The sequence below is a fragment of the Pinus tabuliformis genome, chromosome J, assembly GCF_031772625.1.
Source record: "Pinus tabuliformis cultivar Carrire ecotype Pingquan chromosome J, CPIR1, whole genome shotgun sequence".
Lineage (NCBI taxonomy): Eukaryota > Viridiplantae > Streptophyta > Pinopsida > Pinales > Pinaceae > Pinus > Pinus tabuliformis.
This window is the reverse complement of record NC_142295.1, coordinates 626,681,465-626,753,553: the sequence shown is the minus strand read 5'-3', so window position 1 is coordinate 626,753,553 and position 72,089 is coordinate 626,681,465. Positions and strand designations below refer to the sequence as shown.

At 40.9% G+C, this 72,089-nt stretch overlaps 1 protein-coding gene across 1 annotated transcript; it reads left to right on the top strand.

Moving 5' to 3' along the window:
- Positions 1-22,355: 22,355 nt before the first annotated feature.
- On the top strand, positions 22,356-38,775 carry LOC149228505 (uncharacterized). The gene is made up of 5 exons (XM_089380794.1): positions 22,356-22,368; positions 22,962-23,171; positions 23,265-24,064; positions 24,169-24,464; positions 38,640-38,775. Exons 1-5 carry the CDS (start codon positions 22,356-22,358, stop codon positions 38,773-38,775), a joined length of 1,455 nt encoding a protein of 484 aa, XP_089236920.1.
- The last annotated feature ends 33,314 nt before the right edge of the window (positions 38,776-72,089 follow it).

Below are 72,089 nucleotides of genomic sequence, written 5' to 3'. Positions count from 1 at the left end.
CAGAAATATGCATGAAGGATTTCTAACAATTAGACTTGGAAACTCCAACATGGTATCAGATACAAGTTGCAGATCACAGGAGAACTGAGGGCATCAGCTGAGCAGAGCAGCCGCAGCAGAAACAACTGTCCCAAGTGACAGAAGTTGTTCCTAGCGGAAAAGCAACAAGGAAGGGGTGACGCAGTACCTCCGTCATCAAGTTTGAGACGGGAGAAGGATCAGCGCAGTGGCAAAAATGAGCAAACCTGACCTACGCAATGCCCGGTCATCTTTCTCAGTGAGGAAGGATTGACACCCGTGGCCAGGAGGTGAGGATTTTGCTGGTGTCGGGATTGCGCAGAGACTAAAGGCTCTAACCTTAAGTTTGCTGGGGCATAGGAGGCTGTGGGTAAGTTGTGGAGTGAAGCTAGTGGGGTACTGTGGTCAGAACAGTACCTAACAAGGCAAGACTAAGGAGGAGGGAGTTGCTGCCGAGGATTTCTAGCCAAGAATTCTGGATCAATGATGCAGCTGCATTAACGATCAGAGTGGGGGCATCTCAACATTGGCAGAGGGGTTTCCAGGAGGGAAATCGAGGCTCGGAGGGAGTCACACTGAGAACTTCCAGGAGAGAAGTAGAGAGACTTGGAAGAGTCGGAAGAGGAGCAGCGAAATGGCAGTGAACGGGGTAAGAGATCAGGACAGACTGGATGGAGCCTCAAACTTCATAGTTTGGAAGGCCAGGATCTTGTCCGTTCTAGACAGGAATCGTCTCAAGCACTTCGCCTTGAACACGATAGCAGTCCCAGTTGACCCGGATGAGAATGAAAAGTACTAGGAGGCAATGGCAAGGGCCAAGAGCATCATCCTTGACGGGGTCAAGGACCATGTAGTACCACATATTGCCGAAAAGGACATGGCAAATGCGATGTGGGAGGCCCTGATGAAATTGTATCAGCATACTTCCGTGCAGAGGAAGATGCTACTGGAAAATCAGCTACGGTCATATCAGATGCAGAAGGGAGAACAGATAGATACCTTCCTCGGTTGATTGAAGGAGATCCGGGATCAACTGACTTCCATAGGGGCCACGCTGAATGAGGAGATGATGGTGAGGACCGCATTGAACGCAGTCTCAGAGGATTGGGAGGTATTTTCCAAAGCATACTGGGCAGGTCGACCCTTCCAGATTGGGAGGAACTGTGGGCGGCTCTTCGTCAAAAAGAGATCAGAAGGCTAAGCAAGGCAGGAAGCAGCGAAAAGGGGGTCAGAATCAAGAAGGAGGAAGAGGAGGATGCTACCCTAGCATCTGAGGGAAAGCAAGAGAAACAGAAGAAGGACCTTTCCAAGGTCAAATGCTTCAACAGTGGGGAACTGGGTCATTATGCGAACCAGTGTCTGAGGAAGAAGACGAAGGGAGAGGCGTCTGACTCCAAGGCAATGCCAACGAAGGCGGAAAAGGAGGTAGAGGAGGATGACGATTGTGCCATGAGTGTTCATGTACATCTAGAGGAGGTGGGGAGACATCGAGCTGTAGTCAGGAGGACTACAAGCGATGAGGGGCAGGATCCTTGAGGTACCCAACCTCTTGGATTATACCTTGCTACGGGAGCCCCAAAGAGAGAGTAGGAGGACTAGCGGATGTCAGTAGAAACGGATGCGAATGAAGCGTCAGAGAGTGCTACAGTGCAGGAGTCCTCGGGCAGCGCGAGGCTAGCAGGCTGCAGCAGTGCGAGAGGCACGAAGTGTGTTGCAACAGTGCAGGATGGCAAATAGAAGTTTGCAGCTATGCGAGATGCAAGGAGTTGTTGCAGCAACGTAGAGGTCAGTAGAGGGAGCACTTAATAGTGGCAGAGAGAGCTTCAGCATCGGGAGTGTTTCTAGCATGACAGGGATGTCAGTAGTTCGGTGGATCAGTTACTTCTCAGTAGCTGAGTTGCAGTGCTGTAGTAGAAGCAGTAGCACGATGCAGCATGATGAGAGGGGGTTGCAGTGCAGATGCAGTGTGGGGAGAAAGGACCAGCAGCAGCACGGATGCAGAGGGAGTTGTCGTATGGATGCAGCGGTGGTAGTGGCAGGGCCATGGGCACCAATACAAGATGCAGCAGTGCAAAGGATGTTGGGTGGGGAGGCTTAGCATCAGCACAGGTATTGGTGTCGTATAATCAGAATGATGTTCAGTGTGGAGTATTACTAGAGCACAATCCTCACTAAGAGGGAGTGTTGATTTGGGGTAGCATCAGATGTGCTTTAGCCATGAAAATTGGTGGAGAGGCTAAAGCACATGAGATCTCAAAGACCCAGAAATGGTTTGGGCAGATTCTAACCAGTTTGGGAGATATTAAAATAATTAATATTTTTAATGGAGTTCCTAAGTCTAAGCTTAGGAAAAATACATATTAATGGGTATTAATATAAAATTGGGTTAGAAGGTTCCAAAAGTCATGGATTAAGCCAAATCTAATCTTAGTTGTTGATTAGAGATGTAATCTCGGTCGTTGAAGGACCAACAGGAAAAGTATAAGAGGAGGCTTGAGGGTTAGTTGGAAGACACACTGAGTTGATCAAGAATTCGATTTTTTGGGGCAGGGCTTGCTAAGGAAATCGAATGAGTGATCAGAGTTGCAGCTGAGGGGCAGTGAATGCAGTAGCAGAGAGGCAGAGATAGTACCGGGAGCATCAGCGCAGAAGCCGGGAGAGGGTTGACGCAGAGCCAGCCAGAGGCCAACAGAAGCCAGGAGAGGCCACGCAGAGGCAGCCAGGAGCTGCGCAGAGCCTGAGGAGGGCCAACGTGGGAGACGTAGAGCCCAGAGAGGCTGATGTTGGGCCAGAGAGGCTGACGCTGGGCCAAAGAGGTTAACGCAGACCCTAGAGGTTGAAGCTGGGAGATTTCGTGGCGCTGATTGGCGCTAATATTTGTCTCCGAATGAGAGGTACTACTGCCGAGGGCATTCTCTATTGGGTGAGCCACTTCTGGCACCCAGATTGTATTCTAAAACCGCTTAATAATAAAACCCTCAGATAGTTGCACCGGTTTTCCCGCATTGGGTTTTTCCGGGGATATTAGTCCAAAAATAACAGTGTCACTTGTGTGCTTGTTTTTCCTTCAGTTGATGATCTGTATGTGTTGAGACTGTACTTGTATTTATTTTCAGTATTTACATGGTAAATAACTTGTTAATTAACAAAACAAGTAGGAAGAAATAAATCAGAAAATACATGAAGGATTTCTAACAGTTAGACTTAGAAATTCCAACAGCCAACACATAGACTGATATTTGTTTTACAGTGAACCAGTTGATCCAGTTCATGATGGATCCTACCAAAGTTTAATGGGTTGTTGCAAAGCATGTTTTGAGATATCTCAAAGGCACAGGAGATTATGGATTATGGTACAATGGTACAAAGAGGTTGACGGAGTGAGGCTTGAGGGCTTCACAAATGTAGATTGAGCAAGGAGCTCCACGGATCATAAAGAGTATTTTAGGTTGTGTCTTCGGCATTAGGTCAACAATAGTACCCTGGTTCAGCAAAACGTTGTGGGACTTTTCAAGCAAAGGATGGAGCCCACAATGATACACTGTGACAACCAGAGTTGCATTAAGCTCTTTGAGAATCCAGTGTTTCATGATTTCTCCAAGCATATCGAGATCAGCTATCATCATCTCAAGATTTGTGTGCAGAAAGGGGTAGTGAAACTATAATACATTCCAACAAATGAGAAAACAGCGGATATCTTGACCAAGGCATTGGAAAGAGGTAGTTTTGTCAATTGCAAAGATAAGCTGGGAGTTGTACAAAATCCCTTCCTTGCTAAGAAGGAGTGTTGAAAATCTAGTGAGTGAAGGTGTGCCTTAGCCAGTGAAGACCATGGATTTGTTTTCTTGTTGAGAAATTGTAGTTGCAATCAATATTTTCATTGTCAAAATCAAAGGAGAAATGTTTTGTTTTCTAGTTGTCCAATTCGGCCTCAACTGGTCAAGTCGGCCCCACCACTTGAAGGGGTTTGACCCCAAGGTCAAAACCCACCTCTTGACACTCATATATACTGACATTCATTAGACTTCATTTGGCATCATCAATTCGACCTATTCAAAGGAGTTTTGTTCACACGTGCGATGGAGGAAGAAGACAAAGTTTTCCAATGAAGTTTGACCTCTCTTACCTTTGCTTTAACCAATGTTGACTTGGATCTTCTTGTTGTTGTTTGACCGAATTTTTTACTGGAATTGGAGGCCAAATATTCTTTGAATCTTTGACTATTTATTGGCTGATATTTTGATCCTATCTCTGGGCATTGACTAAGGGTTGACCGCAGGTTTGACTAAGGGAAAACAGACCGAATTTTGGCCCTTTGACCGAGCTACTGCAGGCCAAAATTCGGCTCCTTGACCAGACATTGACTTGTAAGTAGATTGTTGATTTTTCTCTCCTTTGACACTATTTGAATTGGTATTTAATGTGGTCAATGGTTAACCTTTGACTGGATATTCTAATGTACAATTTGATGAATTGAACTCTCTCTCATATGGAAAGATCACTGGGTTTTCCACTTTGTGGGGTTTTGTTCCAAGGAATTTTGGTGCCTTTTGTTTCATTGTTTTTACTGTGATCTCTATTGCTCCGCTGAAGTTAATGGTTGAAATTTTCAAGTGTAATTATTTAATGATTGCAAATGCTCTAAAAAAGTCAAAATTATATCATTGGAAGTAGTTACCAGTTTGAAAATTGTTCTAGTGTTGTCTACAACTAGAAAATCAACATTTCTCTAGCATGAGTGCGAGCTCATGAGATAGACTTCAGTTATGATGAATTTATTTCCAGTTTATTGCAATTGTCATCAAGATTGCATGCGTAGTGCTAGAGCTTTAGTTACGTGGAGTCTTCTTCATCTTGACTATAGAACGAGGTGGCAATTACAAGTTCAGTTAGAACGAGTTAGTCTTCAGTGTTGATTGGAGAAAGAACAAGTTAAGACTCCAAGTGTTGATTGGAGAAAGAAGCAGCTAAACTCTCAGTTAACTTGCAATCATAACTCGAGCTTCTGAATTGAGTTAGGCCTACTTGCATGATCGAATTGGGTCTATAAAGAGGAGGACGAAGGAACAAGATCATCATGCTCTTGTGAGATCATTCTTTGTGTGTGAGGTACATTTTCTTGAGGAGCAAGTGCACACAAATTTAGGAGCCACAAGAGTGCTAAGAAATAGGAGGTTTTTGCGCTAAGAAATAGGAGCAGATTTGCACTAGGAAATATGAGCTCCTTGTGCACTACGAAATAGGGTCTCCAGTGCGCAAGGATATAGGGGCAAGGATCAGGGGATTCGCTAGGCAAGTTAAGGCTAGTTCAGCAGGAGAACAATTGTGTTCTCAAAGACAAATTGCTTTGTAATAGATCCAATTGCTTAAGAACTATCAATAAGATACCACAACAACAAAAAAGCAAGTTTTCCCTTTTCAATTTCCTGAGTAAACAAGTGTGTCAATTTGTGTGAATGTGTTTTTATCTCTCGATTATTTTCCACTACTTATAAATTGTTAAGAAACTATGTATCTTAGTGAAACTAAATTTGGTCTTAGTTTCCAGTAATTCATCTAAGTAGTTGCATAGTTTTAAGGAATTTAACATCCTATGGGTTAACTATTATGTTTTCACAATGGCTATAAGGTCAGCTTGTGACCTTACCTAGTATTTTCCCATTATTTTATTAGTTGAGGGGCTAATATGTTAAAATTAGACATCATTGGACACATATATACTAGAGAGACCTCATTTGATCTCTCTTAGCATCAATTTTGTGAATTCGTACCTCTTTAGAGAACTTGCACTTGCTTCTCATGGGTGAATTGGAGATCACAGGATGCACTTTGATGTATGGAAGTTGATATTGACATTCTTTAGAGCTATTTGTTGGTCTAATGGAAGGATATATTGCATGTTATCTTGTAAGTGGAATCTATTGTTGAATATTTTTCTTGAATGTCTAATGCATGGAACTATTGATTCTAGGTTAAATTGTTGTGCCCTAATTTGTTGAAGGTCAATTTATTGAAGAATATCTAGATGAATGTTGTATGCATTACTCATTGTAACATGTAATGAATGTTCCTAGTGGAGTACTTCTTGTTATTCTCCATCAAAATCCATTATTCCATTAAGTGTGTAATTATTAAAAATTTGATAGCTAGGGCATCAAATTTCGACCTCCTTAGAGGGAATTAGGCTTATCTTAAGCATCCTTTACTCCATATGCCCATAGGACAAGGCACTAGTCCTATCACTTCGTGATCATCTTGAAACTTCCTCCATAAATTTCTCTCCTTAAATTCAGTACTTTTTAAGGCTAGGAAGGAGAATCTAGGGCTTAGCATGAAATTCTAGGGAGGAGGGTTTTTGGTGGTTTGAGAGCCTAAACATCAAGAGGTAGGTCTTGGCTACATGACCTATCATTTTGGTGGGCATCCACTCAAATTTCATCCATAAAATCTCTTGCCCTAAGTGTTGCCCTAAGAGGGGAACCCTAAGGCCCAGTTTCTTCTCCCTCAACATGAGGACTTTATTAAAGGTTTCATGATCCTTGTAATTGTTGGAATCCATTGCAAGAAACCTTTTCTCTTTGGTCTTGACCTTTGGAATGCTTATTATCGTCAATTACATCACACCCTAGGTCTTGCACCTCCATTTTCTAGGTCTTTTCATTGAGAGTGAATTGATTCTTTAAGGAAGCCTTTGAAATTATATTGTGTCTCTCTCTTGAATGAGCCCTAGTGAGATCATCTTATACCTTATCCACAACCTATCTATCGTAGATTTGATCTCTTCCTCTCTTATCAAGATTCCTCCCATTGATGAAAATCCTTAAAGAGTAGGGGGTTTTGGTTTAGATGACATTGGGCCTCTACCCCATTGTTAGCACTTTGTCTAGCTTTCATCTTGTAGGGTTTCCCTCTCCAAAGCCTACTAGATATTGTAGCAACATTTTTGGCGTTGTTGCCGAGGACACAACGCATGTGTTTTGTCCCCATATGACAATATAGATCCTTATTTGTCGACTCCATTGGAAGAACAAAGCCCTAGTTCTTTATTAAGCTTCAACGTCAATGCTTGTAGGGTGAACTAAGCATCCTTCAAGGCATTTTAAGTTTACCCTAGCGACTCCATATCTAAATATTATACAAAATTTGCATGGCAAGAAATGGCTCATTGCAAGGGCCTATTCTATATGTTTCATAATGATGATCCTCAACCAAATAATCACGCTGTCATTAGTGGCCAAGAAGAGGTTGATGCCCCTCTTAATGAATCCCTTGGGAGCCATGAAATTGAGGAGCCTCCCCAATGCCCTAAAAGGGGGTTGTGGTTCTTCCCAAGATATCATGATCGTAGCACACCTTGTTCTTTCGTCGATAATCGGGATGATGTGATTGTGGATATGTATGAGCTATCTATCTCTTCATGTCCTATGAAGGATATGCCCGAGCTTGTTCTTCATCGAAAATTTATGATGTTGGTTGTTGAATTCTCCATTCTTTCGTTGCAAGAAAGGTGGTGCAAGTTGGATTCCTCTTTTCCCTCCTCGTCCATGAACCTTGATACATGGTCCTCATATGCTCCTACCTCCCACCCTTTCCATTCGTCAAAGTAAATCTTGCAATAGAAAATGTGATATTTGGGTGCCTTGCCTCAAGATGGTTCATAAGGGTAAGCATCTTTATATTTGATCTAATGATATATTGGTTACATTGGCTATATGACTATACTTGGCTCATGCATTAAATGCTCACATTGCATGGTAGTGTAGGTGCATTACATATCTCTTTTACATGGCTAACATCATCATATTATGTTCTCATGCTAGGTTAGACTGCATATAGATTAGATTACACTTAGAATAGATTTACTTTTTTGTATGGATTATTAGTTTTATGGAAAACATGGGTGATTAAAGTACGCCCAGTGCACATGCTCCCAACTAGTTATATTGTGATGTGCAGGATACAGGTCTGTGGTCACAAGAGACTGTTGGAGTTCTCATGAACTCCCCGTTTGAGTACATGGATCATGCACTCTATGGTGAGCTCATGTCCTAGTTCGAGCCAAAAGTGGGTGACCCCATAGGAGAATTTTTCTCCTAGTCCTCTCATCCAACCAGTAGCCAACAGCCCCTTGTTGAAGGAAATGTAACTAGGTTCAGTCTTCATAAATGTACTTTTGATATTTGTACTTATTCAAGAAAAGAATACTATCTTTATAATATATGTCAATGAGTTTCTTGCTCATTGAAATAGGTCTAGCACATGTTAAGTGTTATAGGTGAGTCAAGGAGTCAAAAGAAAATGTTGAAGACCTTAAGGGCATGTTACACCATGTATATTATTGTATTAGAGTCAAAAGGAATACCTCCAAGCAAATTCAAAGTCTCCTCCTTGAAATGACATCCTTCAAGCAGCAAAAATGATGAAGAAATAGACAAGTCGACCTCAAGTCGGCCTAAAGGAGGGACAATCCTCTATATATAGAGGTTGTCCACTCCTCCAAAGAAAACGCACTCACCTCTAAAATCAGCGAACAAGAGAAGTCGAGAAAAGAGTGAAAGAAGCCGAGCACAAGGAGCCTCTAGTGCAGCGAAGAAGGAGAAGACAAGACCGAAGTTTTAGGGGTTGTTCTAAGGGTCAAACACAATCACACGTGCGATAAAAAGAGGCCTCTCTGCGGTTATATCAGCAGTAGCATATCAATCCCATCTCTCTCATTGTTTGGGCTAGTGACTTAGGCCTATAAGGCCTCCCACTAGAGCAAAGAAGAGGCTCTCCCAAGCGAAGATAGAAGAAGCCAAATATTCAAGGAAACCATCCACACGTGCAAGAAACTAGGGCTGTTGTATTGTCACAGCAAGCCCACAACTACACATCAAGAAGAAACCCAGTTGGTCAAGAAAAGGGAAGGTATCTCCATAGCTGAAGGATCTCACTAAGTATAAAAGACAAGTATCTCTTCTAGAGCTTACATAAACAAGGTCTATCTCCAATCGAAGAAGGAAGAAGGAGGATGAAGTGTCAGGGAACGAAGTGCCGGAAGGAGGATGAAGTGTCAGGGAACGAAGTGTTGGAAGGAGGAGGACGAAGTGCTGGAAAACAAAGTGCAGGAAGGAGGAAGGATTTGACTTGTGCTTGCAAAATATTCTTGTCAAGGGTCTAGGGTTTGGCATCGATCAATAAGAAGCTTCAATACGAGAAACTTACTAAAGGGTTTTCCTCTCAAGAGAAGAGATGTTTTGGCCCTGGCAGAGAGGCAACATCTTGTGTTCGTGTTCTTACGGTTTTGGTAGCAGTTTGATGAAGTACACACACATGCATTAATAAGAAGAAGAAGATTAAGCTAACAAGAAAAATAAAAAGACTTCACAAATTGGTATCTAGTCAAGAAAAATCACACTACACCTAATTGCCCTAGGGCCTAGATTCTTCAACATGGTATCAGAGCTAAGGTGACACATCAAGGAAAGAGCATCTCAAGAACACTCATAAGGTGACTCATCAAGGAAGGACATCTACAAAGTTGAAGCATCAAGCCAAGAAGTCTCAATCACTTCAAGGACAAGAAGGTCTACCATCTATCATTCATCAAGGAAGACTACAAAGCAAGAAGAAGAGCCTTACATAAAGGCAACTACAAAGAAGAACAGATCAAAGAGGGACCTACATCATCTACAAGTCATCAAGCAAATCTCATCATCAAGCAAGTCTACTTGGAGAAGGAAACTTGAAGATCATCAAGATCCTAGGAAGGCAAGCCATCAAGTCTTCAAGGACAAAGCAAATCCACTACATTGAAAAATCTATCAAGTAAGTATATGTCCCCTTCTGAATATACATCAATGTCTTTTTGCAAGGAAAGCAACAAATTGGTAGGTACCAATAACTTTCTTGCATGGAAGAAGAGGATTGATTTACTTCTCAAGGAGAATGAACTCCTAGAACACATCAAAGGGAATGTTACTATTCCTGCTAAGGAACAAACTCAAGCCTTAGCCAAGTATAATAAGGATGAGACAAGAGCTCAAAGGATTCTAATAGAATCTATCAAGGACTCTCTCATTCCTTATGTCTCCAAATTTGAAACATCAAAAGAAATCTATGATAAACTAGTAGAGCTATTCTCATTAACCACAGATGGAGAAGGGATATCCCTAAGAAATGAATTGTACAAGAGGAAGATATCAAAGGAAGGAATAGCTCCCTACTTCATGAAGATCTCTGAGACGAGGGATCAACTTCAAGAGCTAGGGGAAGTCATGTCCGACAAAGAAATGATAATTGTAATACTCAATGCTCTACCTAAGGAATGGGGCAACTTCACATCAAACATATATGCCAAGAAGGAAGCTACCACACTAAGTGAAATGTGGTGTCTATGAAAGACAAAGGAAACCAGACTCAAAGCCAAGGAAGATGTGGGATCAAAGGAGCAAGCATTTGCTACCATGGACAAGGGAAAGGGAAAATTTGGCAAATTTGGTCCACGGAGAACAAACAACAAAGATATGTCCAAAATCCAATGTTATGGATGTCAAGAATATGGACACTACAAGAGGAATTGTCCTAAACTAAAGAAGGACAACAACAACAAAAGAAAAAGGGAAGAAGCTCACATGACTCAACAAGTGAAAGAAGAAGAAAAGAAGCAAAAGAAGGAAGATCCTCCGGATCTCTACTATGACTAAGTCAAACTCTTTACTTAAAGTCTTCTTTCAAAGTTTTGAGTAGGATAGGAGCATGTAGGAATAGAATAAAATTGCATAGCTAGAAACATCTTCTAGAATCTAGCAGCATGAAGTACATAGAGTTCTAGATACTCATGTAGAAAGAGCATTTATAAATGAGAACAAAATGCATGGCTAGAAATATCTTCTAGAATATAGGAGCATGGTAGATATAGCTCAAGATATTCATGTAGAAGGAGCACACCTAGAATAGGACCTCATCCACAATGGAAAAAAATTGATCATGAATAAGAATCTTAGAAGACCTCCATCATCAAAAGGAAAGAAATATTTGCAAGGTAAGGGTCTTCAAGATCCTATGATGGAATCTTCAAAAGAAAATTCGTAAATAAGAAGCAGATGTTTCATTGGGAGTCCCATTCATGGGATTCAAGAAAAGGATGATATGCAGCCAAGCTAAGATGAAACAAGAAGGGCCACACCAAGGACAACCAAATGAAGCTAAGATGATCAAAGGAGAAACAAGATGAGGTATGTATACATCGAAGTGTAGCCATGTTATCATATGTACATTATTGAGTCATGGGAATAGTTCTGTAACATGATCAAGTAGGAAAGAATCTCTTTCACCAATAACATGCTTGAAGGCATGTACTACAATGCAATGAAGGTCAACGAAAGAAAATACCCACATTAGGAGTATAAGATTGCTGACTAGGAAGCAAGAAAGAATGTTGACTAGTCCTAGAAACTAGCAATGAAGAAGTGCTCCCTCAAGAAGTAGAAGGTAGTTGACCAATCTATCCAAGAAGAAGCAAATGAAGAAAGAGATCAAGCATGTGAAGAACACCATGATCACCAAGAATCACTATCTAACAAGATACTTTGAAGATATCTTCCGAAAGAAGGAAGGACATCTCTGACAAAAGAAGGAAAGACCCTTGACACCTATGAAGGCCTTGCAGATACAGAAGGTGCAGATAACTGATTCTACTCTACAAAGATGTCATGATGAAGAAAGTCATCCAACAAAACTTAATGTTGAAGCAATAACAGGATGAAGTCATGAAGGGCTACTTGACCGAAGCATGGGAACAAGCAAGTTCAATGAAGCATCCATGAGAAGAGTATTCTGAAGCATGGACAAGATGACAAAGGAGTAGCCAGATGACAAGAGATCCTGATATATGACAAGAAGACCACTTTCCACAAAGGAAGCAATGACATGACAAACCAGGAAGGAAAGTGATCAATGGATGGTGCCCTACCAAAAGGAAGTTCGAACCAAGACTTCATGACATCGAAGGAAAGAAGAAGATCAAGCAGTTGAAGGACCCACAAAGAAGAAGTTGTTGATGAATGGACAAGTCCCTAGCTAAGAGGGAGTTATAACAAGTTCCCAATTACAAAGGAACTTGGACAAGTACCTTGTCAGAGGATACTTGGGCATGTCTTCCTCAATTGAGAGGAAGTGATAGACACAACATTCTTGTCTTCACTTGGGAAGAAAGAATGGGAGGATTGGGTAATCATCTGGCATCCGACAGTCCTTGAAGATGTGTAGGGCATCCAGGACAAAAGTAGGCAAGAGGACTGATATTCTTTGACGATTGGGAACCCAAGACAAGAATAGTCCTAGAAGGTCATACTCAGTGAACACTCGGGTGGGTATGTACTTTGAGAGACAATGATGAAGGTGTCTATAAATCATTGGTCTCGCCAGCATTGCAGCTCATGATCTCCTGGAGAGATGGAGTTGTTAGTCAAGGCCTTGCACTATGACAATGTTGATTGATATGATGCTATAACAGATGGATTGCAAATCCGGTTTCTCTTATGTGAATTCTTCAAGATTGAAACATAGCCAAACACCTTGTAATGTTGTATGAATACCTCCCTCGTTAATAGGGAGTGTTGAAGGAAATGTAACTAGGTTCAGTCTTCATAAATGTACTTTTGATATTTGTACTTATTCAAGAAAAGAAATAGTATTTTTATAGTATATGTCAATGAGTTTCTTGCTCATTGAAATAGGTCTAGCACATGTTAAATGCTATAGGTGAGTCAAGGAATCAAAAGAAAATGTTGAAGACCTTAAGGGCATGTTACACCATGTATATAATTGTATTAGAGTCAAAAGGAATACCTCCAAGCAAAGTCAAAGTCTCCTCCTTGAAACGACATCCTTCAAGCAGCAAAAATGATGAAGAAATAGACAAGTCGACCTACTGTCCTCAAGTCAGCTTAAAGGAGGGACAGTCCTCTATATATAGAGGTTGTCCACTCCTCCAAAGAAAACACACTCACCTTTGAAATCAGCGAGCAAGAGAAGTCGAGAAAAGAGTGAAAGAAGCTGAGCACAAGAAGCCTCTAGTGCAGCGAAGAAGGAGAAGACAAGACTAAAGTTTTTGGGGTTGTTCTAAGGGTCAAACACAGTCACACGTGCAAGAAAAAGAGGCCTCTCTGCGGTTATATCAGCAACAGTATATCAGTCTCATATCTCTCATTGTTTGGGCTAGTAACTTAGGCTTGTAAGGCCTCCCACTAGAGAGAAGAGGCTCTCCCAAGCGAAGATAGAAGAAGCCAAATATTCAAGGAAACCATCCACACATGCGAGAAACTAGAGTGGTTGTACTGTCACAGCAAGCCCACAACTACACATTAAGAAGAAACTCGGCTAGTCAAGAAAAGGGAAGGTGTCTCCATAGGTGAAGGATCTCACTAAGTATAAAAGACAAGTATCTCTTCTAGAGCTTACATAAACAAGGTCTATCTCTAGTCAAAGAAGGAAGAAGGAGGACGAAGTGCCAGGAAACGAAGTGCTAGAAGAAGGAGGACGAAGTGCCGGAAAACAAAGTGTAGGAAGGAGGAAGGATTTGACTTGTGCTTGGAGGATATTCTTGTCAAGGGTCTAGGGTTTGGCATCAATCAATAAGAAGCTTCAATAAGAGAAACTTACTAAAGGGTTTTCCTCTCAAGAGAAGAGAGGTTTTGGCCCTGGCAGAGAGCCAACATCTTGTGTTCTTGTTCTTATGGATTTGGTAGTAGTTTGATGAAGTACACACACATGCATTAATAAAAAGAAGAAGATTAAGCTAACAAGAAAAATAAAAAGACTTCACAAATTGTTATCTAGTCGAGAAGAATCACACTACACCTAATTGCCCTAGATTCTTCAACACCCCTGACAACCACCGAGTAGACGATGTGATGTGCCATTCTTATCTCTTCCACCTACATTGGTTATATGTTTCATCTCCCATTTGTCAAAAGCACATGTTGGAATGTGGGCAAAAAAGCACTTTATTCATTATGCAATCGAGTGTTTATGCTTGTTTTTCATTTCGGCATTTTGCTTGTTTTTCATTTCGGCATTTTGCTTGTTTTGACTATGGTTTTGTTCCTTCACCCTAAATGGGGATTAATCTTCAATCCTAGTCCAGTGGGACCTCCCCTAATGGCCCATGGCTTTAGGAAGGGCACTACTTGGGAAACCCTAATTGAGATAGTGTGGTCTTGTTTTCCCCATTCCATACTTATCACTTCCCTACCCTAATTGAGATAGTGTGGTCTTGTTTTCCCCATTCCATACTTATCACTTCCCTTCATACATTACGAGCCCTATACCCACTTAAACATGGGTCCACTACGATTTAGCACACCCCTCCCCCCTTTTCCCTAAATCTAGGTCAGGCCTGGAAATTTTGCCCCAAGAGGTTAACGCAGCTAAAAGAAAAGGAAAGTGCATATCATGGCCATAAGCAAGAAACAAAAGAAAGAAAATTATAGACTGCAAAAGATGATCGAGACATTAACATTAGCACGTGGACAAAAGCCAAGCATGAGCTCTGCCCTATATCATTATGGCCATCACCCGGTTCTTGGAGCCAATGTTGCCCTACCACATCATGGAAAGGAACCCTTGCATGTCCCAACTATTGAAATATGTAACTAGGTTCGGTATTCATAAATGTATTTGAGATGTACTTATCAAAAGATTGAAAAAAATATTTTTATTATTATTATTATGACTTATTAAAGCATGGGTTTCATGCTTGGGTCATCATGTTTTAGGTCAAAGTCCTCATTGAGCACTTCTAGGATTTATTCTAAGTCATTAGACTCATTGTACATTAAAAGAGACCCTCCTTGGGCTTTCGAATCATGTAAAAAGAATTATTTTTGAGTAAAAAATGAATTTAGTCTCCTCCACACCAAGTCGGCCTCAAGACAAGTAATTCGACCTCCCTAGAAGGCTATAAATACAAGGCAGTTTAGATTCATTTAGAGTATCTCATTCTCACATAGTTCAATTTTTGAAGCTGGAAGCTGGAAAAGTGCGAAGTTGAGAAAGGGTTAGAAGAAGGGTTGGAAAGGAGTGTGAGTTTCTAGAGAAGGATAGAAGACCTCAAGACCGAAACTTTGGGACAACTCTCACTCAATTCTGAGGTGTATCAAGGGAGATTGAAGTTCTCCAAGTCTGGTCAAAGTTACTGCTGGGTCGAAGATGTTGTTGATGCTGGTAGGTCGAAGTTGTTGTTGATGTTGGTAGGTCAAAGTTGTTTGTGAAGGGTTGTCATCTGCAAGAAGAATTGAGGGTTGACTTGGTGTGGAGGGAGTCTTTGTCTAGGTCTAAAGTCTTGGATTATCTCAAGAAACTATTAAAGGAAGAATTGTTGACTGGGTTTTCCCCTAGATATGGGTTTTTCCCTCGCTGTCCGCCTATATTTGTTGTCCTTGTGTTATTGTCTTGGTAATTGCTTGATGAACTAAAAGATAAAAGAAGAACATAAAGATAAAAGAATCACAAGTAATTATCTATATAAGAAAATCTTTCTGCCTTTCTGATTTTCTAACATGGTATCAGAACTAAGGTGAAGGAGGAAAAAAGCAGTCTTGAGTATCTACTAGAAGGAATCTAAAATATTGATCGAGGGATCATATAAGGAGTTCTTATAAGAAAAGAAGCTCACTATCTTCAAGGACAATGTCTAACACAATAAAGAGTGAGAACAAGTTGGAAGGAGCATCAAACTACAGGTCTTGGAAGAAGAGGATTGACCTCATTCTTGAAAAGAACAAGGTCTTGGATGTGGTCAAAGGAAAGGTGAAGAAACCTACCGAAGAATCCAGTGATGCAGACAAGGTGAAGTATAGAGAATTGGAGATATTGGCTATGACACTGATGGTAGAGAGCATAAAGGACAATCTTGTCCCATACATTTCCAATATAGACCATGCTCAAGAAATGTATGAAGCATTGTCAAAATTATTCACTATCAAAAATATTGGTCAAGTAGCAAGCTTGAAGAATGAGTTAAGGACTACTAAGATGACAAAGGATGATATTGTGGCTTCCTTCTTTGTGAGGATATCTAGAATTAGAGGTGAACTTCAAGCCATAGATGAAATTGTACAGGAAAAGGAATTAGTAATCACTGCACTATTGAGATTACCACCTACTTGGAGTTCTTCTGCTTCGCGTCTCAATAGTTGGAAAGAAGCTCCCACCTTTCAACAAATGTGGAATGCTTGCACCCAAGAAGAAATGAGAATTTCATTGGTATCCAACAATGAAGAAGGAAAGGTGTCAAATGCATACTCAGCTTCTCACAAGAAAGGACACTCCAAGAAGTCAAGAGGGCTAAGAAGGAAAGTTTATATGTCTAAAATAGAATGCTACCAATGCCACAAGATGGGTCACTATATAAGTGATTGTCCTAACAATCCAAAGAACAAGAAAAGAAGCAGAGATCAAGCCAATGTAGCTGAAGAAGAATCTCCAAAGAAGACTAAGCTCAAAGAACTGGATATAAGGGACTTGCATTACTAAGTCCTTTGATCTAAGCTTTAGTTATTTTATCTTTTTGGTATTTGTAGGTTTAACATATTTTGGAAAAACATTTTTATTTTGTTCTTAAGGTTATAAGTATCCCTCAAGCTTGGAGGGAGCCCTCACCAACGTCCAAAGATAAGTATCTCATTACCAGTTTCATTCTTGGTTTGTCTTACTTATCTAGTTCAGTTTTGCATTAAATACTAATCACATTTCTACTCTTATTTTCCTTGTTTAGGAAAACTTGTTGAAGACTCAAGGAAGAAGGCATCACAAAACAAAGCATTGGAATTACAAGGTTTGTTAAGAAACTAGAGGTATGTTTTGAATTACAAGTTTTTGCTCACTCCATATTCATTCTTGATAAACTATTACTAACATCGTTGTGTCTAGCTTCTTGAATCTTAAAGACTCTTGATTGCGTGAGTCATCATTAGATAAAGCTACCCTCCTCATATCTTTAATTACTTTTGTGGAACCCTGAAAGGTTCGTTGTGAAAACCCTAACTTAAGGGTATGTTGATAATTATGTGTGAATCCCTAGCCTATGTAGTGTTGAAAAGTGTATCTAGATTCAGTCTTCATAATGACATGTAATTGTGACTTTTGTAAAATGATATAAAGAAGAAAATAAAATTATTTTGTAATGCTTTCTTCATGGGTTTCATGAGCAAGAGATTTTATTTAGATGGCTCCCATTGAGAGCCTGGGATTTGTTATTAAAGTCAAAGAGTCAATGTCATGTATGAAGAACCCTTCTTGGGGATATGAAAAATGTATATAAATCTATAAGTTTGTCTAGAAACCCACCAACGACAAGCACAAGTCCTCCTCTTCATGCCAGCTTCAAGATGGAGTAACAAACTCATGTCGGCTCACCATTTTGGAGACACACCTATTCATATATTCATGTCGGCTTAATATGACGAACAGACTACTATATATAAGGACCTCGACCTATTCCACAGTAAGATATTTTCAGGCATCTCTTTGAGATTTTTGGATGGACAGCACAGAGATGAGTTCAGATCTCCTTGAAGGACGAGTGAGATTACAGTCAAGAGAAACTCGGATCATTCTGAAATTCGGATGGACTATTGCAAGTCAACGGTTCAGCTGGAATGCAGAAGACTATCTCAGTGAAAGGGTTTAGTCAAGGGTACAAGCTGACAGAGATAAACTCGGTGCTACCTTCCAATGAAGAGTCTCTCTGTCTCGGTGTCACATCAAGTGCAGAAAGAGAGTATTGGTGACATAACGGTTCGTTTCAACCACAGTTTGTTGATGATACTATTGTGTTGAGGTACCATCTCAGTGATACAGGCTCGGTGAAGGAAACAGTGTTGTCAAGGCAATGATGAAGATCTCAGTATCAACGCAGTGATTAAGATCTCAATGACAACAAGGTCTCGTTGCTAAGAAGATCGAAGTGGAAGAGGAGTCAAGAAGAGGATTGACTGTCAAGAGAACTTGTGTCTTGGTCTTGGAGTGGCTAATAGTTCAAGGGTCTTGGTCTTGGCATTCATCAATTGGAATCTCTATAAGAAGAATTTGTGTGGGTTTTCCTCTCAAAGAGAGAGGTTTTGGCCCTGGCTGGTAGCCTACATTCTATGTCTCTTGTCTATTTATGTTCATGCATTGGTTACTATTTGATGAAGAAGAACACTAATAATCTAAGAAGAAGAAGATTCTAATCTATAGACGTAAAAAGCATTCTCAAGCAGTTACTAATAGAAGAGAAATCACCTAATGCTAATGCCCTAGACGTCTCAACATGGTATCAGAGCTAAGGTGTCACAGTCAAGAAAAGGGCATGCAATCAAAGAGGCAATCAAGGATTAAGTTTCAAGAATGGCATCAAAACAAGTCGAAGGATATCAAAGGGAAAGTTCAAAGATCTACATTGAAGAATCAAACTCTAGATCAAAAAAGAAAATCTACTTCAAAAGAAATCTTGGGATCATCAATTAAATAATCAAGGCCAAAGCCTTATTTCTACTCAAGGTGAATAGATCTACAAATCAAGGCAACTAGAAGTCTACACTAGCAAAAGTTTTGGATCCTCTAAGTCATCATTAAAAGACCACAAAGACCCTCATCAAGTTGAAAACATCTACAATGCAAGGTAGCCCAAAGAATAGACATCCAAGAGAAGCCTTTCTAGGACTAAGATCACATCATCTTGGAGAAAGTCGAAAACCTAGAAGCATTTCTAATCTGCACTCATTCACCACTAAAGAAGTCAAAGTATCTTGAAGGCAAAGAAGGCTAAAGGCATTGTCATCATCTTCAAAAGGCTATAAGGCAAGTTCCCTCTCATTGAAGCAAGGACCCCTCCCTTATCCTTAAAGAAGATCATCCAAGGAAGCATCGAGACATCCTCATCAATCACCATCAACAAAGGGAGCTAGATCAAAAAGGCGTTGTCATCATAAAAGGGGTAATCTCCTTTTATTGAAGAATGGATTTCATTTGGAAAAACATCGTCCAAAAAGGGCACTAATACATCTTCATCAACCACCATCAAAGGGATCAAGTTGAAGATTTCATCTCCACCTGTTAAGTAAGTATCTTTTATTCTATAATCTAATATAGTAAAATGACTTCGTTTTGCAAGGGGAACTATAAGTTGCTTGGGTAATCGAACTTCCTTGCATGGAAAAGGAGGATAAGCATAGTCCTAGAAGAAAGTGAAGTCATTGATCATATCTATGGAAAAGTCTCCAAACCATCCGAAGGTTAAGCATTATCTGAATACATGGAAAGGGATCAAAGGGCTCAAGGGACATATGAAATCAATCAAATGTCCCCTCATTCCCCGTATAGCAGAATTGGAGACATCAAAAGAGATATATGATAAGTTGGTAGAACTACTCTCTGAAGGTGCGATAAGAAAGGTCATATCACTAGATTTGATCTACACAAATTGAAGGTATCAAAGGGATATATTCATAAGATCTCAACTGCAAGATCTGGGAGAGATGATATCGGATAAGGAAATAATCCTCATTATTCAAAATGCACTAACTGATGAACAAGGTAACAAATTTCTATAAGGATAAGAAAGCAATCCCATTCAACAACTTGTGGTTTCTATGCAAGATAGAAGAAGACAGGTTGAAGGCAAAAAGTATTCAGACATTTGTTGAAAGAAGAACATAGCTAAGATTCAATGCCATGAGCATTACAGGAAAGATTGTCCTAAGCTCAAGAAGGGAAATAACAAAAAAGTCCAAAGAAGAGGAAAAGCATTAGAAGTAAGAGCTCGTGACATCACCATAAGGAAACATGAAGGACCGCTGGAACAAAAATCTATGGCAACCAAATATGAAGGATATAGCTCTTGGGAACCTCATTGGAAACTTAACGAAGAAGTAATCCAAGACAAGGCTCATCATATATCAAAAGGTAACATCTGTTGGATAAAGGATATGCAAGATCCTCAAGATTCTCTGACGGAATATTCATCAGAGGGTTCACCGATCTAGAGAAGAAGCAAGTGTTTCGTCAGGAACTCCAACATGTGGAATCCATGGGATGATGGTATGATGACATGAGAGATGAAGCAGATCAAGGGATTGAAGCTCTTTTCAATCAAGGAAGTCGTTGAGAGAAGCCTAGATGACCTAAAGGTAAATGAGGTATGTAGGCTTGTATTCAATATTATAAAGTCATGTTGTATGGTTGCAGGTAACATGGATCACTGCTCAATCTTGAGAAGCAGGATCAAAGGAAAGGAATCTCATCCTATGAAAGGATGTCGGTAGGCATGGGTCACACTAAATAAAATCAACATAATATGTCCTCATATGAAGTATGAGGTGGTTGACTACAATTGAGGAACTCTGATTGGAAGCTCCTGAGAATGTATTGTGTGAAGAAAGAAAGGAAGAAATCATAGACTATGCAACCATGAAAGAAGGCATTCAACATCCGAGACCAAGAAGATTTGGCTAGCAGATCTCCCGGAAAGATATGATGACTCTGATGGAATTCTGAAAAAGATGGAGATGCTTGACAATGGATATCTTTGGGAGATATGTCAACATGTATGCAGGATGTTGATGCACACTGGAAGATGTCATGATGAAATACCATCACAAAGGTTATTTGTTATTTATGTGTTCATTTCTTATTTTTGAACAATATTTGGATGGGCTTATGCAGGGCTACCAAAGGGAAGAACTGTGGATATCTTCCAAGATAACCATGTAGAAGGATGCAAGATCCTTCCGAAGAAGAAATCATGATGAAGGTAGCATAACATGAAGCAATGTCAGATGTAGACTGATAGCTCACTTTCTGATGAGAGGAATAATGACATCACTGACTCATGGATGAAAGCGATGGATGGTCTGTGTCCTATGAAGAAATCCCAAAAGATGAAGACTTTGTGACAAAGAAATTCATGACATCGAAGGAAGGAGTTCTTCAAGCCGCTGGTTGTCCCATCGTCTCCACCTTAGGAGTTGTTGTAGGTCCCTAATTAAGAGGGAGCCTGTTTCTTACTTGGAAGAAACTTGGAAATTCCTAAGCCAAGAGGGAGCTTAAGCACATTCCTTCCGTAGGAATGAGTACATTCCTTTATTGGAATAGATATGTCCCCCCTAATTGAGAGGGAGAGATAGACACGTCATTCTGGTCTTCACTCGGGAAGACAAAATGAGAGGATTGGGTAATCATATGGCATTCGATACTCTTTGAAGATGAGATAGGGCATTCAAGATAAGAGTAGTCGTGGAAGACCGATATTCTTTGAGGGCTGGGGAGTCCAAGATAAGAATAGTCCTCATGGAACACACCCTGAGAACCGGGGTGGGGTATGTTCTGAGAGAGACAATGATGAGAGTGTCTATAAATCATTCATCTCGCCAGCATTGAGCTCAGATCTTGTGGAGAGATAGAGTTGTTAGTCAAGGTCTTGCTATGTAACAATGTTGGTTGATATGATGCTAAACAAATGGGTTACCAATCTGATTCTTCTTATGATAAATTCTTCAGATTGAGAATGACCAAGTACCATTATGGGTACCTCCCTAGTTAAAAGTGTAACTAGGTTCGGTCTTTATAATGACATGTAATTGTGACTTTTGTAAAATGATGTAAAGAAGAAAATAAAATTATTTTGTAATGTTTGCTTCATGGCTACGTTACCGGATCCGCGGGAGGCAAGCGGTGAAACCTCGGATCCCCGAATCCGAAACGGGTACGGATACGGATACGGTGGGATCCGTACGATCAGTTAAGAAAATGTTCATGTCACAGTTCAGGTGGGTTTGGATCTTCAGTTAACAGTTAATAACTCAGTTAATTGAATTTTTTTCTCGTTTAACTTCTAGTTTAACTCCTAGTTTAGCTGCAAAAAATTCTATAAAAGGGCGATAGTGAACTCGATTTTAGCATGGGCGAGTTTGGTTGGCAGCGTCGTGGGAGAGCAGGCATCTGTGCGGCTCCTCTGTGCGGCGTCGTGGTCGAGCTGTGCCTCGTGGAAGAGTTGTGCATCGTGGTCGAGCTGTGCGTCGTGGAAGAGCTGTGCGTCGTGGTCATGGTCGAGCTGGTCGAGTCGTGCGTCGTGGGCGTCGTGAGTCGAAGTCGTGGGCGCAGTCGTGGGTGCAATCTGCACAGCTGAAGTCTGCACAGTCGTGGGCGCAGTCGTGGGCCGTGAGCTGAAGTCTGCACAGTCGTGGGCGCGGGCGCGAGTGCCGTGAGCCAGTCATGGGCGCGGGCGCGAGTGCCGTGAGCCAGTCGTGCACGCGGTAGGTTTTATTTTAATTTTTTTTATTTTTATAACATATACCGATACGTTATCATATGATATGGCGGTAGCCTGTAGGTTTTATTTTAATTTTTTTATTTTTATAAGTTATAACATATACGTAGGTTTTAAAATTTATTTTAATTTTTTTATTTTTATAAGTTATAACTTATAACATATATAACGTTCCGGTTCATATGATACGGCTAAAACTCCAAAATTAAAATATTTTTTTTATAAATAAAAATTAAATATGGTTAAATATTAAAAAAAAAATTATAAATAAAAATTAAATATGGTAGCGCCGTGGGCCGTAAACCATATTAATATAATGTGTAAGTTATAAATAAAAATTAAAAAATATTTTATGTTTATGTTTATAATTAATAATTTTAATAATTATAATTTATATCAATTATTTAAAATGTGTATTGTTTTTTTTATTAATATTTATATGTTTATAAGTTTTTAAAATTTTAAATTATGTATATATAAAATATTAATAATTTAATTAGTTATTTATTTAAATTTAAATTTTAAAATTATTTATTATAAAATAATAATTTAGAATTTTATATTTTTTTAAATTTTATTTCACCCTGTACCACTTTAGAATTTTGTTTTGAGAATGACAATTTTATTAATTTATATTTGGTTATCAATGCAGGTGTGATAAACATGGAACCATTACAACATGAATCTAGTGAAGGAATAAATGTCAATAAAGATCCAAGATCTCCTTTATGGCAGTATGTGGAAATTCTTGGCAAAAACTCTGGTGGTGGTTCGTACAAATGGAGATGTAGTGAATGCAATAGCATTCGAAATGGCTCATACACTACGGTGAAGCCCCATCTCACTGGGCAAACTAACACAGGTGTGTAAGTATGCAATGGTCCAAATGGTCCAAATGGCCAACCTGGGACAGGTTTGAGTCCTGCAAAAGTTAAGTTTTATGCATCTTTGCAAGATGCTGCTGATAGGAAATTCAGCAAGGGAAAACTCCCTGTGCAAGCCTCTACAACCAAGTCGTCATTGCCATCTACACCAGCTCTCACAAGTAATAAAAGGCCTACTCTAGGACCTCTTGAAGCAGCATTCAATAACCAGGGTAGAGAAGTTGCAGATGAGCATGTTGCTCGTTGCATCTATGCAAATGGACTAGCATTCAATTTGGTGCGCTCTCCTTATTGGCAACAAATGATTAAAGCAGTTAATGAAGCACCAAAAGGATACAAGAGCCCCGGGTATGAAAAGGTACGCACCACTTTGTTAACATCAGAAAGAAAATTTGTGGATAGACAATTACAATCAATCCGTGATACATGGGCAGAAACAGAGGTGTCCATCGTTTCTGATGGATGGAGAGACCAAAGAAATCGCCCTTTAATTAATGTTATTGCAATTTGTCCCCAAGGAGCAATGTTTTTGAAGGCCATTGATTGCAGTGGAGTGGAAAAAGATGCAACGTTCATCTCGACAATTCTTATTGATGCAATAGAAAGTGTGGGATCACAAAATGTTGTCCAAGTTATCACAGACAATGCAAAGGTTTGTAGAGCAGCGGGCCTGATTGTGGAGGGTCAATACAATCACATATTTTGGACTCCATGTGCAGTGCATTCATTGAACCTTATGCTAGCCAAGATTGGTGAAATTGAGTGGATCAATGAAATATATGTAGCATCAAAGGAGATCCAAATGTTTATCACGAATCACTCAATGTCCCAAGCCATATATCGGAGTTTTGCAAAGTTGGAGCTACTAAAGGTACTCCAATTTTAATCAATGTTATGCATTATGAGTTCTCAATTTTAATGTTCAATTTATTTTATGTCTGATTTAAGATTTTACTTTTCAATATGTTTATGTAGGTTGCCGAAACTCTTTTTGCTTCCCACACTTTAGTCATAAAGAGGCTTTTGGAGGTCAGACAAGCATTACAGGCAATGGTCATTGACCCTCTTTGGGAATCATGGAGGACTTCAACCTCTGATAGAGGACAAAGAATAAAGTATATCATTCTTGATGATGCATGGTGGGACAAGGTCCAATACCTTTTGCAGTTCACAGAACCAATTCTAACCATGATTAGGGCATTTGACACAGATATGCCTTGCTTGGGGGAAGTCTATGAAAACATAGATAGTACGGGAAATTATCAAGGCAAGTGAGCATGACCCCTTTGAAAAAAGGTGGAACAAAATGACCACACCATTACACCTTTTGGCGTATGCTCTACACCCCAAATATTACCATTCCAAAATATTGTCTTTACCTAGTAGAGCAGCACCAAACAGAGATTCTGAAGTGGTACAGGGATATAAGACAGCTTTGAGGAAAACCTATAGGGAAGTTGGAATTGCAAAGGATGTACGTGATGAATTTGGAGCATTTGTACAATCCATTGGGATCTTTTCAGATCCAATAGCCATGGATGATCGGGGGCATATGGATCCTATTACTTGGTGGGGCTTCCATGGTGGAGATAGCACTTATCTCTCAACTCTAGCCACGAGGTTGTTATCACAGGTTGCTAGTTCCTCATCAGCTGAGAGGAACTGGAGTACATATGGCTTCATCCATTCGGTAAAGAGAAACAGATTGGGAGCAGCGAAGGCTAAGGATCTTGTATATGTCCATTCCAACCTTCGCCTTCTATCACATTCTACTTCAAAGTATAAAAAAGGTCCAAATAGGATGTGGGATGTGGAACCTGAGATATTTGACTTGAACATGGCATTGAATGCCATGACTCACCTTAATCTACTTGAGGATGCTACACAACCACTTCCTACTTCTGCAACAACTTCTAACATTCCTGGTGCACGATCGTCTATTCATGATGTAGAGTTGCAATATGTAGATGATGATGATGTAAACCCATTTCATGATATGTAGACACACCTACTCTATATTATCATATTAATAAAGTGATCATTGGTGAAACATTCATTTTGTTTTTACTACTATCATCTTTGTATGAGGCAAGATGCATCATTTTAGTGTTCAGATTCATAAATTGTCTAATTATTTTAGTTCTAATGTTGTGATTCATGAATGGTTTTGATTTTAAACATCAAATGTATTTTTTTAAATTTTAAAAAATATTATTATATATTTTTGTACTCGTCGTATCTTCGCCGTATCCGGATCCTGGCTTTTCAAAAATCCAACGGATCCATATCCGTATCCGTATCCGTATCCTGGTAACTTAGCTTCATGGGTTTCATGAGCAAGAGATTTTATTTAGATGGCTCCCATTGAGAGCCTTAGAATTTGTTAGTAAAGTCAAAGAGTCAATGTCATGTATGAAGAACCCTTCTTGGGGATATGAAAAATGTGTATAAGTCTATAAGTTTGTCTATAATCCCTCCAACAACAAGCACAAGTCCTCCTCTTCATGTCGACTTCAAGATGGAGTAACAAACTCATGTCGGCTCACCATTTTGGAGACACACCTATTCATATATTCATGTCGGCTTAATATGACGGACATATTACTATATAATAGGGACCTCAGCGTATTCCACAGTCAAAGATTTTCGGATGGACAAAAAAGATATAAGTTCAGATCCCTAGTACTGAGGCTACAGTTCGGAACTCCTTGAAGGATGAGTGAGATTACAGTCAAGAGAAACTCGGATCATTCTTAAATTTGGATGGACTATTGCAAGTCAACAGTTCAGATGGAATGCAGAAGACTATCTCAGTAAAAGGGTCTGATCAAGTGTACAAGCTGACAAAGATAAGCTTGATGTTACCTTACAGTGAAGAGTCTCTTTGTCTTGGTGTCACATCAAGTGCAGAAAGACAGTATTGGTGACATAACAGTTCATTGCAACCACAATTTGTTGATGATACTATTGTGTTGAGGTACCATCTCAGTGATAAGGTCTCGGTGAAGGAAACAGTGTTGTCAAGCCAGTGATGAAGATCTTGGTATCAAGGCAGCGATGAAGATCTCAGTGACAACAAGGTCTCGTTGCTAAGAAGGTCGAAGTGGAAGAGGAGCCAAGAAGAGGATTGACTGTCAAGAGAACATGTGTCTTGGTCTTGGAGTGGCTAATAGGTCAAGGGTCTTGGTCTTGACATTCGTCAATTTGGAATCTCTATAAGAGTGAGAGATTTGGCCCTAGATAATACCCTACATTCTGTGTCTCTTGTCTATTTATGTTCATGCATTGGTTACTGTTTGATGAAGAACACTAATAATCTAAGAAGAAAAAGATTATAATCTAAAGAACTAAAAAGCATTCTCAAGCAGTTACTAATAGAAGAGAATCACCTAATGCTAATGCCCTAGATTCCTCAACACTTAGGGTTATTGATGAAGTCTAAAGAAATTGGTCGATGCTTTGATGATGTCATGTTTGGGGTTTTGGTGTGATTATGGAAACCCTAACTTGTTAGGGTTGAATGGTAATGTCTAAAATCCCGAACCTTTGAAGTATTGAAACCCTATATCATTAGGGTTCGATAGGGTGAATAAGAAAGACCCTTATAATGTCTTATAAATGAAATCCTTGGCATGTGTGTGTTTGTCCAATCAAACCCTAGTTTGATCAAGTTTGTTATGTGTCTAACTCTTATCGATATTTGTGTAAGTTGGGTTTGACTAACACATGTTATGATATGCTTGTGCATGATGATGAAGTCCTAGATATATGTGTTGACCTAATTGTTGATGATCATGAGTCCTAGGGTTTGGAACTAAGCCCTAGTCAAAGTTTGATTCTCTACGATCATAGTATTAGTGAACTCTAGGGTTTTGTAATTAAACCTTCATAGAAGTCCAAATCTCTGATATATGATGCCAATGTGATAATTTGATATTTGTGTAAGATTGTTGAAATCTGAATTTGAGTTATGATTGTTGGGAATAAGTAAAATCTAGGGTTTATAACAAATCCTAGTGGAAGCTAGTCATGTTGTTGATTGAGTTGAGATTGGTTTAAATCCTAACATAAAAATTCTGAAAGTTGTTATATACATTGCAGAGCTATAGTTGAATTGTTTCTAGGGTTTGCAATATGTTGTAGTAGGGTATGTCATACCTCTGGAAGAAACATTGAAATCCTAGATAGAAGTTGTTATGAAAATGCTCAAAGTCTTGATGAGGTAGTCTAGGGTTTATGACAAAAACCCTAGCAAGACATTGATGTATATGTCTCTTGTGTGTACCTAAGTTTGAGTATTTTGATGTCTAAAGTTGAATGCTTCCGTGCTTTTGATATGGTTAACTTCATGCTTCTATAGATTTGGTTGTACTTGCTATCTAAGTTGTGCAGGTACATAATCTTCAAGATGGTGAAGATGTTCGCAAAATAAAGTTGATGTGATAAGCATGATGTGAATGATGATGATGATAACTCTGATGAGAAGGATGGAAGCCACAAAAAATTCTTCGATGTCATAGAAAAGATGTTGAGCCCCCTATGTTAAGAGGGAGCCTGGATGAAAAATCTCCCTAAGTTAAGAGGAAGCATGGATGAAAGGAATCTCCCTAGTTAAGAGGGAGGTCATATCATAGTCATGATGGACACCTTGAAAGAAGATATAGGAGAATGTGTTTTGAAGAGTTGCTGAAATAAGAAAAGTCGGATATATTTGTGGAATATGTCTCTGCATGAGAAGTAGGAAAGGAAGTTGTATGGTAGAGAAATCTTCTGTCAAGATTCATTTGGAAAGCTCCAAGTCCTACTATGAAAAGTTGAAAAGCAACATCAAGTTGTCTGGAAGACCCCGAAGGTTTGTATCTATTTATGTTCATTTGAAAATTTGTTACTAATTGGGGTTGTGTTTGTTTAGGTAAATCTCTCGTAAGTTTGATAACATGTTTTTACATGCTCAGTGTTTTCGATCGGTTTGATTGGAGAGATTTGTTGCCACCGATTGAAATAATCGGGAAGTTGAGGCTTTGTGTGTAAGACATTGCCTGGGAAGACATATGACCAGCACTTTGTATTGATGTCTAGTTCCCGAAGTAGGGAGGGTGGCATTGGTCATGGAGCTCTGACCTCATATACGCACCTAGATCCCTGGGTTGATGGTTAGTAAGTAAGCCTGATGGTACCTAGAGAGGCTGAAAGCTTTAGTCCATCTTAGTCCCACTTGGATAGATTGCCCTGGTCAGGAATCTAGTCCATGGCATTGCGATGCCTAAACTATTGGAGGACCTTGGATAGATTGCCTTGGTTAGGAATCTAGTCCATGGCATTGCGATGCCTAAAATTCTTCATGGTTCATGTGTTCTGAGATCTTCCTTGTACTTGTACTGATGAATACCTCCCTAGTTAAGAGGGAGCATTGAAATATGTAACTAGGTTCGATCTTCATAAATGTATTTGAGATGTACTTATCAAAAAAATGAAGAAAATATTTTTATTATTATTATTATGACTTATTAAAGCATGGGTTTCATGCTTGGGTCATCATGTTTTAGGTCAATGTCCCCATTGAGGACTTCTAGGATTTATTTCGAGTCATTAGAGTCATTGTACATTAAAATAGACCCTCCTTGGGCTTTCGAATCAAGTAAAAAGAATTATTTTTTAGTCAAAAATGAATTTAGTCTCCTCCACACCAAGTCGGCCTCAAGACAAGTAATTCGACCTCCCTAAAAGGCTATAAATACAAGGACCCTCCTTGGGCTTTCGAATCAAGTAAAAAGAATTATTTTTGAGTCAAAAATGAGTTTAGTCTCCTCCACACCAAGTCGGCCTCAAGACAAGTAATTCGACCTCCCTAAAAGGCTATAAATACAAGGCAGTTCGAATTCATTTGGAGTATCTCATTCTCTCACATAGTTTGATTTCTGAAGCTAGTAAAGTGCGAGTTGAGAAAGGGCTAAAAGAAAGGTTGGAAAGGAGTGTGAAATTTTGAATAAGGATAGAAGACCTCAAGATCGAAATTTTGGGACAAATCTCACTCAGTTCTGAGGTGTATCAAGGGAGGTCATAGTTCTCCAAGTCCGGTCGAAGTTGCAATTGCTACTGCTATTGGGTCGAAATTGTTGCTGATGCTGGTAAGTCGAAGTTGTTTGTCAAGGGTTATCTGCAAAAAGGATTGAGGGCTGACTTGGTGTGGAGGTAGTCTTTGTCTGGGTCTAGAGTCTTAGATTATCTCGAGAAACTATTGAAGGAAGAATTGTTGACTGGGTTTTCCCCTAGATGGGGGTTTTTCCTTGGCTGTCCGCCTATATCTATTATCCTTGTGTTATTGTCTTGGTAATCGCTTAATGAACTAAAAGATAAAAGAATCACAAGTAATTATCTATATAAGAAAATATTTCTGCCTTTCTGATTTTCTAACACCAACCCTAGTGGGCGATGAACTACCCCACCATTAAGGTGGTAACCACTACTACACATCATTCAAAGCATGCTTTTCGAAGTTGTTTGTCAAGGGTTATCATATGCAAGAAGGATTGAGGGTTGACTTGGTGTGGACGGAGTCTTTGCCTAGGTCTAGAGTCTTGGATTATCTTGAGAAACTATTGAAGGAGGAATTGTTGACTGGGTTTTCCCCTAGATAGGGGGTTTTCCCTGACTATCCACCTATATCTCTTATCCTTGTGTTATTGTCTTGGTAATTGCTTGATGAACTAAAAGATAAAAGAATCACAAGTATTTATCTATATAAGAAAATATTTCTGCCTTTCTGATTTTCTAACACCAACCCTAATGGGCAATGAACTACCCTACCACTAATCATTCAAAGCATGCTTTCATTTCCTAGAGCTTCAGGTAGTAACACAAAGATAAATTAAGAAAAAGAAAAAGGCAATAAGGGGTGGAAAAACAAAGGTCGGGGTAACTCATGCATCCACAATTGCTCCCTCCTCACATTTGTACACCCGGAATGTGGAATTCCTCATCGTTGTTACCCCTTGACCATGGCATTTGGCCCTGGGACCTCTTTTCCCCTCCATTCCATCATTATTCACATGACACCCATTGATTGAAGGATGTACTAGGGACCTGTCTTTCCCCCTAGGAAACACCTAATAGGGTCACCCATTAGCCACTCCTACCTAAGGAGGTAACACTATTACATGATGAAAACCCCAAACTTGGAAGGGAAGCCTTGTATGAAGTGTAATTTTGCCTTTGATTAACAAGCTTAGTCCACTTAGATGCACTAATGATTATTGTACCTTAATGGAGAAGATGCAGCACTGGATATTCTGAGAGAATAGCGGGTGGTTTTCATCATGGGCTAGGAAACTTAACTGGGACCCAAGCCCACTAGAGGAGCATATTACACCCTATAGATGAAGAAGCGTTGGGGCCCATGGGACTCATGTCACTGGCAAAGCATCATTCATATCCATCGATACCCTCAACACCTCAGCAGGCTTGCACTTTGCCCCATGTTATTCACAAGATGATGCATTTGGACCAGCATGCCCCAGTCGGTTTAGCAATGGTCGCATGGTTTGGCAATTGATTCGAGGCCCAAATGAGGTTTGTCTCACCCCTTGAGACATGGGAGGGCTAGCACCATTGTCAAAGTTCTCAACGTTGGAGCAGAACCAGGCTATAGACCATGAGACTAGCTTTTGTGCCCCAAACCTAAATCTAGGGTCCACAGGATGATTTGCCTGGAAGTCTAGGGGCCAGCCCCTAGACATTGATTTTTAGAGCCCTCTACACTCATTTTCGCGCTAGAGGGGCCCAACGCTTGCCTAAAGGAGGCCTACACATACATGACGTCAACATTTCAGCCCTCTTATGGGTTTGTTGTTATGTTTTCACATTGGTAATAAGGTTGGCTTGTGACCTCACCTCGTATTTGCTCATTATTTTATTAGTTGAGGGGCTAATAAGCTAAAATTAGACATCATTGGACACATATATATTAGAGAAACCTCATTTGATCTCTCTCATCATCAACTTTGTGAATTCATACCTCTTCAGAGAACTCGCACTTGCTTCTTGGGGGTGAATTGGAGATCATAGGATGCACTTTGATGTATGGAAGTTGATTTTGACATTCTTTGGAGCTATTTCTTGGTCCAATAGAAGGATATATTGCATGTTACCTTATAAGTGGAAATATTGCTGAAAATATTTTCTTGAATGTCTAATGCATGGAACTATTGATTCTAGGTTAAATTTTTGCACCCTAATTTGTTGAAGATCAATTTATTGAAAAATATCTAGATGAATGTTGTATGCATTACTCGTTGTAACATGTAATGGATGTTCCTAGTGGTTCTTGTTATTCTCCATCAAAATCGATTATTCCATTGAGTAATTGTTGAAAATTTGATAGTTAGGGCATCGAGTTTCGACCTCCTTAGAGGGAATTAGGCCTATCTTAAGCATCCTTGACTCCATATGCCCATAGGACAAGGCACTAGTCCTATCACTTCGTGATCATCTTGAAATTTCCTCCATAAATTTCTCTCCTTAAATTCGATTCTTTTAAGGCTAGGAAGGAGAATCTAGGGCTTAGAGTGAAATTCTAGGTAGGGGTTTTGGTGGTTTGAGAGCCTAAACATTAAGAGGTATATCTTGGCTACATGACCTATCATTTTGGTGGGCATCTACTCAAATTTCATCCATAAAATCTCTTGCCCTAGGTGTTGCCCTAAGAGGGAAACCATAGTTTCTTCACCCTCAACTTGAGGACTTTATTAAAGGTTTCATGAGCCTTGTAATTGTTGAAATCCATCGTAAGAAACCTTTTCTCTTTGGTCTTGACCTTTGGAACTCCTATTATCGTCAATTACATCAAAATCTAGGTCTTGCACCTCCCCTTTCTAGGTCTTTTCATTGAGAGTGAATTGCTTCTTTAAAGAAGCCTTTGAACTTATATTGTGTCTCTTGCTTAAACGAGCCCTAGTGAGATCATCTTATACCTTATCCACAACCTATCTATCTTAGATTTCATCTCTTCCTCTCTTACCGAAACTCGTCCCATTAGTGAAAATCCATAAAGAGCAGGGTATTTTCGCTAAGGTGACATTGGGCCTCTACCCCATAGTTAGCACTTTGTCTAGCTTTTGTCTTGTAGGGTTTCCCTCTGCAAGGCCTGCTATATTTTGAGGCAACGGGATCAAATCCATCAAGGTGAAAATCTCAAATTTTCGCACCCTTGAAAAAGTTTACACCTCAAGGGAATTCATCTTGTTAAAGGTGAAACCAAATCAAATTAAATAAAAATATATAATATTTTGACTTCTTCATGCTTATGGAATGTTAAGGAAGAAGTCAAATGAATTACATTTGTTTGGGCACATGGTATTGGCCCATAGTATTAGCCCATGGTATTGTAACAAAGCCTATTTATAGGTTAGGGATCATCTATGGTAAAAAGTGTGTGTGTGAGTGAGAAGCAAATCAATGTATGTATGTATTTGTTGATTAAATAAAGCTCTAATCCTTTCCTTGTGGTTTTTCCCATTGCTAGGTTTTCCACATAAATTTGGCGTACTGCAGTAAATTTTATCTTTACTCCTTATTTGTTTTTAAATTTATTTTTGTCATCAACTATTTTATTATTAACTACTGGTATCAAAGCCACAAATTGTTGTTGTTATTGGTGTAAGCTAGGTCTGTCAAGCAGCATGGAGACCATTATTGAAACTTTAGAAAGTGATGTTTAATTTTTTGTTTCAGTAGAATAAGGATGTTTATATACTTCGGGTACTTGACTCTGGGGCATCTCACCATGTAACTCCATGCAAAAATAATTTTGTTGCATATGATGTCGATTATTGTGGTAGAGTAAATTTGGGAAACAATCACTTTTGTAATATTATTGGAGTGGGAGATGTTCAAAACAAGATAAATGATGGACATAATATATGTTGAAGAATGTAACTAGGTTCGGTCTTCATAATTGTACTTGAAGTCAAAATGTAATATATTTGTCAAAAGAAAGCAAAAATAATTTTATTATTAAATTGACTTGTTAAAGCATGGATTTCATGCTTGGGTCAATTGTCATTGGTCAAGTCTCCATTGTAAGCTTTAGGATTATTTACTTGAGTCAAAAATTCAAAGTTTGTTTGGTCAAAAACTCCTCCATCAAGTCTCCTTCAAGAGGGCTTCAAATAGATCATCATCTATGAAACCGGATTCGTCCCCCTGGCCCATCGTGTCCCAAATCGGGCAAATTGGACACGATTCGGTTGGATTCATGTCCTTTCGGTCATGTCTGATCGGGACACGATCGTGTTCCGACTCTGGGACACGAATCTTGAAAATCAGACCTTGCAGCGTTAAAAGGTCGATTTGGCCATTCTAATTTCACATTCACCTTTCTTCTTGGTTGTGGGTTTTCTGTTGGTGTGTGAGAGCAAAGAGCAAAGGGTGTGGGAGCATTTTCAAGGAGATTCAAGCAACAGGTAAGTGCATTTTCTCTCTCTTTTTTTTTGCATTTTTATTACAGCAGTTTGCATGTGCATTTCTTTTACAAATATGTGCATTTTTTTTTTATAGCATTCATGGCTCAATCAATGCCAGCAGGGAAGGGGCAAAGGAAGGGGAAGAATGCCCCCACTAGAGATGCCACTCCTGTCCCAATTTCATCAGGGTCTGCTGCAAGTGTTCCCTCAATTGCAAGAGGGGCTACAACAGTAGCTTCAAATGTTGAGGAAAGACATCCTCCTCAAGATAACAAATATCCCTTGTGGAAATATGTCACAAGAGAGCAAGGGCCAAGCAGCTATTGCAACACTATTTTCACAAGCACATATTATCTGAAAGCTCATTTGTTGGCTTTACCAAGTTGTGGAATTGCAGCTTGTACAAAGATACCTTTACCAAAGAGGAAAGAAATGGAAAAGGAGGCCAATGTTGGTATGGCAAATGTGGCTATAAAATCTAAAAAAAACAAGAATGATGACCCCCTTACATTCTTGAGAGAAAGTAGCAACAAATTCCCATTTGAGAGTTCTGGTGGGGAACAAGCAGCAAAAAGAAAGGCAATTGCACTTGGTCCAATGGACAAGATTTTTCAGAAAGAGAAACAGGAAGAGCTTGATCTCACCATTGCCTTATTTTTCTATCAAAACTTCATATCCTTTAATGTTACACACTCACCTCTATTTATTGAGATGTGTCGCGCTCTAACTCAAGGTACTCCATCAAGGTATGTGCCTCCTGGGTCAGAAAAGCTTAGAACCACATTGTTGGCGAAGGCAAAAAAAGAGGTGGAAAAAATGCTTGAGCCTATTAAATCAACATGGCCAACATCTGGGGTTAGCATTGTTTTTTATGGATGGACAAATCCAGCATGGCACCCACTAATCAACTTCATGGTGTCTTCCTTTAATGGTCCATTTTTCTTGAAATCAGTGGATGCACTTGGACAATACAAGGATGCACAATATATGGGTGAGTTGTTTATTAAAGTTATTGAAGATGTAGGTGTTGATTCTTGTGTGCAAATCATTACAAATAATGCACCTGTTTGCAAGGTCGCTGACATGATTGTGGAAGCTAAATATCCACAAGTGTTTTGGACACCATGCATTCTCCATTCATTGAACTTAGCACTTAAATCTTTGCTTTTGATGTGTTTTGGATTGGAAGCATTATTGAGGATGCAAAGCATATCTGCAACTTTGTACAAAATCATACAAATTCCCTCACTATCTACAAGGAGTACACCAATCTATCATTGTTGAAGATTGTGGATACACGGTTTGCCTCTTCATTCATCATGTTGAAGAGGTTGAGGAAGGTCAAGACTGCTCTTGGGGCCATGGTCATTTCAGAGTTTTAGTCTTTTCGGAGGAAGACAAATCAAGCAACCTCTAAAAGAGTGAAAGACACAGTGTTAGATGATGCTTGGTAGGAGAGGGTAGATCTACTTATTCAGATCATGGACCCTATCATTTCTTGGCTTCGATTTGCAAATATAGACCAACCCATCCTAGGAGAGGTTTATGAGGGATGGGATTCCATGATTGAGTCTATGAGGAGCATTATTTTGCAGAGTGAGTGCCCCGAGTATGAGACATCATCAGAGGCCTTCTTCACCACCATACAGGATATTCTTGTCAGTGTATGGGACAAGAATTGCACACCTTTACATTGTTTGGCTCACTCATTGAACCCAAAATACTACAGCCATGAGTGGCTGAATGGTGGACCTTCCTGCAAATTCCCTTCTCACACAGATGGTGAAATCTCACAGGGGAGAAAAGATGCATTCAGGCGAATTTTTCAGGATAGAGCATCCCTTGATGAGGTGGAGGATGCCTTTGCAGAGTTTTCCACTGGCACTGGTCGATTTGCAGGATATGATGTGATTAGAGACAGGGGTGCTAAGAAGCCCTATTCTTGGTGGGCAACTCATGGGGCAACAAGCCCTCTTCTATAGCAGTTAGCCATGAGGCTTCTCTCTCAGGTGACTTCATCCTCTTGTTGCGAGAGGAATTGGAGCACATATGGGAATTTGTATAGTGTCAAGAAGAGAAATCTTGAGTAGTCCAGGGCAGAGACAATGGTGTATGTGCACACCAACCTTCGTCTTATTTACAGGCAGAGGGATGAGTGATTGAAGGGAAAGACAAAGATGTGGGATGTCTTTCCTGATGATATGGGTGTGGACAGTACTGTTGAGTTGGCATTGGCCAACTTGGATCTCAATGATTTAGTGCTAGAGCCTGTCACATTTGATGATGGTGATACTGTAGAGGGGTCATCCTCCACACCAACAGATGTAGAGATGACTTTGGATACAGAGGAGGAGGATGTGACAGAGGAGAGCAGTGGTGACCATGATGACGAGTATAGTGATGTTGATTTTGATGATGAGGATTGATGACTTATGAGCTACCTATTGCCTTGAGGCTTGTAGACTTGTAGTTGTTTTGTATTTTTTATTTCTATTTGCCATTCGCATTGCACTAACTATGTAACACATTTTGATTTTGATGACTTAATGAGAAAACTACAGTATCTTTATCTTACTATCTTGTCTTTCTCCTATTGGATCATTGATGAATTGAATATGTATTATAATTTATCATTATGTCACAATTGTATTTGTATGCATAATGTTAGATCTATGTTTGAATCAATGAATTTGTATCATGAATGAGAATTTGTGTAAGAAATATCTAATTATATATATATATATATATATATATAACATGTCTGAACGTGTCCTGTTTCGGGGGTCAACGTGTCTGTGTCTGTCCTTCGTGTCTCGTGTCCCCGTGACTTAGATCATCATGGAGTTGGCTTCATTTAACAGAACTCAAGTTGGCCTCAACATATGAAGACACAACCCTTCAACAAAGTTATGTCGGCATATTACACACGTAGACAACTATATATACAAGCCTAAGGCCTTCGCTTAGATTAGAAGGTCGAACATGAATTTCAGAGGATATATTTTGGTGTCACTACAAGAGCTCGGATAGGGTACAAGGATGATCTCGGTGCTACCACAAAAGGTTGGATCTCAGAGACTATTGCGGATTACAATGAAATGTTTTCGGTGCTATTACACAGAAGAATAAGCTCGGATCTCTCTGAAATAAGTTTGGATATCACAAGTGTTCTCTCGGTGCAATCACATGATAAAAGTTCGTTGGCAACACAATGAGAAGGGTTTGGTGCTATCACAGGGAGAAAGCTTCGGTGTCCTCACAATAAGAAAGTTTTGGTGTCATCACAGTGGAATTGCAATGATGATATCTCTGTGCAAACTCGATGGCAAGAATTCAGTGCTAATCAATGTTTTTAAAACCGGAACCGGTGACCGGACCGGTCCACCTAATGAACTGGTTTACCGACCGGAACCGGTCTAACCGGGACTGGTTTGGTCTAAACGAACCGGTTTAAAAAAAAAACATTAAATAATTAATTTTTAATGAAACAAAACTATTTTTAAGATGTAAAACCATGATTCCAAGCCAATAGAGACAAAATATGCAAAGTTTGCTCAGTTATATACCATGTAAAGGTGAATATATCAAAATGGCACCGAGTGCAATACATATCATCGACAAAATAGCAAAATACATAAGAAATGAGGTTCTAAATGGCCTATAAAGTCCAAAAACAATGTTGCAAGCTATGAGGCCATTGGCCTACAGTCCTACTACAAGTCTACAGTGTACACATGATCAATCATCAAGTTCATCACCACTACTAGACACAGGATCATTATCAGGAGCTACATAGACATCATCTGGTTCAGAGTCTAAGGATGCCTCAGCCTGATTTGCAACCTCAGTATCAATGCCACCAATGACAATAGAAGTGGAAACGAAACCTTTCCTAGATTTGAAGTTTACCGTCTGTCTGGCAAGGACCGGTAATGTGATGTTAAAGCAACCATAAAAAAATGCTAAGGCATTTTAAGTGCAAAGGGAGAAATGTTACAGATAAAAAAGTCACTCGTAATTCTGAAGATGTACATGACATTTTAAGCTTTCAATTACTGGGACAAGGTGAGAATGCTTGAGGGAGGACATTCCAAAGGAATATGGAGTCACATGGGGTGTTTTATTTCAAAATTGAACTGTTGAGCTTACATCACATATCTACATAAATGGTTGTCTTTGATGATTTCCAAGATTGGCAATTGACCTAATCAGAAAAGCTTTCTGTGCAATTTCTTATCAGTCTTATAAAAACCAACTGAAATGTAATCTGAAACTCAAGTTTGTGCATGGGAGTTCCGATAAAAGGCAATTTTGTGAAATTCTTGCTGCAAAACCTTGGAAGTTGGTTGTCTTTCTAATTAAATCACTGGGAGGTTCCTGAATCTTAAATCGCCTTGGCCAATTTTAACAGAACTTTGGTATCCATTGTTCAAGAAGTTGGTTGCATGAATCTGTTTCATCTTGTGGCTTTTTGACAGTGTCATTAATCATAGTGTGGTCATAAATACAAAATCATAACTCAAGCACAAAGATAGGATCACTGGGGTGTGATATCAATGAACGTTGCGATCTTTTTGATTTAGCCTCAGATTCAAGGTCGGTAAAATGTATTAACGAAGCATAAACCTTACCAACAAGGATTGTCACTCTTCCCAATCCTGATAGACTTACCATTTGAGGGCACTAGTAGATTCTGTACCGAGAAAGTTAGAAGCACATTCATCACAATCCTCATGCTATAAAATAGAGTTACCTTGAGAACTGCATGTACATCTTGTAAACCTTGACAGCCTTCTAACCAGTGGTATTTTATATGATCAGTAAACACGTACTTAATGGTCCTATAGTCTGGCCTCATGCATCATTTTTAGTTGAGTGCTTCACGGCAAAGTTATCTGATTATTTTAATGGATTGGATGCATTATCTAGCCGACACCAGTTATGGTGGTTTACAACATTTAAACGTGAACTGTTCTAATGTTACAGAGTGGGTTCAAGTCAAGGGATTTCAGCTGCGAACCTGTTACTTCAAGCAGCGGAAGCTTCTCTACCAAAGCAGAAAAAGGCGTTAGCTGTTACTGAGTTCAAAGTACAAACTGTTTCGTTTGAAGAGCATGCCTAAAACCGGCCGGTTTAGGACGGAACCGGCCGGTTTGATACAAACCGGCCGGTTCCGTCCTAAACCGGCCGGTTTTTCACCGGTTAGGGAAAAAACTGGGCGAAGGGGGCCTTCCAACCGGGTTTTTTGGCCGGTCTAGACCGGCGGCCTTGCTAACCGGCCGGTTAGACCGGTAACCGGTTTTTTAAAACGGTTTTGAAAACACTGGTGCTAATACAATGACATGGATCTTGGTATACAAGCCCAATGAAAGGAAGATCAAACAAGGATGACTTGATAGAGGTAGTCTCAAGTCTAATTTGTAAGGTTCTTGGTCGTCTCATCTTGAATCTACTGAAGAAAGAATTTTGACTGGGTTTTCCCCTAGAGTGGGGTTTTGCCTTGGCAGCGTGCCTACATCTTGTGTTCTCTTCTATTTGTTGCTTGGCATTAGTCTTGATGATAAGAAAAGATAATTCGAAAGATCAAATAATAATAATCAAAACATCACAAGATAATGTCATAATAAGAGAAATCATTTAACTGCCTCACTTTGGATTTCTCAACAATATATTGCTAAAACGGGTTAGGCATATTCCAGAGATGCATAAGGTTGCTCCACTAGCTTTAGTAAAGGTGGTTGGAAAATCAGTAAAGGGTCATTGGTTATGGATAGAGGATTCAAGATAGGAACCTTGTACATATTGAGGGCAACAATAGAAATCTAAGATGTGGTTGTTATTGCAAAAGAAAGAAACTCAGTGGATTTATGGCATAAGCACTTGGGCCACATGAGCGAAAAGGGCCTAAAAATCCTTGTTGGCAAAAATTTGCTTCCAAGTTTGAAATCCTATGAACTTGACCTTTGTGAGCATTGTATATATGGTAGGCAACAAAGAGTTTCATTTATGAGAGGTAGCCATGAAAGGAAAACAAATCTATTAGAATTGATACACTCTAATGTGTTTAGGTCGGTCAATATTAAGTCTTTATGAGGAGCCTCATTTTGTCACATTCATAGATGATGCATCCAAGAAGGTTTGGGCCTACCCCATGAAAAGAAAAGGTGAGGTGTTTGAGATATTTCAAAATTTTCATGTTGCTATTGAAAGAGAGACTAACAAACTACTCAAGTGTTTGAGGACAGATAACAATGGAGAGTATTGCTCCAATGCATTCAAGGATTATTGTAATAGGTTCGACATAAAACATGAGAAGATTGTCTTTGGTGCTCCTCAACAGAATTGTACTGCAGAATGAGTGAATCGCACTATAATGGAAAAGGTGGGGAGTATGTTATCGAATTCTAGATTAGAAAACCACTTTTAGGCAGAAGTAGTAAGGACAGCTTGTTACCTCATCAGTTGATCACCTACTATATCCCTGACTAGCAAGAAGGTCAACTATTCTCACCTAGAAAATTTTGGATGTGAAGCATTTATGGATATTCCCAAAGAGCATAGAACCAAGTTAGATGATATATCAATAAAATGTATTTTTGTGGGATATGCAAATGGTGAGTATGGTTATCACCTATGGGATCCAGTTAAAGACAAAATTGTTAGAAGTAGGGATTTCATATTTAATGGGTCAGAGACGTATAAAATGTCTACAGGTGATATGGAGATTAGGATATTTGTTGACAAGATGTAGAACAGCAAGAATATATCCCACCATTGCAAGAAACTAGCCAACAAATATTGAAAATTGTAGCGATTGGAAGGTCTTCTGGCTTGTGCCTTAGCCAGAAAAACCACGAAATTGTCTCTCTTAGCATGGTTCAACATCATGAGATAGACTTCAATTTGTTGAATTTTCTACGTCTATCTGTTAGAAAATTAATCTATATTCTACTGGTTTATTTCTTCTACTTGTTTAAATTCGAATAAGTTATTTAATACATTTAAATACCGAAATAAACACAATACGGTCACAAGATCTACAGATCATCAACTGAAAGAAAATAAGCACACAAGTGACACCGTTATTTTTGGAAAATGTCCCCGGAAAAACCCAACGTGGGAAAACCGGTGCAACTATTCAAAGGGTTATATTATTATGCAATCTATCTAAGTACAACTGGGTGCCTAACCGACTCACTCGACAGAGAAAAATACATGACAGCAATACCTCTATATCTGGAAACAGGGATTCAGAAAACCTATCCCACGAAACCCTCTCCGGCACAACTAAAGCTCAGCATTGGCCCTTCTGGCCTCTGCGTCAGCCCCAGGACTCTCTACGTTAGCCCTCTGAGGCACTGCACAGCCTCTCGGACCCTCTGCGTCACTCCAGCAGCCTCTGCGTGGATGACGCAGTCCCTCTAGCCTCTGCATTGTCTCTGTTGGGCTCTGCATAGCCTGAACTGGTTGCTGCTCTCGCTCTCTCTGCTTTTGCGCTGGTCTCTCAATATTGTCTCTGTCTTTATGCCTCGTACTCACTGCCCCTCGCTGCTAATCACTAATTCAACTTTGCTTAGCAACCCCGCTCTAGCAAAATGAATGACTGATCACTCCAGTGTGTTCTCCAACTGACCCTCAAGCCTCTTCTTATACTTTTCTCATTGGTCCTTCAACGGCCAAGATTAAATCTCTAATCAACGGCTAAGATTAGATTTGGCTTGATCCATGACTTTTGGAACCTTCTAACCCAGTTTTATATTAATACCCATTAATATTTTATTTTTCCTAAGTTTAGACTTAGGAACTCCATTAAAAATATTAATTATTTTAATATCTCTCAAACCGGGTACAATCTGTCCAAACCATTTCTGGGTCTTGGAAATCTCATGTGCTTTATCCTCTCCACAAATTTTCATGGCTAGAGCACATCCGATGCTACCCCAAATCAACACTCCCTCTTAGCGAGGACTTTGCTCTAGTAATACTCCACACTGAGCATCACCCTGATTATCCGGCACCGGTCCCTATGCTGATGCTAGCCTCCCCGTCCAACATCCTCTGCGCTGTTGCATCATGTACTGCTGCCCATGGCCCTGCCACTGCCACTGCTGCATCTGTACGGCAACTCCCTTTGCATCCGTGCTACTGTTGGTCCTTTCTCCCAACACTGCAACCCCCTCTCATCATGCTGCATCGTGCTACTGCACTGCAACTCAATTACTGAGAAGTAAGTAATTGATCCACCCAACTACTGACATCCCTATCATGCTAGAAACACTCCCGATGTTGAAGCTCTCTCTGCCGCTAAAAAGTGCTCCCTTTACTGACCTCTATGCTGCTACAACAACTCCTTGCATCTCGCACCATTAGACACCTCTTTGTGCCATCCTGCACTGGTGCAACACTCCTGTGCCTCTCGCACTGTTGCAGCCTACTAGCCTCGCGCTTCCAGGGAACTCCTGCAATGTAGCATTCTCTGTCGCTTCATCCACATCCGCCTCTACCTACATCCGCTAGCCCTACTACTCCTCTTTGGGGCTCCCGTAGCAAGGTATAATCCAAGAGGTTGGGTACCTCAAGGATCTTGCCCCTCATCGCCTGTAGTCCTCCTGACTACAGCTTGATGTCTCCCCACTTCTTCTCAAGTGGCACGTGAGCACTCATGGCACAATCGTCATCCTCCTCAACTTCTTTCTCCGCCCTCGCTGGCGCTGCGTTCTAGTCAGAAGCCTCTCCCTTACTCTTCTTCCTCGGACACTGGTTTGCATAGTGACCCAGTTCCCCACAATGGAAGCACTTGACCTTGGAGAGGTCCTTCTTCTTCCTCTTCTCTACTTTCCGCAGATGTTAAAGCCGCATCCTCTTCCTCTTCCTTCTTGATCCTGACCCCTTTGACACTACTTCCCGCCTTGGTCAACCATCTGATCTCTTCTTGACGAAGAGCTGCCCACAGTTCTTCCCAATCTGGAAGACTCATCCTACCCAGTATGCTCTGGACAAATGTCTCCCAATCCTCGAAGACTGCATTAAGTACGGTCCTTACCATCAACTCATGATCCAGCGTGGCCCCTATGGAAGTCAATTGGTCATAGATCTCCTTCAACCGATCAAGGAAGACATCTATCTGCTCTCCCTTCTACATCTGGTATGACCTTAGCTGATTCTCCAGGAGCATCTTCCTCTGCACGAAAGTATGCTGGTACAATGTCTTCAAAGTGTCCCACATCTCCTTTGTCGTTTCCTTCTCAGCAATATGTGGGACCACATGATCCTTGACCCCATCAAGGATAATATACTTTGCCTTAGCCATTGCCTCCTCGTACCTTTCATTAGCTACCAGGTCAACTGGGATAGCCATCACTCTCAAGGCGAAGCCCTTGATATGATGTTTGTCTAGAATGGACAAGATCCCAGCCTTCCATACCACAAAGTTGGATGCTCCGTCCAGCCTGTCCTGATTTCTCAGCCCATTCACGGCCATATTGCTGCTCTTCTGTCAACTCCTTCAAGTCTCTCTACTTCTCGCCTGGAAGTTCTCAGTTCGACTCTTCCCAAGTCTCTCTACTTCCCATCTGGAAGTTCTCTTCTGGCCTTCCTCTGAGTCCTGATTTCCCTCCTGGAAATCCTTCTGCCAACTGTCAAGTTGCTCCTCTTCGATCATTTGTGCAATTGCAACATTGATCCGAATTCCTTGGCTAGAAATCCGCCTCAGTAGCAACTCCCTCTACCTTGGTCTTGCACTGTTAGGTATTGTTCTAACCACAGTACCCCACCAGCTTCACTCCCGCAAACTACCCACATCTTCCTTTGCCCTAGCAACTCAAGGATTGAACCTCTTGGCTCTGTGCAATCTCGGCACCGGCAAATCAGCTCCCTCAGCCAACTGTGTCAGCCCTCCTGGCCTCTACGTGAGCCTCTCTCTGCCCTCCTCAGCCTCTGCATTGCCCTCTCTGGCCCAAATTGATGACGCAGTCCCTCTGCATCAACCCTTCCTCTGTCGCTTCTGCAAGGATCAGCTATTGTCACTCGAGACAGTTGATTCTGCTACAAATGCTCTACTCAGTGGATGCCTTCAGTTCTCCTGTGATCTACAACCACCCTCTGATACCATATTGAATTTTCTAAGTCTATTCGTTAGAAAATTAATCTGTATTCTACTGGTTTATTTCTTCTACTTGTTTAAATTCGAACAAGTTATTTAATACATTTAAATACCGAAATAAGCACAATACAGTCACAACATCTACAGATTATCAACTTAAAGAAAACAAGCACACAAGTGACACCGTTATTTTTGGAAAAATGTCCCCGGAAAAACCCAATGCGGGAAAACCAGTGTAGCTATTTAGAGGATTATATTATTATGCAGTCTATCTGAGTACAACTGGGTGCCTAACCGACTCAACCGACAGAGAAAAATACACGGCAACAATACCTCTATATCCAGAAACAGGTATTCAGAAAACCTCTCCCACAAAACCCACTCCAGCACAACTAAAGCTCAATGTTGACCCTTTTGGCCTCTGCATCAGCCCCAGGACCCTCTGCGTCAACCCTCTGAGGCACTGCGCAGCCTCTGGGACCCTCTGCGTCACTCCAGCAGGCTCTGCATGGATGACGCAGTCCCTCTGGCCTCTGCGTCACTCCAGCAACCTCTGCGTGGATGACGCAGTCCCTCTGGCCTTTGCGTTGTCTCTTCTGGGCTCTGCATAGCCTGGACTAGTTGCTGCTCTCGCTCTCTCTGCTTCTGTGTTGGTCTCTCAGTATTGTCTCTGCCTCTCTGCCTCGTATTCACTGTCCCTCGTTGTCGATCACTAATTCAACTTTTCTTAGCAAACCCGCTCTAGCAAAATGAATAACTGATCACTCCGGTGTGTTCTCCAACTAACCCTCCAGCCTCTTCTTATACTTTTCTCATTGGTCCTTCAACAGCCGAGATTAAATCTCTAATCAACTGCTAAGATTAGATTTGGTTTGATCCATGACTTTTGGAACCTTCTAACCTAGTTTTATATTAATACCCATTAATATTTTATTTTTCCTAAGTTTAGACTTAAGAACTCCATAAAAAATATTAAGTATTTTAATATCTCCCAAACCGGGTACAATTTGTCCAAACCATTTCTAGGTCTTGGAGATCTCAAGTGCTTTAGCCTTTCCACCAATTTCAATGGCTAGAGCACATCCGATGCTACCCCAAATCAACACAGTTCATGCATAGTGTTGGAAGATCAGTTACGTGAAGCCTTCTTCAGTTTAGCTACAGGATCAAGTGGCAGTTACAAATTCAGTTTAGGACGGGTTGGGACTTCATCCATTGATTTTAGGACGGACGAGTTATGACTCTAGTGATGATTGGGGAGAGAACCAATTCGACTCAATTAGTTTGTCAATCAACAACTCGAGTTCTAAATTTGAACTTTCCTAATTTATCATGGACTTAATCTATAAAAGAAGGACAAAGGCACGAGGATTTTTGTTGTTGTGTGCACAAGTTTTGTGAGAACAATTCTTTGTTGTGGTGTGTGTATCCTTGAGGAGCAAGAGCACACGAGTTTTGGGAGCAGATTTGCACTACAAAATAGGAGGCCAAGTGCGCACAAAAATAGGAGCCTAGTGTGCTACAAAATAGGAGATTTTGTGCACAAGGAGATAGGCCTAGTGCGCAAGGAAATAGGGACAGGAAGTGCGCAAAGGATTAGGAGCAAGGATCAAGGGTTTGCAAGGTGAGTCCAAGCTAGTTTAGCAGGAGAACAAGTGTGTTCTCAGAGAGACAAATTGCCTTGTAAGAGATTCAATTGCTCAAGCTCAATCAATAAAATACTACAACAAGGAAAGCAAGTTTTCCCATTTGGGTTTCCTAGGTAAACAAGCGTGTCAATTTGTGTGGTGTGTTTTTATCTCTGTGTTTTTATTCCGCTACTTAATAATTGTTAATGTTGAGAAATCTAGGGCATCAAGATTAGGTGATTTCTCTATTAATGATAACTGCTCGTGAGTGCTTTTTCCTTCAATAGATTAGGATCTTCTCTTTTGTTAGATTATCATAGTGTTCTTCTTCACCAAACAGCTACCAAAGCATAAACAATAAGAGACACAGAATATAGGCAATCAGCCAAGGCCCAAAACCTCTCCCACTTTAGAGGAAAACCCAAACAAATTCTTCTTCTTATAGAGACTTCAATTGACGAATACCAAGACCCTTGACCTATTTGCCACTCCAAGACCAAAACACAAAGCTTCCTTGATGAGATCCTTCTTGCATGAGTCAACAATAGTCAAGCCTCTGCTTCTTCTTCCTTCTCAGCTACCCTTCAGAATTCGGCTTCCTTTTACTCTGCTTCAGACCTGCTACCTTTTTAGCGCTAATTCAAAAACCTTAACTGCAGCACTTTTGAAAGTGTCACTTTATGTATAGTGCCCTTGACTCCTTCGCTTAGGATAGAGATTCCTTCTTGCTTGACTCGGCTTATCTCTTGACTTTTCCTTCTCCCAATTTGTTTACCTAGATAACTGAAATGCCTCAACCCTCTTCCTGCAGTAGGCAGTCCTGCAATCTCACACATGTGGAGTGATATCAGCCCTAAATATAGACCCAAACAACTTCATTCTTTCTTCCTTCTTCTTCGCTAGCTATGAGACTCCTTTCTTAGTGATTCTCGCACTTCCTATTGCACACTTCTCCTTGACCAAAATTTTGTCTCTGAAATGAGGCCCAGCTGCCCTATTTATAGTGGTTTGCCCATCAAATAAGCCAACCTGAACAGTGGGTGAGCCGACATGTTCTTTGGTGTAAATCCATTACTCCATCTTGAAGCCGACTTGAAGGAGATGCTTTAGCTTGGTCTTGGAGAACCTTTTTATTCTTTTAATGACTCATACAAATATGTAACATGCCTAAGAAGGGTCTTTCATACATGACATTGACTCAATTTGACTTTATTACCAATCCTAAGGGCTCACAATGGGAGCTTTACCTAAAAATAAAATTCCTTGTTCATGAAACTCATGAGACAAGCATTACAATAATAATTTTATTTTTCTTCTTTGCATCAATTACATAAAATCATAATTACACATGTCATTATGAAGACCGAACCTAGTTACACTTTTCAACACTCCCTCTTAACTAGGGAAGTATTCATAATCCATACAAGGTACTTGGACATTCTCAATCTGAAGAAGTCTCATAAGAAGAGTCGGATTGGTAACCCATTTGTATAGCATCATATCAACCAGCATTGTCATATGGCAAGGCCTTGACTAACAGCTCTGTCTCTTCACAAGATCTTAGCTCAATGCTGGCAAGACCAATGATGTATAGACACCCTCATCATTGTCTCTCTCAGAACATACCCCACCCGGGTTCTCAAGGTGTGTTCCACCAGGACTATTCTTATCTTCGATTCCCAGTCCTCAAAGAATATCGGTCCTCTACGACTACTCTTATCTTGAATGCCCTAACTCATCCTCAAAGAGCATCGGATGCCAGATGTTTAGCCAACCTTCCATTTTGTCTTCCCAAGTGAAGACAAGAATGATGTGTCTATCTCTCCCTCTTAATTAGGGAGGATATATCTATCCCAATGAAGGAATGTACTCATTCCTACAGAAGGAATGTACCTAAGCTCCCTCTCGGCGTAGTAATTTGCTTCCAAGTTTCTACCAAGTTAGAAACTTGTTTTCCAGGCTCCCTCTTAGCTAGGGACCTACAGCAGCTCCTTAGGTGGAGATCATGGGACAACTAGCTGCTTGAAGAACTCCTCCTCACAATGTCATGAACTTCTTTTCTTTATTTAGGAGTCTTCATGTTTTCGGACTTCTTCGTCGGCACAGAACATCTATCACTTTCATCCATGAATCAGTCACGTCATTATTCCTTTCATCGAAAAGTGATTTATCAGTTCCAATCTGGCCTTCCTTCATGCCATGTTGCCTTCTTCATGCCATGTTTCCTTAAGGATCTTTCATCCTACTACATGGTCATCAGGGGTGGAAGATATCCATAAATATTCCCTTGGCGGCCCTACATAAGCCCATCCAGATATTATTCAAAAATGAAGGAATGAACATTAAATCAAAATTACCTTTGCGATGGTCTTTCATCACAACATCTTCTAGTTCGCATCAGCGTCCTACATACACATTGACACAATCTCCCAAAGATAAATGTTGTCGGGGTCTCTTTCAGACTTCATCAAAGTCTTGATATCTTTCATGGTGATATCCTAATCAAATCTCTCAGTCCTCGAATGTTGATTGCCCTTTCCATAGTTGCATATTTCATGATCTCTTCCTTTCTTTCTTCTCACATTTCCTTCTAGGAACTTCCAGTCATAGTTCCTCTAATTTTGTCAACCACCTCATATTTCATATGAGGACATATTATGTTGATTTTCATCTCGACAATGTGTGACCCATGCCTTCTTGCATCCTTTCAAAGGAGGAGATCATTTCTATTGATCACGCTCTCGAGATAGAGCATTTATCCATGTTATCTGCAACCATGTGACGTGACTCTATAATATTGAATACAAGCATACATACCTCATTTTCCTTTAGGTCACCTTAGACTTCCCTTCAGCAACTTCCTTGATTGAAGGAACTCCAATCCCTCGATCTATTTCACCTCTTTTGTCATCATATCATTATCTCATGAATTCCACAAGTTGGAATTCTTGGTGAAACCCTTGCTTCCTTTTGATTGGTGAACCTTCCGACGAAGATTCCAATAGAGGATCTTGAGTATCCTTATCCAGCGAATGTTTCCTTTGGACTAATGTATGATGAGCTTTGTATTAGATGACTTCCCCTTTCTTTTTCTCATAAGTGCTTTGAATGAGGTTACTGAGAGCTATATCCTTTCATAGACCTAATTTAGCTATCATCCATGCTTCCCTATGATGATGTCACTAGCTCTTGCTTCTAATGCCTCTTATGATGCCATTTCCAAACACGATGCATCCTATCATGCTTCTAATGGTTCCTAATAGTTATACTTTACAATAGGAAAACTTAAAAAGAGCCAGGTGAGGAAGATTATCTCAATCATAATAGAGATCTTTTGCTTCCTCTTTCTTGGATTTCTTCTTTTCAACTTCCTCCACTTATTCAGTGATATGGGCTTCTTCTCTTCCTCTTTTGATATTGTCCTTCTTGATCTTAGGACAATCTCTCTTGTAATGCTCATATTCATGACATCCATAGCATTGAATCTCTTCTTCTTTTTCTGAGAACTAAACTTTCCAGATTTTCCCTTTCTTTATGTCATTGTAGCATAAGCTTGATTTTGCTCACCTGATCCTACATCAAATTTAGCCTTAGGCCTGGATTCTTCAATCTTGCATAGTGACCACAGATCCTGGAATGGAGTAGCTTCTTTCTTCCCATAAATACTTGAACTAAAGTTACCCCACTCCTCCTGTAGTGCATTTAGTATCACTGTAGTCATTTCTCTATCAGACATGACCTCTCTCAGATCTTGAAGTTGATCCCTGATTTCAAATATCCTCATAAAGTATGAGGCTATTCCTTCTTCTTTTGACATATTTAGCTTGTAGAGTTCTTGCCTTAATGAGATGACTTCTCCTGCAGTGCTTACGGAATATAACTCTACTAGTTTGTCATAAATTTCTTTTGAAGTTTCGAGTTTTGATACATATGGAATGAGGGGGTCCTTGATGGATTCTATGAGAATCCTTTGAGCCCTAACTTCCCCTTTCATAAACTTTGCAAGTGCTTGAGCATTTTCTTTCGTTAGTTTGGTGATAGATCCTTTGATATGATCCATCACCTCATTCTCAATGAGATTTAGATCTCTCCTCTTCTTCCATGGAAGATAGTTTGAAGCCCCAGCCAATTTGTTGCTTTCCTTGCCAAAAGACATTTTGACAGATTCAGATGCGGACATAAATATACTTACTTGTTAAGATGCTTCTTCCGCTTGTTGCTCCCTGTAATTTGATGATGATGTAGATAACAGAAAACTTCTCCTTGATGAAGATAGTTTTCTTCAAGAATGATCCTTCACAGAGAAAGAGATCGCTTTTGGTGATGATTGATGATGACTCCTCCATGATGTATTGATACTCTTTGGATAATTTTCTTGAAGGATAAGGATTTTCCTTTGAGATGAAACCCTTGCTTCGACGAGAGTGCCTTGGAGGATGATGACAACGTCCTTTGCTTCCCTTAAATGAATAAACTTCAAGCTACCTTGATTTGTAGATCTCTTCAACTTGATGAGGGTCTTTGTGGTCTTTTGATGATGACTAGAGGTTCCCAAGACTTCTTTTTGATGTAGACCTTTTCTTCGATCTAGGGTTTGGTAACTTCCTTGTACATCTAGACTTTCCTGATCATCTTCTTAGATTTGTTTTGATGTCTTTCTTGAGATTTGATCCTTGAGTGTCTCTTGATAAGATACCCTTCCTTGACTTTGTCACCTTAGCTCTGATACCATGTTGAGAAATCTAGGGCATCAAGATTAGGTGATTTCTCTATTAATGATAACTGCTTGTGAATGTTTTTTCCTTCAATAGATTAGGGTCTTCTCTTTAGTTAGATTATTATAGTGTTCTTCTTTATCAAACAGCTACCAAAGCATAAAGAATAAGAGACAAAATATAGGCGATCAGCCAGGGCCCAAAACCTCTCCCACTTGAGAGGAAAAGCCAAACGAATTCTTCTTTTAATAGAGGCTTCAACTGACAAATACCAAGACCAAGACCCTTGACCTATTTGCCACTCCAAGACCAAAACACAAAGCTTCCTTGATGAGATCCTTCTTGCTTGAGTCAACAATAGTCAAACCTTTGCTTCCTCTTCCTTCTCGGCTACCCTTTAGAATTCGGCTTCCTTTTTCTCTGCTTCAAACCTGCTACCTTTTCAACCCTAATTCAGAAAACCTAGCTGCAGCGCTTTTGAAAGTGTCACTTTCTATATAGTGCCCTTGACTCCTTCGCTTAGGATAGAGATTTCTTCTTGCTTGACTCGGCTTCTCTTTTGACTTGTCCTTCTCCCAATTAGGTTACTTAAATCACTGAAATGCATCGGCCCTCTTCCTGCAGTAGACAGTCTTGCAATCTCGCACGTGTGCAGTGATATCAGCCCTAAAAATAGTCCCAAACAACTTCGTTATTCCTTCCTTCTTCTTCACTGGCTATGAGACTCCTTTCTTAGTGATTCTTGCACTTCCTATTGCAGACTCTCCTTGATCGAAATTCTCTCTGAAATGAGGTCAAGATGCCCTATTTATAGTGGTTTGCCCATCAAATAAGTCGACATGAACTGTGGGTGAGCTGACATGTCCTTTGGTGTAGATTCATTACTCCATCTTGAAGTCGACTTGAAGGTAGCTTGGTCTTGGAGGGTCTTTTTTTCTTTTAATGACTCATACAAATATGTAACATGCCCAAGAAGGGTCCTTCATACATGACATTGACTCAATTTGACTTTATGACCAGTCCTAAGGGCTCACAATGGGAGCTTTACCTAAAAATAAACTTCCTTGTTCATGAAACCCATGAGATAAGCTTTACAATAATAATTTTATTTTTCTTCTTTGCATCAATTACATAGAATCATAATTACACGTGTCATTACGAAGACCGAACCTAGTTACACTTTTCAATAGTTAAGAAATTATGTATCTTGGTGAAAGTAAATTAGATTTCAATTTTTAGTTATTCATCTAAGTAGTTGCAAAATTTCATGGAAAATTAGCAGCATATTCAAGAACATGATGAGCAACAAGTGGAAAATGATGAATAGCAGGAAGAACCCTTCATCAATTGTTACAAGAGATCCAACCTGAAAATACACCATCACAGCTAGTTCGCAGGTCTATTAGGCCTCACACGCCCTCACAAAGGTATTCACCCTCAAATTATTATTTGTTGACTAAAGAAGTTGAACCTCATTGTTTTCAGGAGGCTTGTAATGAGAAGACTAGCAAAGATTGGAAGTAAAGCTTCAAAAAAAAAAATGCCCTACAAAATAAATGGGTATACAGGATTGAACATGAGGGTGAAGAAAATAAGGGAAGATGGAAAGCAAGGTTGGTGGTGAAGGAATTTGCCCAAAAAGAAGGTATTGACTTTACTGAAATTCTTTCCACCTATTGTTAAGATGTCATCCATAAAAGTTGTGCTTGGTCTTCTCGCTGCTTTTGATTTGGAATATGAATAATTGGATGTAAAGACAACCTTCCTTCATGGGAAATTGGAGGAGGTGACTTATATGGAGAAACCAAAAGGATTCAAAGTAAAAGGTAAAGAGAACCTACTTTGCAGGTTGAAGAAGAGCCTTTATGGGTTGAAATAGGCACCCACCAATGGTACAAGAAATTTAATTCATTTATATTGGAGCATGGTTTTAAAAGACTAGAGGTTGATCATTTTGTCTACATCAGGAGGCATGACCAAGAAAAATGTATTATACTATTGTTATATGTGGATGACATGCTAATTGTTGGACATGATAAAAACATGATCAATAGGTTGAAGAAGGATTTGGGCAGTCAATTTGCAATAAATGATTTGGGACCAACAGAACAAATATTGGACATGAGGATCATGCTTAACAAATAGTTGTGGTCGTCACAAGAAAAATATATTGAGAAGGTATTAAACAAGTTCAACATGAAGGATGCCCAACTAGTTGGTAAACCCTTAGCATCCCACTTCAAACTCATAGCTAATTTGTGTCTTCATGATGAAAATGAGGAAATGAGTAAAATCCCATGTGCTTCAGCAATTGGCAGCTTGATGTATGTCAGGGTATGTACTTATCCAAATATTCCACATGCAATGGGAATAGCACGCAGATTCCTTACAAAACTAGAAACAACATTGGGAAGTCGTAAAGTGGATTTTAAGATATCTTAAGTGTACTAGTTGTTGGAAATAGTACCAAGGAGAGGTGTGACTAGGCATCTATCCCTTTTAGCCTAGTAGACACATTAATTACTTATCTTAGTGACATTTATGAGTTATATTAATGTTATGGGTGAAAAAATGTACTTAAAAGTGTTGTACCGTGTACTTTTTCTCATATTAATATCACTTGTACTTTATCAAGTGACTTTATGTGTAAATTACTAATTGTACTTTTCTAATATTAAAGTGAAGTGAAAAAATCACTTTATGAGAAAAAATAGAAAAATGTACACAACTTGAAAAAATTACTAGGAGGCTTTTAAGTAATGGGGCCAACGTATGAGGGGGGTCATTTGGGAGAATTGATCTCAACCACACATCTTGAGATTTGGAGATTAAAATCCATTGGATCCTAGGTTTAAAAATTCAATCTTTTCTAAGAAACAAAAAGAGAAAAGGGAAGCTCATTCTCCACTTCACACTTGAGAGAGAGCATGAGGAGAGGAGGAGAGGAGAATTTGCAGCTAGAGAAGGAGGCTCGAATTTCTAGGAGGCAGCAGCAGCATTTTCAGCACGATTTTCAATGAGAGAGAGGCTCGAAAATCTTGGGTTGCATGAATTTCGAGGGACGATATCGCAGAAATCAAGGAGATGGGCACATTTTTCGAGGATGGTCTAAGCACAAATTTCAAGGAAGGCACTCAGATCTGGCCCAAAATTTGAGGCATGAATTTCAAGACAGTCGCCCACAGTCAACACAAATTTCGAGGAGATTTTCAGCGACTATCACCACAAAAATCGAGGCAAAACAATCACCCTTCAGCACTGAAATCGAGGTTGTTTTGGCACAGAGTTCGAGGCAGATTTCTGGGCAAAAAAATCAAGGAGCTGAGCTATGAAAAAGTGCAGAAAATTTCTGAGCATGTGTTTTGTGAAAATCTGAAAATTATCAGTAGGCACCAATTTCCAGATTTGCATTTAATGCTTCAGCTGCTAAGGGAGATAAGAAATGTGATTTATTAATGTACTTTGACTAATTTTCTCAAGCAATAAAATCCTCCTTTGAAGACTGGTTTTCCCCAAGAAGCTATGGGGTTTTCCCGGGGTCACTTTGACCAAAAACTATTGTCTCACATGCTTGAATACTTCCCTAAATTTTGTATTAATTTCAGCTGATAGGAAAAGTGAAAAATATTAGTACTCTTTGAATGTTTACAATTAATGCATTCTGAAATTTATATCAACATGAAAAAACACGTGGGTTGGGCCTAAACAACACATGCAAACTTGTACTCTGGGTTAAGGGTGCAGATCATAATTTTTCTACATGGTATCAGAGCTAAGTTGAGCCAAATCATTATTTTTCTACATGGTATCAGAGCTAAGTTGAGCCAAGTTGAGGCTTAAATCTTCATTTTCAATCAACTGATAAAGAGGGCAGCAAGCTACGAAAATCTTCAAACAGTGAACCATACTTTTGAAACTTTGTCAGAAACCCAAAGACTTTTGCAGTTTGGTAGGAGGAAGGTTCTAACTTCCAGATTTGCTTCATTTTGTTGGTTGTGGGGTCATGGCTATTGGGTTGAGAGTAGAGGACAGATTGATGGGGGCTGAAAACTTTGGCCCATGGAAGGAGAGGATTATGCTTTTACTAGAAGAGATGGAAATGTGGGATGTTGTTGAAGCAGTTGTGCAAGCACCCACTGATCCAGCTCAGTTGGTGGAGTTCAACAAGAAGAATGTGAAGGCAAAGAGGATCCTTCTAGATGCCATCAAGGATCATTTATTCCCTCATGTTTCAAGGATGAGATATGCATATCAGATGTGGGAGTCCTTGGTCTCTTTGCACCAGAGTTCTAATGAAAACAGGAAGATGGTGTTGAGACAAAAACTACGCAACACCAAGATGACCAAGACCGATAGTGTGACATCTTTCCTCACCAGAGTCTCACATGTGAAGGATGAGTTAGTTGTCGTTAGAGAGGTTGTTCCAAAGGAGCAATTGGTTTAGATTGCCTTAGATGGGTTCACCGAGAAGTGGGATGGCTGGTGGCCAGAGAGCACTTTCCTAGTTGGTGGAGGGCGTGGGACGATTCCATCCAGGAGGAGATCCAGAGGAGTCTAAGAGGTGGCAGCAAGAGCGGTGGGGGAGGTGAAGAGGAGAATGTTGCTCTTGCTGCAAAGGGCAAGAAGGCAAAGAAGATCAAGGGGCCTTCTAGTGAAGCAAAGAAGGAGAAGGGGAAGCAGATGGCTAAGGAGAAGTACATGAGCAAAGTGAAATGCTTTGGTTGTGGGAAGATGGGTCACTATGTTGTTTAGTGTCCCAACAAGAAGGGTAAGAACAAACAAGGAGTTGCAGCTTCAGCAAATATGGATGATTTTGTAGCTATGTTTGATTCAGAGTGTGCTTTGGTGGTGAGTTTAGCCAATCATGTCACTTCTTCCCGTGCATGGTTAATAGACGGTGGAGCGTCCTGCCATATGACTGGAGTTAGAGAGCACTTCACGAGCCTTTTAGAGGGCACTTTCCTGGTTTGAGGAGGATGTGGGATGATTTCATCCAGGAGAAGATCCAGAGGAGTCTGAGAGGTGGCAGCAAGATTGGTGGGGGAGGTGAAGAGGAGAATGTTGCTCTTGCTGCAAAGGGCAAGAAGGCAAAGAAGATCAAGGGGTCTTCTAGTGGAGCAAAGCAGGAGAACGGGAAGCAGATGGCTAAGGAGAAGTACATGAGCAAAGTGAAATGCTTTGGTTGTGGGAAGATGGGTCACTATGTTGTTTAGTGTCCCAACAAAAAGGGTAAGAAGAAACAAGGAGTTGCAGCTTCAGCAGATGTGGATGATTTTGTAGCTATGTTTGATTCAAAGTGTGCTTTGGTGGTGAGTTTAGCCACTCACGTCACTTCTTCCAGTGCATGGTTCATAGACAGTGGAGCATCCTCCCATATGACTGGAGTTAGAGAGCAATTCACGAGCCTTTTGGAGGGCACTTTCCTGGTTGGAGGATGTGGGACGATTTCATCCAGGAGGAGATCCGGAGGAGTCTAAAAGGTGGCAACAAGAGCGGTGGGGGAGGTGAAGAGGAGAATGTTGCTCTTGCTGCAAAGGGCAAGAAGGCAAAGAAGATCAAGGGGCCTTCTAGTGGAGCAAAGCAGGAGAAGGGGAAGCAGATGGATAAGGAGAAGTACATGAGCAAAGTGAAATGCTTTGGTTGTGGGAAGATGGGTCACTATGTTGTTTAGTGTCCCAACAAGAAGGGTAAGAAGAAACAAGGAGTTGCAGCTTCAGCAAATGTGGATGATTTTGTAGCTATGTTTGATTCAAGTTTGCTTTGGTGGTGAGTTTAGCCACTCATGTCACTTCTTCCCGTGCACGGTTCATAGACAGTGGAGCATCCTCCCATATCACTGGAGTTAGAGAGCACTTCACGAGCCTTTTGGAGGGCACTTTCCTGGTTGGAGGAGGATGTGGGACGATTTCATCTAGGAGGAGATCCGGAGGAGTCTGAGAGGTGGCAGCAAGAGTGGTGGGGGAGTTGAAGAGGAGAATGTTGCTCTTGCTACAAAGGGCAAGAAGGCAAAGAAGATCAAGGGGTCTTCTAGTGGAGCAAAGCAGGAGAAGGGGACGCAGATGGCTAAGGAGAAGTACATGAGCAAAGTGAAATGCTTTGGTTGTGGGAAGATGGGTCACTATGTTGTTTAGTGTCCCAACAAGAAGGGTAAGAAGAAACAAGGAGTTGCAGCTTCAGCAGATGTGGATGATTTTGTAGCTATGTTTGATTCAGAGTGTGCTTTGGTGGTGAGTTTAGCCACTCATGTCACTTCTTCCCATGCATGGTTCATAGATAGTGGAGCATCCTGCCATATGACTGGAGTTAGAGAGCACTTCACGAGCCTTTTGGAGGATGACATTGACTTGGAGGTTGTGCTTGGCAACAACTCCAAAGTCAAGGCAGCAGGAATGGGGACAGTTTCATTTCAGAGGGAGCAATCACCTCCTCTAAAAGTGACAGATATTCTTTATGTTCCAGCATTGAAGAAGAGTTGGATATCAGTTTCCAACTTGGAGGATAGGGGGTATGAGGTGTTGTTCCAGAAGGGACAAGTGTTAATATATCCTAAAGGATCCAGTATCGAGTTTTCTCGTGTGATTAAAGCTCGCAGTGGGAGACTATACAGACTCATGTTTCAGCCTCTTCGAGCTATGGTAGCGCAGACCACTAGCAGTGAATTATGTGAGTTGTGGCATAGGAGGATGGCCCACTTGCACCACAGAGCTTTCAGGATGTTGAGGGAGATGGTTACAGGGTTGCCTAACTTCAGCACAGAGGATCATGATGTGTGCAAAAGGTGTGCTTTGGGAAAGTACACCAAGACACCTTTCTAGAGCAGTGACAGCAGAGCTGCAGGTATCCTTGACTTGATTTATTCTGACGTATGTGGTCCTATGTCCCATGTTTCATTGAGTGGATACGAGTACTAAGTGACATTCATTGATGACCACTCTAGGAGGACATGGAATTAATTCCTAAAGACCAAGGATGAGGTCTTCCAGCGATTCCAAGAGTTTAAGGCTCTTGTGGAGAACTAAACAGGAAGGCAAATCAGGTTGTTGAGATCAGACAATGGGGGTGAGTACACTTTAGCGAAGGTGACAGATTTTTGTGGGAGTGTTGGCATCAAGAGGGAGCTCATTGTGCCTTATAACCCTCAGCAGAATGGGGTGGCAAAGAGGAAGAACAGGACCATTGTGGGTGCAGCTAGAGCCATGTTGCATGATCAAAGTTTACCTTTCTTCTTGTGGGCCAAGGCATGTAACACTGTTGTTTATTTGCAGAACAAGAGCCCACACAGAGTCTTGGGGAGCAAGACTCTTGAGGAGATATATACCGACAAGAAGCCGGAAGTTGCACACATCAGGATATTTAGTTGCCTTACATATTCACAAGTCCCTGAGGAGAAGAGGGTGAAGTTGGAACCCACTGCAGAGAGCGGTATCCTAGTGGGTTAGAATGACACCAACAAATCCTACCGCATATATATTCTTGCACAGAGGAAAATTGTCCTGAAAAGGGATGTGACATTTGAGGAGGAGACGAATTTGAGGACGTATCGGGAGGTTGATTAGGTAGAGCAGCAAGCTCCTCAGCAAGGGGCCACACCACAAGTATTAGGTGCATCAGGTGGTACATTAAGATCGGGAGGTTCACCTTCGTCAAGGGTGACAGGTTCACAGGGCACAGTTTCGCCTAGTACCGGTTCACCTGGTGCAGGTTCATCAGGGATAGTATCTCAAAGTTCAAGATCTCCCTTGGATATTTCAAAGCCTTCCTCGCCTAAAGGAGAAGCACTAGTTGAGGATTTTCCCATACCACCATAGGACACTACTGCAAGGAAAAGGAAGCCAAGATGGCTTCGGGAGACCCTGAAGGAGGCTCAGGAGGCAGTGGTGAGACGCAAGTGGTTAGTGAGGTAGAGTAGACTGCCAGAGAGGTTGGGTGGCTTTGTGGCAAATGTTGTGGAGACAAAACCAGCTAGTTTTGAGGAGGCCGTTAGACAGCAGATCTAGAGGGATGCCATGGTGGAGGAGTATGCCTCTATCATGAAGAATGATGTATGGGAGGTAGTGCCACGTCCTGATGGGAAGTCAGTTGTGACTTCCAGTGGCTCTACAAGGTCAAACATGTTGCGGATGGCAGCACTGAGAATTTCAAAGCTCAGTTTGTGGCACGGGGGTTCTCACAGGTAAAGGGAGTTGACTATGAGGAGACCTTTACATCGGTTGCTCATTATACTTCCATTAGAGCAGTGATATCTATAGTAGCTGAGATGGGATGGAGGATTCACTAGATGGATGTGAAGACCACCTTTCTCAATGGTGTTATACAGGAGGAGGTGTACATTGAGCAGCCTGAGGGCTTTGAGTTGCATGGGAGGGAGTCTCATGTTTGTAGGCTGAAGAAAGCCTTGTATGGACTGAAGCAGGCATTGAGGGCATGGTACGAGAGGATAGATGCCTACTTGCAGCAGATGGGTTTCCAGAAGAGTGATGCAGATCCAAACCTATACTTTATCTTGGTAGGTGACGATCCACTCATTCTGGTACTGTATGTGGATGACTTGTTTATTACAGGGGAGGACAGTCTCATCCAACACTGCAAGAGAGGTCTTGCTTCAAAGTTTGATATGACTGATATGGGGCTTGTTACTCACCATTTTGTGGGCAATATCCCTAGGAGAAAAAAAAATCTCCAAGATGGTCCTCAGCCAACAGCCCCTTGCAACCACCAGCTAGATCATTGTGCCATTTCTCTGCCACCAAAGCTAGCCATGTGATCCCTCGCCCCTCTGCCATGATCGTATGTTTGAAGGTGGGCCTCCTGAACCTAAAGGTATGTCTTGTCATTTGGAAATTGGGTAGTGTAGTTTACATATCATGGACATTTATCAGCATGGATTAATGGGGGGATTTGGCAAAAAGAATGGGCTAGGTCTGTGCTTTTGTCCCCTGGACCCCTTTTAGGTATTAATCTTGGATTCTAGTCTCGTGGGATCCCTTTTACTAAACATTTGGCTCTAGGGATGGTATTTCATGAGAAACCCCGATTGTGGTTGCGTGGTTTCGCTCCCTTATCCACTTATGTTACCCTCTTTCCATTCATTATTATCCCATTTATCATTTCTCCCACCTAGGTCCACATTCCTCCACCGAGTCCACATAGGGTAGGGTTAGCTTGCCCCTTCCCTTTACCCACACTTTGGGTCATGGCCAGGAATGAAGCCCGAAGGTTGATGCGGCTAAAAAGAAAGACAAAAGAATATATGGCCACATTCAATAGGAAAATGTACCACAAAATGCAAAATATAGCCGGAACAAACACATTTAGCACGTGGGCAAAAGCCAATACATGAGCTCAACCCCATCATCATGGCCATCACCCTAGTTCCTACAGGTTCTATGAGGCTCCTTCATCATATAGGAACCCATGATTGTCCCAACCCCTGGTAGGCAATGAACCAACCCACCTTAAAAAGGCGAAATTCACTGCTATATCTTATACATCATGCTCTTACCCCTTAAGCCTCGAGCAGTTAATCAAAGAAAATCATAAAAAGGCAAAAGACATATAAAGAAGGGTCGAAAAATCAAGGGCGAGGCACCTCATGTACCACAATTGCTCCCTCCTACACATTATAAACCCAAGTGTGGGCTTCCTTCTTATTAGCCACCCTTGTATCCCAGCACGTGACCCAGGGTTGCCCCTTCTCATCCCCTATTTCATTCACCCATTTGTCATATGCCACCACTTTTTGAAGGATGTACCTTGACTATATCATGCCCTTTAGAAGTAGAAACCACCTAATAGGATCATTGGTTAACCCCATCTGGAGTTTAGGAGACATTGGCACACCCCGAACCCCATTATGGAAGGGCAGGCCATAATGAAGTCCCCACCTGTGTTCCATGATTGGCAAGCTCATTTACTCGATTTCTCTAATGACTTGTTGTGTAGGAAGGCTAGTGGATGCATTGGATCTTATGCAGGATTGCAGATGGTATCCATTTTGGCTTTGGTCTCCCTATACAGGATCCTAATCCTCCGGAGGGCAACATTGGCACATGTAGGGTGTGCGATGAGAGCCATGGGCCTCCACAACAACAGACAACACGCCATGGATCTCCACAGCCATTCAGAAATTGCTCGTGGTTCACTTATTGGACGAGGAAGATGCACCTGATCCATCATGCCCAGTTGGCCCCAAATTTGCACCATACACTTGGCAGATGATCCAAGACTTGCATGATGATGTGGCATCACCTACACCATCATCCTAGCCCTTGCAGGCATCTTCAATTTGTTTGGAGACCCATGAGAACACTTGTGTGCCCCCACATGTCATTTGGAGCACCACAGGTTATTACAAGGGGCCAACCCATTGTCCACTACGTTTGAGGGTCCTACTCTTCATTGTGGCACCCATGGATCTCATTAGGCCTCTTAGAGGGCCCTACAACATGCATAGATTATCATTTGACCTCTTGAAAGTCTTACTTTTTTTATTTATGAGCTAGTTTGGTAAGCTTGTCACCAAAAGTTGAATTATTAGAACATTATTTTATTTTGGGGGCTTATGTAGGCCAAGGAGGCCAATTCGAACTCCTAAGTTGTGTATAAATACAAGTGAGATGAGTTCATTTCTCATCATCACTTTGGTTTTGATCTCTTATCTCTCTTGATATTTTCGCACTTTGTTCTAGAGGACGAATTGGAGCTTTATGGATGAATTTTGATGTGTGGATATTGGTCTATCTTCTCTTGGAGCTTCTCTCTTGTCAATTACGAATGGTTGGATATATTCTATTACATGTAAGTACATGTTTTTAATGTTATTCTTCTTTTACTTTGTCATATACATTGGACTAGGATTTTCGTTGTTCTAGGGCCAATTGTTGCATGTATTAACTGCTTACAATTGTGGAATTTTGTTTCTATTATAGCATCTCTCAATGTATGGGCCATGTAATATGAACGAAATCTCCTAGGGGTAATTCTATTAATGAATTTGACATTGATAAGCCATTCCTATTGCACATCGAAGTATAAAAGTTGCAAGGTTGCTTCTTCTTGACCTAGAAAGGCTAGCGAAGTGATCTTAAGGCCTCCATGACTGGGAACCAAAAAATCCTACTCATATTCATCATAGAATCCATTCTCCCAAAGATTAAGGCACTTATCTACCAAGGGTGGTCACTAAAATCGTATTCTTACACCTCATTTCGGATCTAGCCACATTGGGCTACCTAGGGCATCAATTTCCCAACGAGCTAGCCACCAAAAAAGTCTAATCTCCAAGGGTCTCCTGTGTTGACCCTTCCTCAAGCTCTCCTCCAATTTTGAAGCCATTTCGACAGTGGAATTGGGAGAAAAGCCAAGCCCTAGCTCTGGGATCAAAAGTTACCCTGCCATCCCCAAAGCTAGTACCTCATAGAGTCAAAACCACATCTTCAAGTGAAAAATCTTTCTTTGATCCTTTCCCCACCTTTGTCTAGGGTAAGAATATCCCTAGTTGCTACATTCTTTCCTCATACCCTAGACTAGATCAACTTGGCCGCATGTGGTCCCACTCCTTTGAAAGACCATTCTTCAAGAACCATCTAGGATACCAATTCTAACAAGGATTTTAGGGATTGGGGAACTCCTTCACAAGTCTTATCCCATAAACCTAACCCTCAAATCCTCTCTTCCTTTCCCTAGAATACATAGTACCTTGCTTAGAAAGCAAGCAAGCTCCATCCTTCAAACTCTTCTGGGAAAGGGTTTATTTGGGTCACTCATATCCATTGACTTATCCTTCATTGGTGACTCCATACATACTGGGTCTCCTCCCATCGGTGAAAGTCCGTAAATAGAAGGGAGCCTTAGCTGAGGTGACAGTGGGCTAAGTCTCCATTTGTTGCCCTTGGCCTAGCATTTGCCCTTTAGGGATCCCCCTTAGGTCCCCTGCTAGTTTGAGCAGTAACATTTTGGCGTCGTTGTCGAGGACACGAAACGTGTGCTTTGTTCCCCATACGACATTATTGATATATCATTTGGCGACTCCATTGGAGGAACGAAGTCCTAGTTCCTCATTGAACTTCAAAGTCAATGCTTGTAGGGTGAAGCAAGCATTTGTGAAAGCATTTTAATTCACCTTAGAGACTCCATTTTTCGCATTATATGTAAGATCATGAAAATGGTTAAAGAAAGTATCCACAACATTAGCTGTTAAGTTATGGTATGTTCTATGCTTATAACAGTTTACTTCTTTTTCTTATTATATTCCACAGATTAGCAATCACATATACATAAAGTAAAGTGCAGATAGAACATTAAACGATCGACAGAAAACAAGCCAAGACAAGAGACACAAGATGTGGCGGCTAGCCAGGGACAAACCCCACAATGTGTGGGGAAACCCTTTGATCAAATCTTCTTTTATCTTCAATAATTCAGCAAAGAGAAATAGTACAATAAATCTGATTCATATCAGCAGTAGCAAACCCTAAATCAACAGCATCAGCATTAGCAGCTTCATTATCAAACTAGGGCAGACGATATCTCACAAACCGACCGTCGGATTGACTCCATTCCACCACCAAAAGTTTCGGCTTCCAGAGGAGGTTCAGATGAACCTACAGCGCAGTTCAGATGAGGAGATTTTCTAGGCTACACAAGTCAATCTTTACTTCTGCAACTGCAGCTTCAGTTTCAACAGTTTCCGGCTTCAAACGAGGGCAGTCGATATCTTGCAAACCGTTCGTCGGATTGACTTCATTCCACCACCAAAAGTTGCGGATTTCAGAGGAGGTTCAGATGAACCTACAGCGCAGTTCCAAAGAGGAGATCTTCTAGGCCACACAAGTCAATCTTTACAGCAGTTTCCGGCTTCACATGTGTGAGAGAGAGACCCATTTCAGCGCAGTAGAGAGAGAGAGATGTGATGAGATGAGTGAGTGCAAATGAGGAAAAGTCCTCTTATATTTATACACAACGTTGGTGTTTGAATAGATGTGACTGTTGGGCTTCTGAGCCTACATGAGTTGTAGGTTGGCTTGATAATAATTCCATAATCAAAATAAATTCATATCTCCATGAATACTTATCGGAATCGGATGATCTTTATATCAATCCTACACCTCTCGACGAGAGGAATCTAATAAAAATATTATCAGCCATGAATAAAATAACCCACATGAAGTTTTGCCCTGGTTGCCAATTTTAACACTCCCTCTCAATCATGGAGAACTTCATCTGCAATCTGTCTATCGGTCGTTACTATTCATCCATCAAATGCACTGCCCTGTACAGCCTGACCCTTGCCCTGCTCTGCTCTATTCTGCCTGTTCTACTTTCTCTTGTTCTGCCCTGTACTGATCGGTACTGTTTTTCTTTGTTCTGCTTTGCTCTTGCATTGTTCTGTTCTGCTCTGCTTTTGTCCGAATTATGAAGAAGAAGAAATGATCGAGGATGTATCATACTGACTCAAAGTCAGTCTCAGAGTATGTACCACTGGTCCCAGACCAGTCTCAACCAACCCGAAGTCAGCGTCATAGTGAGTACAACTCCACTGGTCCTAAACCAGTATCATCCTCCACCGACTCAAAGTCAGTCTCAGAGTGCATACCACTGGTCCCAGACCAGTCTCAGCCAACCCGAAGTCAGCTTCATAGTAAGTACCACTCCTACCACTGGTCCCAGACCAGTATCGCAGTCTCAGAGAGTGTACCACTAGTCCCAGACCAGTCTCAACTAACCCAAAGTCAGCGTCATAGTATGTACCACTCTCATTGGTCCCAGACCAGTACTGCACTGACACGAAGTCAGTCTCGGAGTATGTACCACTGGTCCCAAACCAGTCTCAACCGACCCGAATTCAGCGTCATAGTATGGTACAACTCCTACCACTGGTCCCAGACTAGTATCATTGATCCCAGATCAATGGAGGTCATCCTAGCGTAGGGAGTACGGTAGATACAACGATGCATCCATCGGTACTACTACGGTCCCTACCTTCATTTCCTTGCTCATTGATCAGATGAGAGGTACTTCCCATGAGTCCTAGACTGCATGGGTAGGAAGCCTCGATAGGAGAACTAATCAATCCTGTCCTCACAGGAGAACACATCAATCCTGCTACAATCGCCATGGAGAACACATCAATCCAGGCTGCCATGGGGAACACATCAATCCAGGGCTCACAAGAGAACACATCAATCCTGCTACAATCGCCATGGAGAACACATCAATCCAGGCCTCACAGGAGAACTAATCATCCTGCTACATAGGAGAGCGAATCATCCTGTTCCACAAGAGAGCGAATCATCTTGTCCCACAAGAGAGCGAATCATCTTGTTCCAGTGCGCACCACCAGGGGAGGGTGAGTCACCCTGTGGTCGTATGTTGTTCCAGTAAAAACCGCAAGCCCTCAGAGCTCCCAGAGCTCAATGTATGCAACATGCAGGACCCTTGTACAAGGGTTTCTTGCCGACTCCAAGTTGTTTGGGAAAATCACAGATTAGATCTTTCCTCGGGGCTTTGACAAGGTGTATCAACCTGTACATCATCTTAATGCGATGGAGCCTCCTTGCTCATCAACTTACCATATCCCAGATGATGTCTATCTGTTGGAGCAATCGACGAATACGGGATTCCTCAATAATCGAATCCCACCTCTGGTTGTTATAGAGAATCACAGTGGTATCCAATGTAAATCCAAACAGCTCACTGAAGAGCTTTCGCAACCAGACTGCCTCACACGAGGTCATGCTAGCAACAATATATCCTGCTTCAGCGGTGCTCAAAGCCACCGACTTCTGCTTCTTGCTCATCCAGGATATCGAAGCAGATCCCAAGGTGAAACAGCACCCGGAAGTGCTCTTACGGTCCACCACACTGCCTGCCCAATCAACATCAAGTATATCCAAGTAGTCTCACATCTCCGACAGTGTATCTTAATCCATGAGAGATTGTGTCCTGAAGACATCTCAGAAGATTCTTGGCATCAATGCAGTGAGGTTCAACCAAATATGAGCTCACAGTGCTAACTGCAAAGCATATGTTCGGACGGAGGTTCACCAAGAACATCAATGCAAATGAGTTTTTGAAACTCAGAGGCATTTCCCAAGTCTGGTCCGACATCACTACCATATAACTTCTAAAAGTTAAGATCCTCGAGGTAGTCACAGGCTTGCAGTCCATCATACCAAATCTTTCCAATATCTTTACTACATACTTTCCTTGAGATAGGAAAATTTCCCTTGGCTTCTGCCATACTTCAAGTCCTTGGTCCTTTATTTCAAATTCAGAAGCCAGCTCCCACTTACATTTGTGAATGAGAGGGTCTGCACCTGTTAGAAACAAGTCATCCACATACAACACCAGTATGAGAGGCTTGTCATCTTCAACCTTAAAGTAAAGGTTAGGATCAGCTTCACTCCTAGTGAATCCCAACTTCATCAAGTAGCTATCGATCCTCTCATACCATGCTCGGGGTGCTTGCTTCAGCCCATAGAGAGCCTTCTTCAACCTACATACATGAGATTTTCAATCATAAATCTCAAATCCTTCAAGTTGCTCCACATAGACCTCTTCTTTGATAGAACCATGCAAGAACGCGGTCTTGACATCCATCTGATGTAGGTTCCATCCTTGTGAAGCCACAAGGGCTATGATCAAGCGGATGGTCGTATATCTGGCAACAGGTGCAAATATCATAGTCTATACCTTCCTTCTGGGATAAACCACGAGCAACAAAATGAACCTTATACTTTTCCATACTTCCATTTGCTGCATGCTTTATCTTGTAAAGCCATTTTGAAGTAACAATTGTCTTGTCCAGGGTCTGGGAACTACTTCCCAGACATCATTCTCCATAATAGACTCATATTCTATGGTCATAGCATCCTTCCATAGTTAATGCTTGACGACATCTGAGAATGATGAAGGCTCATTTTGTATGATCGTGCTCATGATGGTCAGGTATCCCTAATACCTGTTAAGTTTCTTACTTTGATGGAAGGTTCCTCAGGGTGCAGCATGTCCTTCAGCATCATCAAGTATCCCCCTAAGCCATGAAGGCCTCTTCCTAGAAGAGGAAGGCTCATGTGGATGAGAATCAATCAGATCCATGGGTTCTTCTACATCAGGCATTGATTCATCATCCTTTTCTTTCGGTTCCCTAGTGTCGGCTTTTTGAGAGCTCCTCAAAGTCGGAAGATTGTTCACCTTGCGGTGAACTTTTCTTCAGGAGTCTTGGAACCCAATGCTTGATGAGGGCATCGATTTTGTACATATACGACAGTGTTTGTAGTTTCATCCCATAGAAACTTCAGAAGTCTTTGATCATGTAGCATGGCCCGGACAGCTTCCACAATCGTATGGTTCTTCCTTCCTACCACACCATTCTGCTCAGGAGTATGTGGTGTAGTAGTCTCCCTCTTAATGCCAGCCTCAGATATGCCTGAGTGAACCAACTGTAATACATTAGAGGTCTTGCTTTGGCTTGAGGGGAACGGTCCCCTTTTGAGCTTTCCTTCGACACATCCCGGACATACACCTTCCTTCTCTACTTGGAATTCGAGCATCCCTGTCACCATTTGTTTTACACCAAGTAGAGCTTTGTAATGAAGGTGGGCAAACCTCTGATGCCAAAGTTCGGACTGAAGAGTTGAGTCACAAGACATGACACCTAGCGGACTTCCATCGACCTGATATGATGAATCAACACTAAACCCAAGAGTAAAGGCATCTTTAACATTATTTTTCCATATACATACCTTGCCATCGCTGAAGGTTACCTTGTAGCCTTTGTCTTCCATTGCCGAGATGGACACTAGGTTCTTTTTGAGGTCAAGTGCATTTAATACATCCTGGACTTTCTAGCCTTCTTGAATGGTTGTCCTCTTCCTCGATCCCCAACTCTCCTCTTGCCTTTGCTGTTGAATTTGTCATTCCTTTGATTTGCCACCAGAGGGATTTGATCATTGTCCCGATGTGAGTCCTTTCTATCAGGGCAATCCCTTGCATAGTGACCTGCTTTATCGTAGATGTAACATCGTCCTTTTCTTCCACCCTTAGGTCTAGCCTTTCCTTTTGATTGAGAAGAAGAGGCAGCAGGAGGACCTTTAGGCATGGGCATTTCTTGCTCTTCTTTCCTTGTTTCTTCTTGAATGCATCTAGCCATTAATTCCTCGAAACCAGGAATTACATTATAGTTCAAAAGAGTAGTCATGAACACATACCATTCAGATGGTAATCCTCCAAGAGTTGTGAGTGCCATTTCTTTGTCAGTAATAGTTTCCCCAATAGATAGGAAGTCGTTCTTGATCTCGGCGTTTCTTAAGAAGTATGCTTGCATACTTTCATCTTTACCTTCTTGATTTCCCTCAGCTTATTTCTAAGAAACAAAACTTGATTTGCATCATTAACTTTAAATAAACTCACCAGTCTATCGTAGATTTCCTTGGAGGTGTCCAATTCAGAGATGTAGGCCACCAAGTGCTTGTCGATAGAGTCCCGGATGATCTTCTATTGTTTTGACTTCCCCATTTTTCCATTTGTTCCAGGCAGCAGTGGATGCATTTGATGGAGGCTCAACAATATTGCCTCTCACATGATCCAACACTCCTTGATTCTCAAGAGTTAGATCAATAGACATTTTCCATCCGTGATGGTCAGCTTTCTCACAGAGCTTGTCTTCGGTAGGAAAGAGTGTTGAGGACCCCATAGTTCTTTTAGGATAGCCTTGCCAATCTTCTCTTCAATGATTGCTCTTGCTCTTGCTTGGGCTTTGTCTTCACCTCAGCTCTGATTCCATGTTAAGTTATGGTATGTTCTATGCTTATAACAGTTTACTTCTTTTTCTTATTATATTCCACAGTTTAGCAATCACATATACATAAAGTAAAGTGCAGATAGAACATTAAACGATCGACAGAAAACAAGCCAAGACAAGAGACACGAGATGTGGCTGCTAGCCAGGGACAAACCCCACAATGTGTGGGGAAACCCTTTGATCGAATCTTCTTTTATCTTCAATAATTCAGTAGAGAGAAATAGTACAATAAATCTGATTCATATCGACAGTAGAAAACCCTAGATTAGCAGCGTCAGCATTAGCGGCTTCATTATCAAACTAGGGCAGACGATATCTCACAAACCGACCGTCAGATTGACTTCATTCCACCACCAAAAGTTTCAGCTTCCAGAGGAGGTTCAGATGAACCTACAGCGCAGTTCAGATGAGGAGATCTTCTAGGCTACGTAAGTCAATCTTTACTTATGCAGTTGCAGCTTCAGTTTCAGCAGTTTCCGGCTTCAAACTAGGGCAATCGATATCTTGCAAACCGTTCGTCGGATTGACTTCATTCCACCACCAAAAGTTGCGGCTTTCAGAGGAGGTTCAGATGAACCTACAGCGCAGTTCCAAAGAGGAGATCTTCTAAGCCACGCAAGTCAATCTCTACTTCTGCAGTTGCAGCTTCAAATTCAGCAGTTTCCGGCTTCACATGTGTGAGAGAGAGACCCATTTCAGCGAAGTAGAGAGAGAGAGAGATGTGATGAGATGAGTGAGTGCAAATGAGAAAAAGTCCTCTTATATTTATACACAACGTTGGTGTTTGAATAGATGTGACTGTTGGGCTTCTGAGCCTACATGAGTTGTAGGTCGGCTTGATAATAATTCCATAATCAAAATAAATTCATATCTCCATGAATACTTATCGAAATCGGATGATCTTTATATCAATCCTATACCTCTCGACGAGAGGAATCTAATAAAAATATTATCAGCCATGAATAAGATGACCCACATGAAGTTTTGCCCTGGTTGCCAATTTTAACATTAGCCCCGAAGAAGAACAAGACCTATTGTAAAGATTGGATTCATGGTATGAGCTTTGTGATCATCTGATAGAGCACAAGAACGAGGACTTCATACTCAATTTTTATAACGAGAGCAAGTCAAACCTCAACAACGCAAGGAAGGAGTATGAAGAAGGGCCCACAAATTATCTCTTCTTGGAGCTTGCCTATTATACTGGTGCATTTAATTCCTTGACTCACAAGATCAAGGAAAATTTTGGCTCATTACCAGATGGGGATTTAGATGACCAGGATTACCAACAAAATGAGGATGACGAGCAAATACCAGTTATGGAACTGGGTGCGAATAGCAGTGAAGTGAAAGACATCTCCTTTGAGGATGACGAAGAGTCGGATCTTGAGAGCCTCCAAAACACGCAATAAAGAATGGATGAATATAGTAGGTCATGCAAGGGGTTAGTAAGGGAATGTAATTCTAATGAAGTATTCTCCTATTTATATGATTTAGAGGTCAAGCTTCATAAGATTAAAAGTGAATATAAAGAGAACCCCACTAATGCTCTCCTCCTAGAAGCGTATTACCAAAATCATGTAACAAATACCTTAGCCATTGTTCTTCAAGAGAAGAGAGAAGAAGAGAGGTCTCGCTTGTCAACCAACCAAGATGAAGATGACCTTGAGAATCTCAAAGATGAGCCCTCGTTGGGGCCACAAGATGGACAGGATGATTCTGAGAGCACATGCGTTGAGGAGAATGAGGCTATGGAAAGTAAGGTCGAGGTTGAACTTACCTTTCTCAAGGGTATCACTCCTGATGACTCTCCTTTTGAGAACCTTGAGGAAGGTGATCATATGAGCTCCTTGGAAGATGACATTGGAGATTATTTCCACATTGAAAAGGACAAATGGGAAACTGTTGGGCCTCAATTTGATTGTGTTCCCATTTATGATATTGACAAAGAAGATGAGATTGGGATTGGTTTTTCCTTTATCCCAGGCATTACTTGCAATGACATCTCCATCGATACCCTGGGGAAGGAGAATTATTATTTTCCCTTGCATAAAGAAGGACAAGCTTTGATGGAAGTGATTGACTCTCCTTTTAATGAAACCCTGACCTTTGACTCTCCTTTTAATAAAAGCCCAATCTTTGATGCTTATAATGAGGAAAGCAATGAGGTTCTTACCTACCCACCTTATGATTATGTATTCGAACCACTTGAGCCTTTAGATTGTGGGAAATGAAACCTCGTTGAATATGACACTTCACCCTCCCCTTGGCCTTTCCTTCTTGTTCATCACCTCGAGTCTTCCTCAAGTAAGTCCCTCATCCCTTTTGGTATAACCTCGAGTGACCATGCCCCTTTTCCCTTTTCTGAATACAATGTCGAGAAAGAACCCTTAATTGAATATACTTTATCCCCTTTAACCCATCTTCAGAATTATGATCACTCCGCGACCTCCCCTCTCCGATGTGACCATCACATTCAGCGAACTATTTGTTGCACTCCTCCTTTCTCTCACCCTTCGTTCCCCTCTCATCACAATTGTGTGACATCTTCAAAGCATGATATTACAAACAATGATTGTGATGAGGAGTTCTTGAGAGTGATCATTCATTCCACCATTGTGTACCTAGAAGGAAAGCCCAGGACCTCTAGATTGACCTATTTTCTTTCTCCTAGGACTTCCCTTTACCTCAAATGGAGATCATATTTTCCCGCCTCCCACCCGCTTCATCCGCCATGTGACTATGTCCACATTCGACTTGGGAGTTGTTGCATGAGTAATCATACTGACAAGCATATGTATATTGATGTGATGATATGTTGGTTGCACTGGCATTATGATTACACTTAGTATCAACCTTACTATATGCATGTTAGGGTAGGATGCATTGCGTGTTGATTTTCGCATTATAACTAATATCATACGATATTTCTCATGGTGTATAGGTGCATATCTGCATATTTTATTTTTTGTTGGTTTTATGGCCTAACATGTATCATGTGTGACCATGAGACGCCGCGAAAACATGTTGCTCCATGTTTTTCCATCTATTATATGTGCAAGTGACAAGTCTACAGTAACCAAGAGATTGCAAGAATTCCCGTGACCTTCCGTTCGAGTAGCTTCACCCACTTCTTCTAGAGATCACGTCCCAGTTGGAGCCAGATGTTACTCACCATTTTGTGGGTAATATCCCTAGGAGAAAACAATAAAACAAAAAATAAATAAATAAAAATAAATCTCCAAGATGGTCCTCAACTGGCAGCCCCTTGTAGCCACCTGCTAGCTCATTGTGCCATTTCTCTACCACTTGAGCCAGCGATGTGGTCCCTCGCCCATTTGCCATGATCAAATGTTTGAAGGTGGGCTTCTCGAACCTAAAGGTATGTCTTGGAAATTGAGTAGTGTAGTATGCTTATCATGGACACTTCTGGGCATGGATTAATGGGGTGATTCGGCGGAAAGAATGGTCTAAGTTTTTGCTCTTGTCCCCTAGAACCCTTTTAAGTATTACCCTTGGATTCTAGTCCCATGGGATCTCTTTTACTAACCATTTGGCTCTAGGGGTGGAATTTCATGGGAAACCCCGATTTTGGTTGCGTGGACTCGTTCCCTTATCTGCTTATGTTACCCTCTTTCCTTTCATTATTACCCCATTCATCATTTCTCCCACCTGGATCCATATTCCTCCACCTAGTCCACATAGGGTTAGCTTGCCCCTTCCCCTTGCCCACACCTTGGGTCATGGCCTAGAATGAAGCTTGAAGGTTGATGTAGCTAAAAAGAAAGACAAAAGCATATATGGCCACATTCAATAGGAAAATGTACCACAAAATGCAAAAGATGGCCAGGACAAACATATTTAGCACGTGGGCAAAAGCCAATACATGAGCTCTACCGTATCATCATGGCCATCACCCTAGTTCCTATAGGTTCTATGAGCCTCCTTCATCATATTCCACCCATGATTGTCCCAACCCCTGGTGGGCAATGAACCGACCCACCTCAAAAAAGGGATATACACTGTTATGTATTATACATCATGCTCTTACCCCTTGAGCCCTGAGCAGTTAATCAAAGAAAATCATAAAAAGGCAAAAGGAAAATACGGAAGGGTCGAAAAATCAAGGTCGGGGCACCTCATGTACCACGATTGCTCGCTCCAACACATTATAAACCCAAGTGTGGG

Excerpts from the sequence above, each read along its gene's own strand:
- LOC149228505 (XM_089380794.1), top strand. Across the intron at positions 24,065-24,168 it reads CAAAGTTGGAGCTACTAAAG|GTTGCCGAAACTCTTTTTGC; the intron begins GTACTCCAATTT and ends ATGTTTATGTAG. Across the intron at positions 24,465-38,639 it reads ACGGGAAATTATCAAGGCAA|AGTGGGTTCAAGTCAAGGGA; the intron begins GTGAGCATGACC and ends CTAATGTTACAG.